At 33.8% G+C, this 59,083-nt stretch overlaps 1 non-coding gene and 3 pseudogenes across 1 annotated transcript; 2 read left to right on the top strand and 2 right to left on the bottom strand.

The window, feature by feature from the left end:
• The first annotated feature begins 3,160 nt into the window (after positions 1-3,160).
• LOC120178883 lies at positions 3,161-5,208 on the top strand (annotated as a pseudogene).
• A 615-nt stretch (positions 5,209-5,823) lies between these two features.
• Positions 5,824-27,496, top strand: LOC120178902 (annotated as a pseudogene).
• Positions 27,497-28,014: 518 nt separating this feature from the next.
• LOC120178991 lies at positions 28,015-28,098 on the bottom strand. The gene has a single exon (XR_005521572.1). It is a non-coding gene; the product is annotated as a small nucleolar RNA R160 (small nucleolar RNA).
• An 86-nt stretch (positions 28,099-28,184) lies between these two features.
• LOC120178990 lies at positions 28,185-28,261 on the bottom strand (annotated as a pseudogene).
• Positions 28,262-59,083: the final 30,822 nt, after the last annotated feature.

Genomic DNA, 59,083 nt, shown 5'->3' with positions numbered 1-59,083 from the left:
ACTGTTCATTTGTGTCCTAACATTTTTTTAATGTTTAGGTCAGTCCAAAGCCAACGCATCTATACGCTGACATTAATGCTATGCTATTATGATTTTGTCTTGTAACAGTTATATTGTTGGCAATTATTGATAGATGATGTTTCTTTATTCAAGAAAGGGTAAATTACAAATTTGGTAATTTAACTTTACTCTATCTTCTATTTTACTTACTGTACTTTAAATCTTTTCAATTTTCTAACTAAATTTAATACGTTGGGTTTTTTGGTCACTTGGCCGTTAAATAGTTAACGACATTAAAATGAATTGTTATATAGATGCAAAATGACATCGTTTTGGTGATTTTTTTTTGAAACGGCGTCATTTTGAATGTCGTTAACTATTTAACGAAGGAGTGACTAAAATAAAAGAGAGAATAAAGTTCAGTGACCAAAAAAATCAAATGTCTTAAATTTTGTGAGGAAATTAAAAGCTTTTAAGATTTAATGAGTAAAATATGAGAGAAAGAGTAAAGTTAAGTGATGAAATTTATAATTTTCCCTTAAAAAATATATTATCAAATATTTTTGAGGTCTCCGTACCACCAATGTTGATTTCAGTGGTCTACCTTCAACCATCATCATGACATTCAAGTCCATTGAATTTTCATTGTCTGCTAAGAATTCGTTTTTCAATTTTCAATCCTTCATAGAATTTTATGGTTTCTTTTAATATTACTATTAAATCACTTAAATTTTTATGTATTTACATACAGCAGTAGAATTAGGAAGAAATTATGAAAGAGTTAAATTATTTTTTTAATAATTTCCTATAATTATAAGGTAGTACATGTTTATTTTTTTTAATTTATTATATTTTAAAATTTTCTTAAATTATTGATAATGCACATAAGTCTTATAGACGCTGCTCCTTAAATGCATGATCTTTAAGAAGATTCATTTTATCATTGATGCCACTTAATAAACCCTTAAAAAATCACGAACCAACTTATCTTAATGGTTAAATGAATCGTCGTAGTTCCTAGAGAACACATGTTCGAGCACTAGCAGCTGCAGCAAGGTATTAGAGTGTTCATTACCAAATGATTGAGATTATTTAGAACAAATATTTCTTTGTAATCACCTTATCTTAACAAAATAATAATAAATTCTTTAAAAAGTTAAATTATTTAAATTTTAAAAATAATAATATTTTGAAACGTAATTAAATCATAGAAAACAAATGATTGAAATCAAATTTTATTGATTTTAAAATTGATATGTTTTAAAAAATAATTAAATTAAAAAAGGTAGAGACAATATCTAAATTCATTGGCCTTAAAACTAATAAGATTCTTTTTTGAAACATATAAAACTAATAAGATCTTAAAATAATTAAACATGCAATTAAACTATAAAAGTTGAGTGGGTCATGTCACACTATTTTATGTATTTCAATCCATATTTCTTTTATAAAATTAATTAATATTTTGAAATATATAATACTTTTCTCATCAAGGAAAGAGGATGCATTATTTCTTTTATAAAATTAATTAATATTTCTTTTCTAAAATCTTTATTAGGAGACTCAACCACCAAAATTAGATGTACGACTCGAATTGATTCAAATCAAATATAAATATTCAAATTGTTATTTTCTTCATAAATAAACTAAACGAAAGCCATTTGGAAACCTGTAAAAAATTAACAGAAATACTGTATTAAAAATTAACAAAATTACCAGGAAAAAAATACTAATTAGTGACATATGCAATTAATTAATAAGCAGCAAATATAAATCTTCAAATTGGTATTTTTTCTACATTTATCGTTGTGTTATAATTTTATTTTAGTCATCCACTAAAAAATATTAACAGAATTATTGATGTGTTTTTTTTTAATTTTTTTTAATGAAAATGTGATGTTATCTTATAATGACATATCAATATCACATTTAATTTTTTAACCATGATTAATCAAAATAAAATAAAATTTAAAAGTTAGATATAATTTTTAAAAAATAGAGTAGTACAACGAAACAACAGTAGTATTTTTAATGCATTAAACGTGTAGTTAAAAAAAACCGCATCATTTATAAAATATCTATGTTTTGAAAATCGGATCGGATCGGCCGGTTTAATCGGTTCAATCGGGAACCGTTGCTTAATCCGTTTCAATCTAAACAGGTTGAACCGTTATTAGTGAACCCGCCAAAACCGCTGAACCATTCGAACCAGACCGGCTGAAAATCGGAAAAAAACGGGAAAAACCGAGATTTTTGTTTTAAAAAAAAATTAAACCAAACAACGTCGTTTGTTAAACGAGCCAAGTCGAACTCGAGTATTGCTGAGCTCTACTCGAACTTGAAAACTTTAAAAGTAAGCTCAACTCAACTCAAACTCACAAGCTAAAAATTATCAAGTTCAACTCAAACTCGAAATATAATATTGAAACTTGAACTCAAAAAGGCTTGAACTAAAAAAAAATTAGAAGCTCGATTAAAACCTAAAATTCGAGCTTGATTGAAGTAAAAGAATAGTTCACTCAATGTTCACCAAAAGGCTCTATGATTTTGAATGTCAAATTACCTCTATTATTTATAGAAGTTAGTTGTGATGCGCTTCTATGTTTCTTAGCAATGTGAGATTGTTTTGTTCTCATATTTTTACTCTTTAGACTTTTGGGATGCTCTTCTATGTTTCTTAGTCATGTGAGATTGTTTTTAAAAAAAATTAAACCAAACAATATCATTTTGTTATGATTTTTTTAACCCCAAATTTATTTTCTAATTATAGTTATATAATTATATTTATTATTTAATATGTTTTACCTTAAATATTATGTTGTAGTTAATTTGAATCATTTTGTTTCACTTGATTTTATGGTTTTTATCTTATATATATTATGACTTGCTTTAAATATAACTTGTGATATAAAAAATTATTTTTTATTGAATATTTTTGATATTTTTATTTAATTTTTTAAATAATTATGACGTCGTCCGATTCTTCCGACCGATCGAATCGATTCAACTGGTTGAACCAGTGAACCGATAGTATGACCGGTTCATTAACCGGTTTACTAACCGGTCCAGTTCTGAAAACCATGTAAAATATCAACAAACCAGAAGTAGTGACCAAGTCGGTCTCTTTTTTTAAGTCTACAACCATAGACGCCGTAACAGATGGCATCCCTCCAAGAAAACACCTTCCGGCAACCTCTTCTTCAACCACAAACTTCGGGCATGAAATCGGAGACGACAAGTTCGGAGCTGGAGAATGTTTTGTTGGACGCTAACCTTTCCTTGTTCGAGCGTTTGAGAAAAGCAACATGGATCGAGTCGAAGCTCCTTTTCCACTTGGCAGCACCGGCTGTTATAGTATACATGATCAATAATCTCATGTCTATGTCCACCCAAATATTCTCCGGCCACCTCGGTAATCTTGAACTCGCCGCCGCCTCCCTCGGAAACACTGGCATCCAAGCCTTTGCTTACGGCCTCATGGTACGTACTTACATCAGTTCTTCTTTTCTTCTTTTTCATATTACAGATTCTCCAAGACTGAATCTTGATAGCTAGTCAACTCAAAGACTGAATCTTGATGATCATAACTAGAAACAAAAAACCTATACTTTATCAATACTTTCAAGGGTGTACGTATAATTTTCAGTATATGTATATCTTCGATGACATGATGAACTTCGTTTTATGATATTTATGTAGTTAGGAATGGGGAGTGCAGTGGAAACGCTTTGCGGACAAGCCTTTGGAGCACACAAATACGATATGTTAGGCATATATCTTCAAAGATCGGCAGTTCTCCTTACCTTAACGGGGATTCTTCTTACAATCATCTACGTATTCTCTAAACCAATCTTGATATTACTAGGTGAATCCCCAGAAATTGCTTCCGCAGCTGCGGTTTTCGTATACGGTCTAATACCCCAAATCTTCGCGTACGCCATAAATTTCCCGATACAAAAGTTTATGCAGGCTCAGAGCATAGTGGGCCCTAGTGCTTATATATCCACAACCACATTAATCATACATCTACTGGTAAGTTGGTTGGCTGCGTATAAAATGGGGATTGGTTTGTTCGGTGCGTCGTTGGTGTTGAGCTCGTGGTGGTGGCTCAATTTGTGTACATAGTTAAAAGCGATAAGTGCAAATATACATGGAATGGGTTCAGTGTTCAAGCCTTCACTGGTCTGCCGGGATTCTTCAAGTTGTCGGCGGCGTCGGCCGTGATGTTGTGCTTGGAGACTTGGTATTTTCAGATTCTGGTTCTGCTTGCAGGGTTGCTTGAGAACCCAGAATTGGCTCTGGATTCACTCTCCATTTGGTAAGTAAAAATCATAGATTCATTTGTAATCAAGTGTTTAACAAACTAGTATTATAAAATTTAATTGCTGTTTATCATATTTTTAATGGTTCATTATTTTCAGCATGACGATATCTGGGTGGGTGTTTATGATTTCTGTCGGATTCAATGCGGCAGCAAGGTAAGACATGTATGGTTTGTTATTTTCTGACAAATGAGTGCTAAAAGAGATGAATGAAAATGAGCAGTGTAAGAGTTGGGAACGAGCTGGGAGCGGGGCATCCAAAATCGGCGGCGTTCTCGGTGGTGATAGTGACGGTGTTTTCATTCATAATATCGGTGGTGGCGGCGATAATAATAATGATTCTACGACACGTGCTTAGCTACGCCTTCACGGAAGGTGAAGTGGTGGCGGAGGCTGTTTCAGATCTGTGTCCGCTTCTAGCATTAACTCTCATCCTCAATGGAATTCAGCCAGTCTTGTCTGGTAATGGAATCGTAACATTTAATTTCATTAATCTAACATTATCTTAAAAGGGGAATGAAATTGAACATGGATTGGATGAAGGTGTGGCCGTGGGGTGTGGATGGCAAGCATTTGTGGCGTACGTGAACGTGGGTTGCTATTACGTTGTTGGGATTCCATTGGGTTGTCTTCTTGGTTTTTACTTCAATTTGGGTGCCAAGGTATACGCATGCACTTTTTCATTTTTAATATCAAGTACCATATAGTAATGATGAAGGGGTTTGGTATTCAGGGGATATGGACAGGGATGATCGGAGGCACAGCCATGCAAACCCTCATCCTGATTTGGGTCACATTTAGAACAGACTGGAAAAAGGAGGTCGAAGAAGCTCGACAGAGATTGGATAGATGGGAAGATAAGCAGCAGCAGCCACTTTTGAAGTAGACATCTTCATGCCCTCATTAATCCCAACAATTTCCCATCGATCGACTTTTCTCCTTCAAAACGATGAAGCATAATTTGATACCCTTAATTACCTGCATTCCGCATGCATGATCATTACGTACTGTACCTGTCATTTCTCTATCGATATAAAGAAGAAGCCATGCAACAAAAGAAACATTTATATGCACAAATGGTACAAAGGCATATATATATATATGTAAAAGCACAGATCTCATTTATTCCTCCCAAAAAAAATGCAGACCTCAATTGCTAAATGCGTGAAAAAAATACTATCTTATGATCAATTAAGACTATTCAAAAATAAAAAATAAAAAATTCACTAAACTTAATTATCTGAACTCCTATTGTATTTGGCTATATATGGATAACATGATGCTAATTTTTGTTTTGACAAGTACAGTTCACAACTCCATTTTATTCAGAGTAAACAACCAATAAGCCTCCTAGACAAGACAGAACACGGCCCAGCTCCGCCGTGCAGCCAAGCCAAGGCCACCTTTGCTTATCTATCCGTTTCGTTTTCATGTTCAAATTTGACTCTATTTGAAAACATTTCTTCCTTCCCTGCTTCCATATAATCTCCGAAAATCTCTAATGTTATTACTAAGAGACAATCTTCCCATCCCATTTCCTTAATTCCAAAACCCCACCTTAAAAACCATGTTCCTCGCTCCCAAAATTTGATTATCTTCTCCTGCAATCTTAAGGTGTTTCCTTTACGTCATCATCTTCTTCTGTAACACCCACAAACCGATGCGGGTGACTTGATCCGATTCGAGGTGTCACATTAGGACCATCGGAGTGACCAACAATAAAAATCCCGAAAAATTTAAAATTTCTTTAAAACGTGTAAAATCATAAAAAAATTATAATTTAAAATACAAGTTCGGAAAACCATTCATATAATACAGACAGAACTCAAATCATACACGTTTCAAACTTGGATATAAAAACAGAATACCACTTACATGCCCCCTAAACACATGCATCGTACTCCAAAGTAACGCTGATGGAACTCCTTTACTAATGTCGATAGTTGCACTGGTTCAATCATTTTAACCTGAAATAGTGAGTAACAAAGTGAGCTTTGGAAAGCTCAGTAATACAGAACTGATTTAGACATCTACCAATTTTTACGCTGAGCTGAGGTCTCACTGATATCTCAGGTAGTAAAAGACAAGAAGCTTTCAGTTCAGAGTAAACGTTCGGAAGACTAGGTTCAAGAGATCAAAATAGGGTGTCTAGTGTGTTCCCGCAAAGCCAGTGAAATGTACAAATATTTTTAAAATAGTAGCAGTTTAAAACGTATTTTTAAAAACCATAATAAAACCCTCCAACAGAACGCCAATATGCAGTTCCCCAGAACTGCATTCATAAGGACTTACTCTAGGCCCAAAGGCATAGGTGCCAACCAAAGGGAGCACCTTGGGTCCATAAGGCCTTACCCTAGTCGAAGCGTAGGTGTCCACCTGAGGGGAGTGCTCTCATGTCCATAAGGACTTACCCAATGCACACATCAGAGGAACCACCCTAAGTGAGTGTCTTAGGGGTCCATAAGGTCTTACCACTAGGCCCATTAGGCCCAGGAGCCCACCAAAGAGTCGCCTTAGATCTATAAGGAATTACCAGTCGGTGTTGAACCTATACAAGGAATTAACAACAACGACTGAACCTGCCAAAGTCTTCAGTCATACCAGAGTCCCAGAGTACCCCGTATAAAAATAATTTCAGTCAGTAAAATAGAGATATCATAAATCAGAGCAGAGATCAGAACAGAAACCAGATATCAGAACAAATATCAAAGTTCATAGTGAAAATTAGAGGTCAGACTGTGTTTCAGATAACAGAGACATACTTTCAAAATCAGAGAAAACACCCGTGTGATCAGGAAACACACTAGAGGTTCCAGATATTATTCGGAGGTGAATAATATTTATCAGATAGGGGGAGTCATAAAACTTATGTAAACTAAAGAAATCTAGAGTCGAGATCCCCATAAAAGGGTTTGATAACTGATATATTCATTAATTATTCAGAACGTGATTTATCAAGATCATATAGTATTCATATATTTTTCGGAGGCACTATGTAATCAGAAAGATATTCAAAATCCTTTGCAGCAGAGTTACTCGTGTTTTCATATATGACTGAAGTAATTCCATTATCCATTAAATCAGAGGCATTTTGGGCCTTAGGTTCTTGAATAATTCTTAATGATTTGAGCTAATAAGGGAGAAACGATGATTCATGGCATTTGCAATTTATGTCGATCTATCGGAATATTGAGTTAACTCGAACTATACAAATCCCAACAATGATGCCTATCAATCGGTCAAATCATTACACTTCAAGGGTATTCACTCTTTATAATACAGACAACTATTTTCAATTGATCATCTTCAGAATCATCGCTGAATGGATCTTAGAGAGGCGAACATATATTCCAATGATCTTTATTTTATTTCTACATTGTAACGATATCAGGAGATGTCGACGTGCTTGATTCGTGGTTTAAAACCCTTATAGATGGTACAATATATAAGATCATCAGTGTTTCCAGACTTATTGAAGTTATTCGCTTAATTCAAGGTCACTGGGGTACTTAAATCAATTCGTATTCAAGTTTATCACAGTCACTTTGGAATTTCCAGAGTAATTCTATCGTTTTAACAATTCAAATACATATAATACTTCTATTCAGTTCAACTTTGTCATTTCTATCAATTCAGACATGTAAGATACTTTCAGTAATTTAGCCTCTGGGTGTTCACCCAGGAATTAGAAATTTTAAGTCTTTTATCATCTCAAAGATCATAATCAATTCACATGATTATTTTCACTTTTTGAGAAAATCCTTATCTTTTATATCATATCGGTATTTTCGTTGTTTCTTATCCAATCATTTCTAACATTTAACCTTTAACGAGATTAATCAGAATTTACGAGTCTCGAGATTGATTGGTCTATTAATTGAATAAAAAAACTTAGATTTATTTTCGATCGGTCTACCAATTTCTTTTATGAGTCATCTAAGTCTTATACAATGTTCTGTCTTTATTCCAAATTCAGTTTGAGTCCAATGATTATTAAATTCACCCCATGGACCAATTATTTCCATTCATGCATTTACCAATTATCAATGTGTTCCGAAAGCATACAAAAGGTAGTAGAGTATTACATCAATTTCTATGCTCCACCAATCGAACATTTAAAATCCATTTGATCACTCTTGAACTTGAATTCGATGTCCAATAATTCCTCATATACATAGCAACCAAATTTACATCAGAAACTGAACTTAATTGAGAAACTAAATTGAATATGAAGGTAAAACATTGAAAAACGGCTTACCGAGTGTGAATTTCACAAAACGTACATCAGATTCAGACTCAGGACGTCGAAAAACAAAAAATAGGACTTTTCAAAAAATTTAACTTTTTTTTGTCAAAGTCAAAGTCACCGGTCAATGGGTTGGGTCAAAGTTAACGGGTCGGGTCAAAGTCAACAGTTCGGGTTGGGTTGACTCGAGTCAGGTTGACTCGGTTCGGGTCAAACAGACTCAATTCAGATTGGGTTGGGTTGGTTCAGACCGGTTCTAGAATGTTTCCAGAGCAAGGAAGGAAGCACATGCGCACGCGGAGGCGAGTGGCAGGGCGTGGCGGCGACGATGGGCTGGGGGTTGTCGGTCGATTACTCCACGAGCATCTACACACCATTTCAGACCAAAATCAAACCAAAAAACATCAACCAAACAGAGTCAAATTAACCGAAAACATTTGGGACTTACCCACACCGATAATGGAGGGAAATCGACAGCGATAACCTCACTCACTGGTTGGGGTTTGATCGCACGGAGTTGGGGAGTCTTCTTATGGTAGCGGTAAGGCGAGACGGTGACCAATCGAAGAAAAAACATGCGGAGGTGGCGGGGTTTCGAGGAAGCTTTATCTGCTTTTCCATGGAAAATGATGGCTCTAATCGACCAATTGACCGAGGGGTTTTGGTCGTAGTAGACTGGAGCTACACTTGGTACTGGTGGTGTAAGCTACTATTGCCTGAAGTAAGGCGAATTGGGGGAGGTATGGTGAAGGGCTAGGGATTTTGTGGTTGGGGAAAATTATAGATTTTGGGAAAAATTTGGGGGTTACTTCAGGTTATCTGATTGGGGTCTTAGGTTTTTGTTTTTGGATTTTAACCGAAAACCAAACTATAAAACATATATTTATTAAAATATACTTAAACAATAGCCTAGCCTAGTGGCTAAGGTATGGCACCCATGACCTTAGGGTCACGGGTTCAAACCCACTCAACCACCAAACTTTTATTTTTTTCAACAGATAAGAAAAATAGAATAATTTAGGGTTAAGTTCTTGAACTTCCCACAAGTTTCAAAATTGAGCTGCAACTTTTAGGAATTTATAATTTTGTCCTCAATTATTTAGAACGTGGTTTATCAGGATCATATAGTATTCAGATATATTTCAGAGGCATTATATAATCAGAAAGGTATTCAGAATACTTTGCATCAGAGTTACTCGTGTTTTCAAATATGACTGAAGTAATTCTATTATCCAGGAAATCAGAGGCATTTTGGGCCTTAGGTTCTTGGAGAATTCTTAGTGATTTGAGCTAATAAGGGAGAAACGATGATTCAGGGCATTTACGATTTGTGTCGATTTATTAGAATATCGAGTTAACTCAAACTATACAAATCCCAGCAATGATACCTGTTAATCAGTCAAATCGTTGCACTTCAAGTGTATTCACTCTTTAATACATACAACTATTTTCAATTGATCATCTTCATAATCATCGATGAATGAATCTTAGGGAGACGAACAAATATTCTAATGGTCTTTATTTCATTTCTACATTGCAATGATATCAGGAGATGTCGACATGCTTGATTTGTGGTTCAAAACCCTTACGGATGGTCCAATATATAACATCACCAGTGTTTCCACTCTTATCCAAGTTATTCGCTTAATTCAAGGTCATTGGGGCACTTAAATCAATTCGTATTCAAGTTTATCACGGTCACTTTAGAGTTTTTAGAGTAATTCTATCGTTTTAACAATTCGAATACGTATAATACTTCCATTCAGTTCAACTTTGTCATTTCGATCAATTCAGACATGTAAGATACTTTCGGTAATTTAGCCTCCAGGTGTTCGCTCAGGAATTATAAATTTGAAGTCTTTTACCATCTCAAAGATCATGATCGATTAACATGATTATTTTCACTTTCTGAGAAAACCCTTATCTTTTATATCATATTCTATTTCGTTGTTTCTTATCCAAGCATTTCCGACATTTAACCTTTAACGAGATTAATCAAAATTTATGAGTCCCGAGTTTGATTGATCTACTGATTAAATCACTGAACTTAGATTTGTTTTCAATCTGTCTACCAATTTCTTTTATGAGCCGTCTGAGTCTTATACAATGTTCTGTCTTTATTCCAAATTCAATTTGAGTTCAATGATTATTAAATACTCCTCATGAACCAATTATTTCCATTCATGCATTTACCAATTATCAATGAGTTCCAAAACACATACAAAAGGTAGATGAGTATTACCTCGATTTTCTTGCTCCACCGATTGAACATTTAAACTCCATTCGATCACTCTCGAACTTGAATTCGATGTCCAATAATTCCTCGGATACATAGAAAGCAAATTTACGTCAGAAACTGAACTTAATTGAGAAACAAAATTGAATCTGAAGGTAAAACACTTAAAAACGGCTTACCGAGTGTGAATTTTGCAAAAACGAACTTCGGATTCGGACTCAGGACATCGAAAAATATAAAATAAGACTTTTCAGAAAATTTGACTTTTTTTTGTCAAAGTCAAAGGTCAGACTGGTCAATGTCAACGAGTTGGGTCAAAGTTAACGGGTCGAGTCAAAGTCAACGGTTCGAGTCGGGTTGACTCGATTCGGGTCAAACAAACCCAGTTCGCACCGGGTTGGGCCAGTTCAGACCGACTGGACCGGTTCTAAAACGTTTCCAGGGTAGAGGAGGAAGCCCATGCGTACGTGGAGGAGCGTGACGGTGGCGACGGGCTCGGGGTGGTCGGCTAATTACTCAACTAGCATCTACACACCATTTCAGACCAAAATCAAACTAAAAACATTAACCAAACAGAGCTAAATTAACTGGAAACATTCGGGACTTACCCCCGCCGGTGATAGAGGGAAATCGACGATGACAACCTCACCCACTGGTCGGGTTTTGATTGCAACGAGCTGGGGAGTCTTCCTAGGGTGGCGATGAGGCGAGACGGTGACTAAGGCGACCAAAATCGATGGAAAACCATACGGCGGCGGTGGGGTTTCGACGAAGCTTCATCAGTTTCTCCACGACAAACGACAACTCCGATTGACCAATTGACCGAGGGGTTTTGGTCACAGGAGACCGGCGCTTCGCCTGGTGCTGGTGGTGTAAGCCACTGTCGGCCGGAGCAAGGCGGATCGGGGAAGGTATGGTGACGGGTTAGGGATTTTAAGGTTGGGGAAAATTGAGGATTTTGGGAAAATTTTGGGGGTTTCTTCGGGTTATTTGATTGGGGGTCTCGGGTTTTTGTTTTTAGGTTCTAATCGAAAACCAAACTATAAAACATATATTTATTAAAATATACTAAAATAGTAGCCTAGCCTAGCCTAGTGGCTAAGGCATGTCACCCATAACCCTAAGGTAATGGGTTCAATCCCCCTTAGCTAGTAATTTTTTCATTTTTTTTATTTCAACAGATCATAAAAATAGGATAATTCAGGGTTAAGTATATGAACTTCCTACAAGTTCCAAAATCGAGCTACAACTTTTAAGAATTTACAATTTGGTCCTCAATTTTTCTCTTGTTACAACTTTAATTCTATACTTTAAATTAATAATGCCCCTTAGGGTGTGACATTTCTTTTTAATATTCTTTTTACTTGTTCAAAATGTGCTGTGATGGTTTCGTGTTGTTGGGATTTTATTAGATGGTCAATGTGGTGAGGTTTGATGGACCCGTAATGGATCCCACCGGAGTGGAAGATGATGAATTGGTGGTGGAGACCTGCATTACGCGCACTTTGCCACCGGATTTGACACTTGAGCATGGTCTTCAGAGTATTAAAGCCGCTGTGGATGAGTTGAAGTTTAATCCTCCTTGTGCTTCTAGTGGAGTTTTGAGATTTCAAGTATATATCACGCACACAAGATTTTTACTGACATGATTCTGTTCATTTAAAGTTCCATTTTTTGAATCAAATTTGTATCTCAATGTGGTTTCCAATGAGGAAAAAAAAAACTCCATTTATGAATTATGCTATGTCTTCTCGATAAAATTTTGGTATGTTGATTTGTTTGATATTAGTATATACGTGCCAGTGAATTAGTGCTTACATAATTGAAGTTTTTATTGTCAGGTTGTGAAGAAACTAGATTTTGAAAAACACATTGTTTATTAATTTTTTTTTCTTTTGATTCATTTGTTAGAATCAATGCATTGTGTCTGTTGTCTTTGCAGGTTGCTGTGCCCCCAAGTGCAAAAGCTTTAATTGGTTTTGCTCTCAACCAGTCCTCTGGTGTTTTTCCTTTGTTTTTTTCTTTCTAAGGAGACGGCCAGTCCGACATGTAAATCATTATACTTGAATGGAGTTCGTGGAGTTTTTGGTATTGGAACTGCTATTTCCTTTACAAACTCTTCTTGTGTCCCTGGAGAACTAGGTTCAACCAAGAGGTTAATGCTATTCTTTTTTTTTTAACATATGTTTCCTCTTATTTTCATTTTTAACGTTTTTGTTAGTAAACAGCTTTCCTAGAATTCTTAATATTCTGATATCAATGTGAATGTGAATGAAATGATTCTGTCAAGGTGCCTTTTGATCCTTTGTTAGTTTTGCTAGTAATTATTATTGCAAAGCTCATTTTTTATGAAAAAAAAATTGTATTCATACATTTGATTTATGATGCAAAATTCTTAAAAGGAGAACTCTTGTGTGATGAAGTAACCAGAAACTGACCATGCTTTAATCTATCGAGCTTTAGTCTTCTAGGAAGTCGGTGTCTCTGCCCTGTTTGACCTGGGAAATTTGTGTTTGTTTCCGGTCTAAGTTGGTATTGAACCCTGAAGTTTAATGTCTTGAATTCTTATTTTCCTGTAACTTGAATTTGAAGATTAGTTTTTTCCTTGATGCATTTTTTTATTAAATGTTCTTCACGTTGTGTTAGATTAGCTGAAGGAATTTATTATTTACTTCAACATTCTTTTTGAAATAATTCATACCTAAAGAATGTACTATAGCTTTTTTGCAGATTTCTTTCGAATGATGTGGTCCTTTTATCAACTTATGGTTTTGTGGATATTAATTTCAACACAGAATTGTCTTCTGTGAAGAACAAGGATGGTTCTTTTTACTTTTTCATTCCTCTGGTAAGCTTGTTCGTATTTATCAGTTAGCATGTATTTTAATGCAGTCAATATGCCTTTCTGTTTTCGTCATTGATAATCTAAATCAACTGTTATTTGATCACTGCCAAACTTTTGTTGAAAGTGCTGCATGTATTTACAACTTTCATTTGTCTCAGCAGATTGAGTTAGATGAGCATGTTGACATCTCTATTTTAGCAGCCACATCGGAATGGTGTGATTTTTACTCGTGTACATTTGAGCAGGCCATTCATTCTTTTGAATTAGCCTTCGATCAGGTTCTCATAACTTCCTATGCCTTATCATGTTGCGTCTTACTTTCAGTTCGTATAACTTTGGTAATCTGTTAGGATGATGAATTCTGGATTCCAATTGGCGTGATATTTTGATGCCAAGTACATAGAACTAATTAAACCATGAAGCCTAAATGTTTTTATTGACTTTTAATAGTATGGAACTTGTACAATGCCCCTCAAACTTTTGTAACAGGAACATTTTTGGTTTTCCTTTGCTAGGAAGCTATAAGATTGTATTCACAGTTCTCAAAATTAACCTAGTGCCCATAATTATCTTTCATTCTATGTTTCGTTGTAAAAAAAGGGCTAAATGAATACGATAAGAAATTTTAAGTTTGAATGTTCGGTTTTACATTTAAGATATGTTTGCTTGATTTGAAAGTTGCAAATGCACTTGCATGATTGCATCCCAGGTCTATGGTTATTGTTGAATCCTTGCTTTATTTGCTCTTCATCTGGTTGAAATATTTTTCCTGAGGTGCTTATGTTTTTCACTTTCAGTCCGATTTTAAAGTTTTGTCTAAAAATATCTTTTGCTGAATTTCTTCAGGCAAGTTCTCATTTTTGGCCCACTACGGAGAGATGCCACTCTGGACGATTATGATCTGCCATTAGAAAACTTGATGTGGTTGAGGACAACACTATGCAAATGGTATGCATTCTGCACTTTGCTTTCCTGTTCCTTTCTCTAGTTATGTCTTCCTTTTAGATTCTTGTTTCGTCTCAATGACTTTATTCTGTGGTACCTGGACTTTGGATCTTTGCTTATTTGAGGATGATGACCAGTTTTGCTTACAGCAAAGTAGACTTTCACATGGTAATCTATGTTAATATTCTAAGAAGAAAGGAAGAGATATTCCAAAAGAACATAGGAAGGGAAATTTTGAATGAAGAGAACCTAAGTTCTGTTTGTATTTCTTACTTGAAAAATAAAAAACCAGCCTGCTTTTATAGGTTGAGAATTACAAAAGTAGAATTTAACTATGTGTCTCTTTCTTAACCTTTATCTCCTAGGAAAACTTATCTTCTAAAAAGATAAACAAAAAAATCCTTTTCTAATAGTTTTTTAATTCACGACAGCTTTTAACACTCTCCCTCAAGCTGGGTGCGGAAATAGTTTTACAAGATGATCAAAGTTTGGATGACCAAGGCGAAAATGCCATAACATAACTGGATCTAAAAAAATAGAATTAGGAGAAGTTGTAAGAACAAAGTTGGTTATACAACTTCAATGAACTTTATTGTAATTATTTGTCTTTATAGTTACCCGCTTTTCTGGTGTTTATGTTGAAGAGCGGAGACAAATGATTTTTATTTATGTCTTCAAGCAAAATTACTTGTATGTTTTTTTGTAGAAATCAGAGTCATTCTCTGTATTTTCATATTATTTTCAATAGGATAGATTACATCTTTATATACAAATTATCTCTCTAAAGTAAGAAACACTTAAGAAAGGAAATATATTAATCCTAGGATGCGATCCCTTAAAATAAGGGATTGTATAAATATATGTACAAAATCACTTAACTAAAGGAATGATATCAAATCATATCTCTATCATTCCTACACTCTCCCTCAAGTTGGAGTATACATTGTATAATCCCAACTTGAATAGGAATTTATTGAAAATAGGCTTTGGCAAAGCCTTAGTAAGAATGTCTGCAACTTGTTCTTCTGAAGGAATGTATAAAAGTGTGACTGTCTTTTTGTTAACTTGATCAACTATAAAATGCCTATCAATCTCAACATGCTTTGTCCGGTCATGTTGAACTGGGTTCTTGGCAATTTGAATAGCAGATTGATTATCACACAAGACTTAAAAGTGATCCTCTTGATTAGTGCCAAGTTCTTTCAGTAGTTTAAGTAGCCAAATTCCTTCGCATATTCCCAATGCTAGTGCTCTGAATTCAGCTTCAACACTACTTCTTGAAACGACAGATTGTTTCTTACTTCTCCAAGTGTTAAGGTTACCCCAAACAAATGTGCAGTAGCCACTAGTGGATCTCCTTTCAGTAAGGTCTCTAGCCCAACTAGAGTCTGTAAAAATCTTAACAATTCTGTCTTGTGTTTCTTAATCATTAAGTCATGTCCTGGAGTTTTCTTCAAGTACTTGAGAATTTTATTGGCTGCTGCCATATGCTCTTCAGTAGGATTAGTCATGTGTTGACTTATCACATTTACGGGAAAGGCTATATCTGACCTTTTCAAGGATAAATAAATTAGTTTCCCAACTAATCATTGAAATTTCTTTTTGTCTACTAAGGACCCATCTTCTTTGCTAAATTTCAAGCTTGCCTCCATTGGTGTATCAATCGGCTTACAACCAAGAAAACCAGTTTCTTTGAGTAAATCAAGTACATATTTTCTTTGGTTGATTACAAGTCCTTTTTTTGAACTTGCCACCTCAATTCCTAGGAAATACCTCAGCTTTCCCAAGTCATTGGTTTTGAATTCCTCATTTAACAACTTCTTCAAATTACAAATATCTCTTCATCATCTCTGATAAGAATTATGTCATCCACGTACACAATAAGGATAGCTTTCTTATTTGTAGAAGTTACCTTGACAAAAAGAGTATGATCGACGAGGGACTGCTTGTAGCCGTTTTTCATAATGACTTTAGTGAACCTCTCGAACCAAGCTCTGGTTGATTGTTTTAATCCGTATAGAGACTTGTTGAGCTTGCAAACCTTGTTACTTCCTTCAATAGACTTTAAGCTAGGTGACAACTTCATATAGACTTCTTTTTCTAGCTTGCCATTAAGAAAAACATTTTTTACATCAAGTTGGTGTAATTTCCAATCGCAATTTACGACCAAGCTTAGGAGTACTCAAACAGTATTCAGCTTCGCCATAGGTGCAAAAGTTTCTGTGAAATCTATCCCATATGTTTGCGTAAAGTCTCTGGCCACTAGTCTAGCTTTGTATCGCTGAATACTACCATTGGAGTTATACTTTACAACAAAGATCCATTTACAACCAACAGCCTTTTTTCCTTGAGGAAGGTCTGTAACAGTCCAAGTAGCATTTTTATCTAGTGCACAAATTTCCTCTTCAACAGTTCCTTTCCATTTTGAATCCTTTAAAGCTTCAACTATGCTTGTGGGAACTTGTTCTTTATCCAAGTTTGCTGTAAATGCTTGAAAAGACGACATCAATGAATTATAACCAGCAAATTTTTCAATAGGATGCTTGGTGCACTGTCTAACCCATTTTCTAAAAGCAATAGGGAAGTCATCTAGAGTAGGGGAAGTAGACTTACTGATTTCTTCTTCTATTTCGGCAGCTGGACCCAAATCCAATTCTCGGCAAGCATCAGATTGCAAAACAGCCTCAGGAATATGTTTTCTTTTCCTTGTATAGACACGAAGTTGTTTGATTGGTGATGTTTGTGGAAGATTTTGAATGGGAGTAGGTATGTTTTCAGGAAGGGTGTTTAAAGTAGGTGTGGGTGAAGTAGTGATAGGTACTACAGATGAATCAATGGGAGTAGTTATAGGTGAAAAATCTGTAGATAAGGACAAAATTGGTGGCAATTCTGAAGGTTGAGAATAAAGAGTAGGAGAAGATACCTGATGTGGCTGAAAATCCTTCCATGTCTCCCCCTGAATTTCAGCCTGAGTGAAATAGGGATCTTGCTCATAAAATGTTATATCCATAGTGGTAAAAAATCGTTTAGAATGAGGATGATAACATTTATAACCCTTCTTACGTGAAGAATACCCAACCAGTACACACTTTAATGATTTAGGATCTAACTTGGACTTATTAGGAGCAATATTTTAGATAAAACAGTACAACCAAATATTTTAAGTGGAAGTATGGAGGAGATAGGATTAAAATGGGGAAAATATTGTAAAAATATAGATTGAGGTGTTTGAAATTGTAAAACCTTAGTAGGCATTCGATTGATTAAATATGTGGCAGTTAATAAGGCTTTCCCCCACAAATATTTTGGAACATTAGCGGTAAATAGAAGAGAACAAGTAACTTCAAGGAGGTGTCTATTTTTTCGGCAATGTCGTTTTGTTGTGGGGTGTCAATACAAGAACTAATCTAAACTATGCCCTTTTCCCTGAAAAACACACCCAAAGATTTAGCAAAAAATTCACTGCCATTATCAAATTTAAAGAGCTGAATTTTAGACCCAAATTGAGTGAGAACCATGTTATAAAATTAGGTAAAAACACCAGTAGTTTTATATTTATCTTTTAGTAAATAAGTCCAAGTTATCCTACTGTGATCATCAATGAAAGTGATAAACCACTTACAATTATCAACATTCTTCACCCGAGAAGGGCCCCAAATATCACTATGGATCAAAGCAAAAGGGTGAGAAGGCTTATATGTGGAAGGAGAATAAGTTGATTTAGTATGTTTGGCAAGAGAGCAAACTTTGCAAGAAAAAGAATTTGGCCTTTTATGAATGAATAGAGCAGGAAGAACTTTTGCAAGATAGTGGAAACTAGGATGGCCTAAACGATAGTGCCATAATATAACATTATCAACTTTTTCTAAGGCGGTGAAAGATTTCGAGATTTCGGTTTTAGTAAAGGCAGGAAGAATATAGAGACCATTCTGCAAGCTGGCCTTACCAATCATCTTATTCGAGTTCAGTGCCTGCAAAGTATAATCAATATTATTAAAAATTACATAGCAGTGCAAGTTGGTGGAAAGTTTACTAACGGAAACGAGATTGCAAGCCAGATTTGGTATGAAGAGGATATTTTTAAGTACAATCTGGTCATTGAGAATAACAGTGCCATGTCCTTCTATTTTGCACAAGGAACCATCAGCCGTTTTGACAGTTTTACCAAAGTTTGGAAAACAATTGTAAAACAAATCCTTATTACCAGTCATATGATCCGTTGCACCAGAATCGAGGATCCAATTAGAGGTCAACTGGGAGGAGAAAAAAACTGTAGCATGAGGTTTACCTTCTGGTTCTTTCATGACCAGATTACCTTCTGATTGAGCAGCAAAACTAGAAAAATTTTATGGATTCGTAGTGACCTCTGGAGTAGGAGAAGAAGTTGTGGACATCGTCTAGGTTGGAAAGAAACCGTAACCTAATCTGATACCATGTAGAAATCAGAGTAATTCTCTGTATTTTCATATTATTTTCAATAGGACATATTACATCTTTATATACAAATTATCTCTCTAAAGTAGGAAACACTTAAGAAAGGAAAGATACTAATCCTAGGATGTGATCCCTTAAAATAAGGGATTGTATAAATATATGTACATAATCCCTTAACTAAAGGAATAATATCAAATCATATCTCTATAATTCCTACAGTTTTTCCGAGTTTGTCCCTAGGAAGGGGCACAATTGAGGATCATATCAATGTTGTTTAGGTGTTATTATTGATCACAATGTTTTACTAGGCATATATGAATATTCCGTCTGGCGGAAGGGATTTTGAAGCTTACACCTTGGAACTGTAACTCCTTTTTCCTGTAATCATTTATACTTTAATTTTTCATAACCCAATTTGCTTCGAGTGTGTTTATGTCCTTACTTAAAATTAAATGTTTTCTGAATGGCCTTATGTACTAAATTTTCTTGTAGAAAGGGGCACATTCTTTCATGCAGTTCTGTTTCAGGTTTTCACCTACCATTGGTGTCTCCCGCAACATGGTATAATACTTGTCCTGGTTGCTCTGGAATTTGATCTTTTAAATATTCTGTTCGTACAGCATCTGTTATTTGAATATGAAGAAAAATATCACTGCTATTCTACATGCTAAGTGAAAGGAGGACAGGCAATTTGTATCAGTATCAATTGGTTTTTTCTGCGAACACATGGTTGCGTCAACAGTATTTCATGGAATACAAGTGCTAGATTTACCAGTTGCTTCATTTCAGTAAGGAATTGATTACAATTTAGCTAGTGTTTTATGCTCTGTAGATGGAATCGAAAACATAAACAATTGCATAAGTAATATTTGGTTATCCAAAGAAGCAGGAATAAAATAAAGTAAATGCACTTAATAGCTTTGAGGATTCATGCAATAGAACTAAACGGCTATTTTTAGGTTAGTCGACCCAAATTGTGGTATCAATATCATCTTTAATTTTACATTGTATCAAAGATAAATTAGATAATAAAACAAAATGTGCTTGTTCGAAAATGTTAATGCAGAAAATGATGCGGATATTAGGACCTTTATAGAATGTTGCAATAAACAAACTGGATGATGGTAGTTGAAGTTTTGTGTTTCCTTCTGATTGTCAGTTGGGTCATGCCACCGAAACAACCTATTCCATTCAAGATTGTGCAAATATCAATGCTGTTTGGGCATCACTTATAGTTGAAGAATGTTCTCTCCTTGGTTTGACGGTGAGTTTTTTTCATCGTGAGATATGTCTATACTCCGCTGGGTTTGCCTGATAATTCTTCATTGCTGTATTTTTGTGTAGCTCCAGGATCAAGGTCAACCCCCTTGCTCTTGCTGCTTCTTCTCGTCCCTTAATAACCTATATTTCATGCTTTGATGAGTGATCACTTGCATTCCATGCTATTGGGTATGCAAGAGGGTGTAAGAAAGTGGCAATCATTATAACAACATCAGGAACTGCAGTTTCAAATCTTTTCCCTGCTGCAAGTTTCAATGCACATCTATGAAATGTGCCGTTCCAGTCAAGGAACATCATATGATCAATAATTTCCCATGGTTTAGTTAATCAATATGGTTCTAGGGTTTTCACTTCATATCTTGTTGTAACATTCTATCTTGCAAATTGTAGCGCAAAAATTACGTACTTGTAATGTTCATTTGTCATACCTAAGGTGGTTGAAGCCAGCCAGGACTTTGTACCCCTTCTGATACTATCAGCAGATCGTCCTCCAGAGCTTCTGGATTGTGGAGCAAACCAATCAATCAGGTGAAATGAAATTGAAATAATGTACTTCAAAATTTATTTTTTATTTTCTTGTATTACAGTTGTTTATAGTCTCGGTATATTGTATTTTTATACACGCCTACAACAATTTTTTATATATTAGAATTTATTTTGTATTTGCATGTATCGCAATTGATCATACACAATATTTTACACTATAAATACCTGCATACATACATACATACATTATATATATATATATATATATATCCATTTGCTTATTTGTTAACATCAATGTGTTAATTTGTATACTAGGTGAATCATTTTGGTTCTTTCGTAAGGTTCTTAGGTCTTCCTCCTCCCACTGATCAAATACCTGCTCGAATGGTTCTTACCTCGCTGGACTCTGTTCTTCACTGGGCAACATCTCCACCAATTGGTCCTGTTCATGTTAACCGTCCTTTTAGGGAGCCATTGGATAATAGTCCAGAAAAATGGAAATCAAGTTGTTTGGAAGGATTAGATACTTGGATGTCTAATGCTGAACCAAGGATTAGATACTTGGATGTCTAATGCTGAACCATTTACCAAATATATAATGGTGCAGCATTCTTATTTATGTAATAATGGTACACACGGCCAAATGGAAGAGGTTCTAGAAAATATTCAAAGCGTTAACAAAGGGCTCCTACTTGTTGGTGCCATCTCTACAGAGGATGAGAGATGGGCAGTTCTTCATGTGGCAAAATACCTTCAATGGCCTGTTGTGGCTGACATATTGTCTGGGATAAGGTTGAGAAAGTTGTTGTCCTCCTCTCCTGAAGTTGAAGAGAACATTGTTTTCGTTGACTATCTTGACCATGCATTGCTTTCAGATTTTGTTAGGAATTTGGTCCGGTTTGATGTAATTGTTCAGGTGGGACTTCACTTCTTTCCTCTTTCTCAGGGTTTAGTACCCTTTTGCATGGCAAGGGATAATGTTTCCAATTACTGAAGATAACAGTACATGAAATAAATGAATGATTGTTATTATCTTGTGCCTGAGTGAGTAGATCATTGATACCAAGTCCTTCATGATTTTATATGTCTTTCTTGTTGATTTCTTCTGATTCTTAATTCTTAGCAGATTGGGAGTCGGATTACAAGCAAGCGAATCTCTCAGATGCTGGAGAAATGTTTCCCGTGCTCATATATCTTGGTTGACGATCACCCAAACCGTCATGATCCTTCACATTTTGTAACACAGAGAATCCAAATCTCTGCCATTGAATTTGCTAATATTTTACTGAAAGCCCAAATTCCACATAGAAGCAGAAAATGGCATGATTATCTACAAGCGTTGAATATGATGGTACTGATATAAGGCCGTGATTCTCTCCATGTTCCATTTATCTGTGTGTTGAGCATTGTAATGCATCGTCTGTTGTCTATTCTTTTTTTTTTGGTTTATATTTTTCTTATCAATATCTAGGATAATTGAATCAATAGGTTGAATATGGTTGCACCTTGTGTTTGGTTTATCTAGTTTCCAACAATTCGGTACCAAACGAAATTTGAAAATGCAAGTAGAATAGTCTTTGCATTTGATGTTCTTGTATTGTCATGGCTACTTGTTGCCAAAGTTTTATGCCATTCTGTAATTGTTGGCCTGGTTTAATTAAATATTTTTTCCATGTTCAGAGCATTTAATCACATATTCATCTTTATTCTAGGCTTTAGCTTGAATTTCTTTTCTTTTTTAGTCCAAAAAGGAAACTCTACACGATCTTGTGATTTTACATTTTTGTTTTACTTTTCCTTATTTAGAATGGACGTTATATGACTGCATCCAATGTTGGGATAAATGAGTATGCGAAATGAGAATACATATTTTCTTTATTGCTTCCTACCAAAATTACTGATAATTTGCCTCTCTGAAAATTGATGATATTATGGTCTGTCGTCCTTGTGTTCCTCTGTACATCTGAAGTACACTTGCCATCTATTGTAGGTTGGACAGGAGATATCATTCCAAGTTTCTGCTGAACACTTTTTGTTAGAACCTTATATTGCACATGTAATCTCAGAGGCTCTTTCATCTGAGTCTGCTCTTCTTATTGGAAACAGCATGGTAATACGTGATGCAGACATGTATGGATACAATTGGAGAAGTGATACTCACAGTGTTGCAGATATGATTTTACATACAGAATTACCATGTACGGGGATATTGGTTGCTGGAAATAGAGGTGCTAGTGGAATTGACGGTTTGCTCAGCACGGCTGTTATACTTACATATATTTTGAGTTACATGTGGTTTATATTAAAAGTAGAGAATTTACTTATAAGTTGGAATGTATCAGGTCTGCGTCAACTTAATGCCTACTACATCTTATCTGTTTAAACACCTTGAGGGCAAATATATTTAAGAGTTATGTATTTTTTGGTTTCTAATTTTGTACATTCATTTTGAGGTTCAAAATATGTTTCAATTCTTCTGCAACCATATCTATCCTTCTTTCTGAACCATTTTGTACTAGTGTTTTTTTCCAGTTAAATGGTTTGTTAGAAGATTACTGCTTACTGAATATCTCAACAACAGAAGTGTTAAATGCCGTTTACAAACTGATTTAACTTTTTCTGTAGCATATTATTTCCTTAAATTGCAATCTACATGAGCCTCCTCACTAAGGTTTTCCGTTGGAAACTTCTCCTTTGACGCTATATACACAGGGTGAAGCATTTGGAAGTAAAAACGAAAAAGGAACTACATGAGGCTTTAATCTCATCACAGGAAGGAGAGACAGATTGTGTCATTGAAGTTTAGAGCTCCATTGATGCTAATGCCACTTTCCACAGGTAATTATGTTCTAAGGATTCTTTAGCAATTATGATTTCCTAGTTAACAGGTAAATACCTGGTCAATCTGCTGACATATCTTTCTCTGTTTCTTAGTTATATAAGAAAATTTGCTTGCCGAGCAGCTGAACATGCTTTGGGTGTTGTTTCGAAACTCTCTCTTCCAGAAGCTATGTCACAAGATTGCCACTACAAAATCAAATCAATTAGTTATTCTCTCTATAGGTATTGTTTTTGTAAGAACAGTTTTGAAACTTCCTTAACTTGCCAGTTACGGGGTTAATTTAGTATAGATTTTTCAAATTTATATGGTTCCAGAATTCGGCTTTGTGCTCCACCTACTTCAAAAGTGTTTGATCATGACCGCACCAGATTTTATAGAGAAGGTTTTTATTGTCTTTGATTCTTGAAGATGGAAGCATTGGGTATGGAGATGTTAGTTTATGTTAAATTCATTATTTGTTTGTTTATAAGTTCGTTTGCTATTATCACCTTCTCTTTTTCCCTTTTCTTGAATATTTTTTTCTATTTTTTTGACCTTTTGTTTTCCATTATCTTCTGTCATCCTTGTTCTTGTGCAAGCTACCATTCAGTCCTATTTATTTTTGCCTTACTCTGCTTAAACAGGTTGCGCCTCTTGAAATTTGCCAAGAAAATCTGTTGGATGTTGAAGAGCAACTTCGTTTTCTTTTCCATGCAGCTGAAGGAGCTTCCATTAATTATTTTCTACCAATGCTCAAGAGTTCATTTTCTTCTTGGATATGGAAAACTTTAGGAATTCCGGTCGGCAGATCTATCTACTTTTTGTTAGTAAAATGTGTATCTAGTAAGCAGGATGTAAAAAGGAAAATGTGGGTAAAAAACATTAATGTTTCCTCCTAGATGCGTTTATCTTTAAAAAAATTTAATGGATCCTGATCTTCTATAGTTATTGTCATACAGGCATGTTCACTCTTTCCATGTGTTAGATGTGGTTTGGAGATGGCAACCCTCAATGCTATAGCAGTGAGCCAAGGTTCTTGTTTATTGAACATACTTCATCCTCTGAGGGAAAGAAAATCAGAAAAATCGCCAAGTGTTCGTATATGTGCTCTTCTTGACAGTAGTGGTACTCCAGAAGAAGTTGGTCGTATTGCTACTGATCTTGTCAAAGAAGGGTTTACAGCAATCAAGATAAAGGTGTGTTAAAAACCTAAGTGGTTATGCTTTTGATGTTGCAATTCAATTATATTAACTGGTTTCTTTTCCTGTCTTTTTGCCAAGACTATTGTAGCTTATGATTAGTAAGTTTTATTGAGTCTTGTCTTTTTCTTTTAATTTAAGATTTTAAGTTGCCCATTGATGATTCTTCTACAAAAGGTTGCACGTAGGGCAGATCCAGTTGAAGATGCTGCTGTCAAATGGGAAGTAAGAAAGAAGGTTGGTTTCCACATTGAACTCGTGTCGATGCCAACTGTAATTGGACATATGAGCAAGCTATTAAATTTGGCTTCTTGGTGAAGGATTCTAACCTGCAATATATTGAGGTAAAACTTATAGAAAGCTTGATAAACATAGTTGCTTTACTCCTTCATTGGTCCGAAAGTGGATTATTGTCTTACTGGTTTGTGCAACAGGTTTTGGGTTTCCCCCCCCCCCCCCCCGATTTTGACATCGATATATTTCAGGAGCCTGTTCAAGGCGAGGCCGATATTATTAGGTTCTGTGAAGAAAGTGGCTTACCCATGGCATTGGATGAAACTATTGATAAGTGCCCAGAAAATCCTCTGAATATGCTTGTCAAGTATAATCACCCGGGAATAGTTGCTTTGGTGAGTGACATAAAATCATCGTTTACTAAATCAACATGGCATATCTTGGTGGTGTACTTCAATGTATTGTTGATTGATCAAGTTGAATTACTCTTTCTAAACCTCAACTTTTATACTTAAATTTACCCAGCCAAACTGTAAGAATGTTGAGCTAGAATTGCGCAATCACATTGTTAGAACCATGGCGATAAGCACTTTACTTAGAAGCTTTTTGTATCAGAATATATGCTAGAGCACAGGTTAGAAAGCTCGTGTGCCCCCTCCCTGATTGTTCTTATAGCTAAAGCAATAATCAGTATTAAGCAAATCCTTGAGAAGTTGGAGAGCTAATATCTATAATGATCTTGTTTCTAGCTTTACAGGAGCATTATTTTGTCAGGTATCCATCATTCTTTTTGTTGCAATCATCAGAAATCATAATTGCCATCGTCATTTACCAGAGCAGCATGATTCTGATATAAGCTATGCGTATAAGGTTAAATGGGTCCAATTTACCAGCATAACTTTCAAATGGGAGGATGCACACCATGGCTTTGATAATAGGAAACTATTCATTGTGCATCTTTTAGAGCATAACAATTTATGAAGATCTTTCAATTCGAAGTGACTTTTTGGTTATGATCTTGATATGCTTTGGTTTTATATGTCCTTCCAGGTCATTAAACCAACTGTAATTGGTGGATTTGAGAGGGCTGCTATAATTGCACGGTGGGCACAAAGACAAGGAAAGCTGGCCGTTGTTAGTGCTGCATTTGAAAGTGGCCTAGCTTTGTCAGCATATATAGTGTTTTCCTGTTATCTGGATTGGCAGAATGCTGACACATGCAAATTGATGAATAATAACCTAGTTCCTTCTGTTGCTCATGGTCTTGGGACATTTCGTTGGCTTGAAGAAGATGTAACGACTGATCTGCTCGGCATTGAACGTAATCCAAGTACTTGATTTATAGAAGCATCTGTTGCCGATGCTACCCATCTCCTGCATAAATTTCGAATGAACCACAATTTTATCCACAGAACCTTTACTAGCCAAAAGGTCCTAAGATATCACCTAGCTCTGGATTCGGATGATTTCTCTTCGGTCAACGTACAGGAGATTGGTCAAAGAAAAAAATGATAGAAACTTGACAACATTTATGTGCTTCTTTTGGTCCTTCCCTTTTTCTTGACTGCATATCTCTGTGGTTGATGCACAAAAAAAATGCCGAGATATTCTGTAGCTATTGCTTGTAGAGTGATGCATAACTTTATTTTTTGTGCCCACTTATCTAGTGCTAACCACACCTTACCTGCACCGATGCAGGGTAGCACGATTCTATTTCTTCATGGTTTTCTTTGGACAAATGAAGATTGGGTTCCTATCATGCATGCTATCTCGGGATCTGCAAGATACATTTCAGTTGACCTGCCTGGCCATGGGGAAAAAAAGATAAAGAACCGTGCTAATGGCAAAGCTGCACTGCAACCAACGTTGTCAATCGAGTAGTTGCCAATTTTCTGTTTAAATTAATTGAAGACATAACTCCTGGTAAAGTTACTCTTGTTGGATATTCTATGGGAGCAAGGATTGCTTTGTACATGGCACTTAAATTTGGTGGTAAGGTACATCAATGGAGTGCAAGATACTGTTCGTCTTTTAACTAAATTATCATATCTGCATTATTGAAGATACCAAACCTGTTCAGATTGAAGGGGCTGTTATATTATCGGGTAGTCCTGGACTAGAAAATGCAGTCGCAAGAAAAGTTCGCAGGGCTAAAGACGACTCGAAAGCTTGTTCTCTTGTTACACATGGTTTAAAGCTCTTTCTGGACACTTGGTATTCTGGAGGTTTGCGGAAGAGGTGATTTTCTTATCTCTCTATTGTTGCATTTCCTAAAAGTTATATTATAGCAGCCCCATAACTTTTCTTCACCTCCCTGCTGATATCCATTGAACAGCTTGAGAAAACATCCCAATTTTAATCAAATTGTCTCTAGACGATCACTGCACAATGACTCGCAAGTTCTTGCAAGAGTTTTGTCTGACTTGAGCCCTGGAAGACAGCCGTAAGCCCTTTTATTTATTCGCTTATTTTTCGGTTTATCTTTTCGTTAAAGAGTTCTATGTTTGTTGATAGACCCATGTTTTCATTAGTGAGAGAGCAAATGTTTTTATTATAGTTCTAATGCAAAGTGCATGGTGATGGTAAGAATTAGTCATGCATCCGTTTGGTTTATAAATGATGTACTTGTAAATGCACATCATTAATTTCTTCATAAATGAAGGATTAAGTTACTTTCCGGGATGCAAGTTAAGACTCGAGAGGTAAAATGTTCTTCCTAGTTCTGCTGTACCAGTCATTAGAAATTTGCAAGTCCAGCTAAAAGTGAACATGAAGAAACATTTCTATAGCACCATGCTCGTATAGCCTGAAATATTGCAAATACAAATCAGACCATGAATATTTGGTGCTCATACATGACACTCCAATGGACCAAATGTAAAAAAAAAAAAAAAAAAAGGACAAAAGGTTAAGAGAAGCAACTATTTAGCTATAAAGATAGCACAATGGCATTCTAACGTATGAAAGCAATCAGAGAACTCTGAAGACCATTAAAATGATACGGAAACTCCTCGTCACTTTCAGCCATTAAAAAAATCCTCATTTTGCTTCCAATACCCAAACAAATAAATGGAATAAAAAACAACCAGCATTTGTATACGACAAATTGAACCCAAAAAAGCCATGATCTCGCAAAGCAATCAGAGAACTTTGAAGACCCAGAATGGGATTTCCCACACGGGAAATTCTTAAACCATTTTCATCATTTTGCTTTGCAATTACCCAGACGAACAATAGATACCCACTTTCCTGGCACCAAGCATCATTTCAGTCGGATCAATTTCAAACCAAAAGCTGCATTGGATGCTTTAACACTGTTAGTATCTGTAAAATCGAATAGTAGTTGCCAGAGAACTGAAGAATCTAAGTTGGTAGAAGGCTATTTTCTTTTCAAGCGAAAAGATTATGCGATAGACCAAGGATTAGGGTTTATTGTATTTGTAGACGTGGTCAACGAGAAACGATGGCGTGCCTTCTTTTCAGAATTCAATTCAGGGTCTCCAAACTTTCAATATTTGTGCTTCGGCCCCATTCATTTCTTTGGGCCTAATTGTATCCTGGTCCAAAGAAAACAGATAACACAGTAATCAACCACAGTTATGAAAGTTTTCATTTTATATCATGTTTATATAACACGATAGATGTATTTTATTAGGTTTAATATAAAAATAAGTATTCAAACTATATCATTTTTTTATTTAGATATTTAAATTATTTTTCCGTCAATCTAAGTGCTTAATATAATATAAAGAATGACACCATGAACTGAAAACATTTGAAACAATCCACTAGATTATAATAGTACCATAGATTTTGAAATGATGATTAGGAATATAACTAACTAGTCCTTTTCGTGGCAACAATTTTTCACCAAATATATATTGAAGTTGGCGATAATTAGAAACAATGGAAGTGAAGATTCTTGAAGAGATTGAGGATGCATTTTCGTTTACAGAGACCATCAAAACCTATAAAAAAACTGGCAAAGGAGAAGTCTTACACCCATTAAAAACCAACTGTACGATGCGGATTGATTTGGATTAATCCGGGCAAAATCCTAAAACTAGGAGAGCAATCATAAACAAGGAGAGATTCATAATTGTTGGTCAGTAGAAGTAGGGAATGTGTGAATACTCTTATTGGCTTTGATATTTAAAATCGCAGGAGAATTTTGTGAGAAATTATAGAGGTGTAAAGTAGGGTGAGTAAAACTCGACTCGAAAAAATTCGATTCGAATTGATTTCGAGTTGTAATTTTATAAACACGGCTCGATTCAAGTTCAAATCGAGTTGTAAAATACAACTCGAATAACTCGAAATTTTTAGTAATTAGTGGATTGATTTTTATTGGGTTGATTCATTCGCCTCTGTATGATATATGTATATCGTATATGAAACAAATATGAAGAAATATATATGTATGGTATGTGATTATAAAAAACCATTTAAATGAGAATCAAATAATATAATAATATTATAAATATTTATAATTAAATTTAAACAGAAACTCAAAAATTTAACTCGACTCGATTTAACGCTCATGTCTAATGTAAAAGTTGGTAAGCTCATCAAATTATCGACACATTAATATTGGAAATAGGGATAAAATCATTGTATATGAAAAGACTATTTTGTGTGCTTATGCATTTCTTCAAGCTAATATTTTGGCTTTGTATTATGAAATTATGTATTCTCTCGTTAAATAAACACTAAGACATGTAAATAGTAAGATTAAGTTAAATGTTTCGTGAATGCAGTTCTACTTCTATTCATCTTCACTTGAGAAAAGTCGATGCAATCGTTAGAGTTCGACCTGAATTTAGATTGATCGAGGAAACTAAAAATCTTAATTGAATTGAAAGTATGAAATCTATTTTCTTTTATGTTGGTTAATAGTAAAAAACCTACTGAGAGTAGAAGTGTACTAAATAAAATTCTTTTGTAATAAAATAACAATCTATATAAATAAATACTAGGAATTATGGTTAGAAGTTAAGTAGAATTTTGAAAATCCTCTTGTTTTTTTTTTATTTTCAATATTAGTGAAAAAGTTTCTCTTTGTTACCATTGTTTTTTCTCGAAAGAATTTATCATATAAAATTTTAGTATCTATTTTATTGTGAATCATTATATTTGTCATTATCTTCTAACAAATTGGTACTAGAGCATCTAGGTTATTTGTCTCGATCAAGATAATGACATACTAGAAGTTTGAAATTATGTTATTGGATCGTAACACCAATTTGAGTTGGGGCAGATTTGATAATAAATCTGATTTCTGTTAGGTACACTAAATTCAAAACGATACAAATTCCCCAACGAAGATGGAGCTATGAAAATTAAAGAGGACTCTCTTATTATGGTTGAAGGGCATACAAAGATTGCCAAATTTTATGTTCTGTGGGGTTCAACGGTTTTAGACGATGCATTTATTGCTTTCTCCTATGTGTCAAATGATGGAGTTATTGGTGAAAATGTCTTGATTAAATTAAGTATGAAAATTTTGAAATTCGAAAATAAATTCAATTTCGTGAGTATTACAAATTTAAAAAGAAAAAGAAAGTCCAATTTATCACATGAATTGTAATGAAAAAAATAAAATATCATGCATATGCATATCATATAGTAAGATATGTCATCAGGGTCAACCCTGGGCCAGGGCAGGAAGGGCGCCCGCCCAGGGCCTATAAATTTTTTAAAAATTATTAATATAATATTTTATCTTATTATTTATAATAAATTTAAAAAAAACTATAAACTAATGGGGCCTGTGAGTTTATTGATGTATCAATTGTCATTATTAAATTTTTTATATTAACACTAATAAACTGTTCCACTTTCCATAAAACTCTAATTCTATATTTGTTTTCGAAATTAAAAAAAAAATCAATTGAATCTCTTTAATTTTGGTCTTTCCAAATTCCCACAATCAATGCACCGAATCTCTTTCCCGATTTTCCACATCAATGAAAATTTTTATTAACTTTATTTTTTTTCTCTTCAAAATTCAATGGGAGGAAAAAAATTAAGTATAATTAGTCTACTTCTTTTCTCTTCTATGTTTCACAATTCATTTGGAAATTATTACTCACTTTTTAACTTCTCATATTTCTCATAAACACAAAGTCACAATTGTTTATCATTAATTGTGGTGCTTGAATCATATTGAAGATTGTTCTTAAAATTCTAGGTAAGATCATGTTTCCAAATTTTTTTTTGAAGGATCAAGAGTAACCTTTGTACAATTGTTTATCATTAATTGCGGTGCTTGAATTGGCTATTTGAAACTTAGGATTTTCTAACAAATCTACTAATTTGTTCTTTCTTTTTGAAGGATCAAGAGTAACCTTTACAACTCCTTAGTTTTTCACTTGGCTAAACTAGAACCAAAACCCCTTTACAAAAGATAAGAAATGTGTAAACAAGAAGACCTCTCTAGGTTGGTGTTTACAGAGATTTAGCTCACAAAAACAAAACCTAAGGATATGCAATTAAGCTCAAAACACAAATATTTACAAGAGAAAGAAACTTAGGATTGAAAAACTTTTCTCTTGTGTTTTAATTCTTGGATAGGTGTTGGTCACCTTCTTCAAGTGTTTTGTGTTTTTATATGTTAGAATGAGTTACTAGCCGTTGGGGATGTTTCGGAGCCGTTGGGGATCAAAATAACCGTTACCTATAACTTTTAAGACACAAAGGATCAATCCTTTTACCAAAGGGATCAATTATTTTTCAAATATTTCGACCGTTATACCAAAGGGATCAATACTTTTTGGGAAGGGGTCGATCATTTTCCTCGAGGGATCGATCCTTCTGTCAAGAGATCAATCCCAAACTCACTGTTGTCCAAGGGATCGATCCTTTGGACAAAGTGATCAATCATTTGAGCCAAAGAAGCTTGGAAACATGACTTTAAAGCGCGAAAATGATCGAGTATGTTTTCAAAAGGTTCGACTAAGTTCAAAAGACATTTAAAAACATATTTTTAACTTTTATTTGAACTTTGAATTATTTTTGAATACTTTGAATAAATTCAATTTAGTCTAACAAACATTTTGCCCTTATTTATTATATCAGAATATAAGTTCTACACTTTTCTTAGTTTGCAACTAAACAATTAGCCATGAATTATTATCTTCAATAGCTAATAAGGTAATAATATCGATATCATCTCTCGCTCTCTATTGGACAAATACGCTCATGTAAAGGATAATACTTCATTTAGCAATAAAGACATAATTGAGTCTTACCCTATTGAGGGTATTTCCAACATTCATGGGAGTTAATACTTTCTATTAATCTCCAGATAACTACACTCATGTCCCAATTCAATAAGGTTCAACATTCCTAAAATTATTAGTTGGTATTTGTTAGGCTCGATCGATCAACCAAAAACCGGTAAGAGGGAAGTTAAAATTTGATAGAGTTTAGTTGAAACTTGAAAGTGTAGTAATCTTCTTCGAGTGTCCTTGGAGCGTTTTTATTATGTGGAATGAGTTTCTAACCGTTTATGAACGTTAGAGATGAATTATAGTCGTTCAAAGCCTTTAATTTCGTCAATTTCAAAAAAAGTGTGCACAATGGTTTCGAAACCATTAGAGGGGGTTTCGAAACCCTCTTGAAAATATGATAGTTGGAACAAGGGTTTAGAAACCAGACAATGGGGGTTTCAAAACCAGCCAAAGGGGTTTCCAAGCATTCTGCCTCAGAGGTTTCGAAACCATGCTCCAAATTTTGTAAAATTTGTCATGTTTTGTGTTTCAAAAATATTTTTAAGTATAAAAATGATCGAGTAAGTATTTGAAATTTTTTGGCTAATTTAGAAAACATTTAAAACATATTTTTAAATTAATTTGGATTTTGAATTATTTTTTAATCATTTGAACAAATTCAATTAAGTCCAATAACATTTAGCTTTTATTTGTTATATCAAAATATAGGTTCAACAATCTCCCCTTTTTGATATAACAAAACCTATGAAAAATAATTTTTTGGCAAAAGTTCTCCCTTAGCAAAACATTATTTGAAAAAATAGAAAATATTTGGAAAAATTTTAATCTCCCTATTTTTCTTTAAAAAATCACATTTTTCACTTACTTCTCCCTTTTTGTTATATAAAAAAATAATTTTTATTGATTGAAAATAACAATGAAGAGTAAGTTAAAAAACAAAAACAAAATTTTAGCACAAAAATCATTTGAAAACAAAGATCTCCTTTAATAAAAGCATTCCATGAAAAGTTTTGGCACAAAAACTCTTATGCACTTAAGAAGATTATTGAATTTCAATAAGATGAGAAACAAATGTTGTAACACGTGAAATTCAATAAATCTAAGACTATCATACTTTAAGCAATATAAAGAAAATTCACAATGAATTGCACATGCATAAAGCACTACATGATGTCATGCTTTGAATATGAATATCAATTGTTAGAGAGATATCATTTGCCAGTAAGAACATATGCATGAACATTTAATCTCATTTGCATTTGCACATCAAAAATGGAAAAGATTAAACACACATATGCAAATAGACAAAAGAAGACATATGCAAATAAGAAGAAATTTTTTAAGATTTCTTACATATGCACCTTTTAAAAATGACACCAATTGAAAAAGATTTTAAAACATTATGAAACCTGACATCATATGTTTAAAGTGATTCCAAATGTTAAAAATATTCAATAAATCAAGGATATCACTTGTTTTAAAAATAATTTTCAATAAAAGAACTTAAGGTCAAAATATTTTGAAAAAAAAAATCATTAAAACATTAAAGTTTAACTTTACCAAAGGAAAATTATGATGAACTAAATTTTGATAAAAACATTTAATTTTAAAACATGTCCATAATACATTTCATTATGCATGAGACAACAAATTACATATAAACCATCATGCTCAAAATCTCGTATTTATAAAAAATATCAAAATAGTCAATCAATATACAAAATCAATAAAAATTAAGCTTAGAGGTTACCCATCCTTATTTTGTGTGACTAGAACATTCAAATGTCTTGACATTTCTCTTCATTGCTCCAACATACCTACAAGAGACATTCATTTGGATTTTGGTACTCCAATTGCTTTGGGTCCTTGAGAGTTAGAACTAATGCCCCTAGTTCCCTTAGGAACTCATACTTGTCTAATTTTAATTTTTTTTTCTTTATAGGACAAGTATGTACATCGTGACCATGATAATGACAATATGAGCATTTTCCCATTATTAAGCTAGATGAATTATTGAAAATGATTTCTTTTTCTTCTATTAAGCATTCAAGCTTAACTTTTAAATTAAAATTTTATTTTTCAAACTTTTCTATTTTCATTTTTGAAAGCTTTAAATCATTTTTCAAAATTTTATTTTGACTTTTAAAATCCAAATTTTCTTTAAAAAAAACCATTTTCAACTTTACATTTTGAAATCAGTTTCTTGTATTTGGAGTTCATGGTCTCAAACTCTAAAAATAGTTCATCATATGCATCTTGTAACTCATTAAAAAAATATGAATTAAATTCATTTGAGTTATAAGATAACTCTTTCTCTTCAAGAGCCACAAAGCACACCACTTTTGGATTGGGAAAGATATTTGAACTTGATAATTCTTCTTTCTTGTCATCATGAAGTTCTTCATGTTCATTCCAAAGCTTTTTGGCACTTAAATATGAAGAAACACTTTCATATACATTAGGACTAAAGGCACAAAATAAAATGTGCATGACCATAGTGCTTTGTTGGAAGTTCTTCCGTTGTTGGTCACTCCATATTTCTTCATCTTTTTCGTTAGAGAAGAATAGTCATTCATGATCAACTCCCATGATCCAAGATCAATAGATTGAATAAATAACTTTATTAAGTTCTTTCAATAATCATAGTTAGCCTATTGAAGAATGGAGGCTTGTTGATTGGTTGGGAGTCTTCCACGTAGAACGAGCCAAAAGTGGAAGCCATCTTTCTCGGTTGATTAAAGAAGTTGATAAAGCTATCCTAGAATCTTCTCAAGTTTGTTAAACTATTGATAAAAGACCCACTATGATATTGATTGTTAGCTTTATTGATCAACCGAAATACACCAAGAAGTGGGTGAATTGGCTTTTTAAAAAAATATTGTGGAAGTAATCGAAATATAAATCTTTTTCACAATAATTTAAAGTTGTTCAACTTAATCAACCAAAGTCTACATCCATTTTCTTAGTATTCACACAATGCATTTATCAAATCCACTAGATTTGCTTACCTTTAAGGAGAAGGTTTAACCTTACAAACACTTCAAGGTTTATACCCAAAACCTTGAATACACACTCCCCCAAAGAGTAAATACTAATAAAAAAAATAATTGAGAAAATCTCACAAGGCAAATGTGTTTGCATAATTTAAGCACTCACCCAATTCACACTGGAGCAAAATGAACAATGTAGCTCCCAAGTGTGTGTACAATAAATAATTTGACAAATTAAGCACAAATGAATACTTTGATGTTAGTATATTGGTTCAATATGTTTCTTGTTGACCTTGGGATGCTTTAACCTTCGATTTATACCTTATCCATCGATTCTAGTCATTGAGGGATCATTACAGCTGTTATTTACAACCAAAAGCAATATTTAATACACAAGGGATCGATTTTTATGAAAGAGATCGATCATTTTTCTAATAATTCGACCATATTAAGAAAGGGATTGAATCTTTTAGAGGAAGGGATAAATTCTTTTCATTGAGGGGTCGATCCTTTTGGTGAAGGGATGATCATTTTCCTCAAGGGATCGATCCTTTTGTGAAGGGATCGATCCAAAACTTACTAGAATCTAATGGATCAATCCTTTTTCAAGGGAATTGATCCTTTAGTCAAAGGGCTCGATCCTTTTGCTAGGGATCGATCCTTTGAATTAAAAATCCTTGGAAACTCAACTTTAAAGCGTAAGAACGGTCGAGTAAGTTTTTGAAAAGGTTCAACTAAGTTTGAAAACATTTAAAAACATATGTTTTAAGTTAATTTGGACTTTGAATTATTTTTAATAATTTTTTTTAAATTTTGATTAAATCCAAAATCAATTTTACAATTTATTGTTATATCAAAACATTAATTAAACAATATTGATACTCCTACTTGGCTATCAATACATATCTTTTGAGTATCGATATTATCCTTTGGTACTAATACTAGATCAAGACTCAAAAAGATTTTCTTCAAAATGGATATGGATACCTTTATACTAGTATCGATACCAATGTAATGGGTATTGATACTCATCTTGAGTATCGATTCCAAACTTAGGTTTTAAGTTTCATAAAAATAAATGGGTATCAATACCACCACCATGTGTAACACCCTAAACCTGAATGGCCTAAAGTGTCACATTGGGTTGTCGAAACAACCCATTATTTTTTTCAAAACCTGTTCAATTTCTTTTCAACATTATGAATGATATCATAATGGATATAAATAACTGTTATATAAATAATTTTATAAATCATAGCTCCATGACATATAGTTAAAACCAAAATAATACAAAATTGAGTTATAAATCTGATTACATGAGTAAGGTTCTATGAATACATATGCCTACTAAAGAACGGTACAATACTCTTAAGGAAATGTTGGAAGTCCTATTGCAACGACACTCCTTGAACTACTCAAGTTGATAACTTGGCAACATAAAACATCTGAAAGTTGAGTTTATAAAGCCTATCAGTATAATCGCTAATCTAAAGCAACATTAAGAATTTCATAATCACAAGCATGTTGAATACATGGTACTAAGCAGTAGGTACATGTATGATCTAGATTAAGTGTTACCTACTTAAGGTTTTATTATTCTATCATTGAAGTAGGAGTCTCATGCTTCTATATATCTTCTGATAAGGGCTTAACCATGAGTATACCTCTAAAGTGTCTCTAACCCTAATGATTGTATCTATTGCATATTATATAAATGTGATATTGACACTCATGTGCATTATCTGGATGCAACACTAATTCTATTGTGCATTATCTAGATGCAACATTGACTCTTTTGTGCATTATCTGAAAGTAACATTGATTCTTCTGCGCATTATCTGAATGTAAAACTAACTCTTCTATGTAGTATCTAAATGCAACACTAACTCTGTTATGCATTACCTGAATGCAACACTGACACTGTTGTGCATTATCTGAATGCAACACTAATACTATTATATGACACATAATCATTAAAAGCACAAACTGAGGTAGGTATCATGGTGCGACTGAGGGTTCTGCATCTCAAAGCTCACACACCCCTCTAGCCTACCTAAGATACCTTTAGGCATTTGGTGTGAGATCCAGAGCTACATCGAAAACGTACACCCTTCCAACTTAGTCCGTCGAGTCTTGGGGCATCTGTGCCCAGCTGGCATTTGAAGTGCCTTGGCACTGACTAGTATATACTTGTACATACTAAAAAACAAGATAATCTTCATAATACTAAAGTAACTCGGGCATCTTGACTGTTTTTTGAGTGTCACACAAAGGCTAGTTTTATGATACTTATCACTTTAGATATTTTAAGCTATTTATGTTCTCGTTTACTATTATCCCTAGCTGCTATCTCGCTCATTATCTCATCTAGAATGTGGTGCGAGGGTTTATTAGTCTATTACTACTAATAATCTACATTGATATGGTTGTTCGCTACTTAAATGCATTTTAGTTATTCTCAAACTCTAGAGAAGTCTCTATGTGTTTCGTGACTTCACAACAACTACTGTGTTTGCTATTTACTGGCTGTGATACTGACTAACCCGACACCTGACCTAGGTTTATTTCTGGGTAGCGACACTCTATTCGTTATTACTATGATTTCGCTCAATTTTCCCTTGAACTAAAGGGATAACTATACGTTTAACACTTTGATCATTCTTGTGGTAAACGACTCTAATATTTCATAATATAATTATTCAGTCATCCGCTTGCCAGTGCACCCTATACAATTATCCTTATCCCTAGGTACCCATCATGTGCTTAACTGAAGATACTTGGGCATATTACGGCTGTTATGGGAACTATGGTTGTAATCCACCCCCTACGAGTGTCATTGGGCCCCTTTGGCCATTTACCTCCCTCACAGACTAAGTTCTATCCTTACAAACCATCATTAGCTCTTACAAACCTTAACCTGGTCAAATCTGATCATATAAGGTGGGTAGTATCTATACTTTACATGTAATATCAATACACTAGGGTCAAGTATCGATACACTTACGAGTATCAGTACCAAAAATGTATTATGTTACTAAAAAAGGGGCTTAATATTGATACTATTACTTTAAGAATCGATACTGTAGGGGCAACATCGATATTGTAGGGGTAACATCGATACTCTACCAGCAATATCGATACTCTCTGTTTAAAATCCCTCCCCAATTCATCTAGTATCAATAATGTTCATCCCAATATTGATACTCGAAACCAAAAATATTTAGGCTCAAGAAAACACTTAAAATATTCTAAAGGTCATAGTTTGGTTCTTATTCATGTACTAATGTTGTGAGTAGTTATTTAAGGTCTTAAAGTATCATAAAATCACATTCTTTACATCTAAAACATCATCTGTGGCATGAATCAAGTTTGAACTCTAAAATGCTCAACTACATGAATCTTAGCAATTCATCATATTTATGAAAGCCTTAATACTCTAAAGGATTATAAATACACTACCTTGGTGTTTGAATCCCAAAATAAAGCTCCTTGCTTAGCTACACCTCTTTTTCTTTGTGACTTGGATAAAAACCCATCACTTTTTCTTGCAACCAAAGAACCCAAAGCCTTAATTCATTAAAATGATGTTGCCGGAGGAATTATGGATGAATTTGAAGCATGAAAATAGGCTCAAGATCTTACATTGGTGCTATGGAACTTGGAGATAGAGAATGAGAGGAAAATGAGAAAATGAAAAGAAGAATGAGATGAAGAGTATAAAAAGTCTTCATATTTTTAAAATAGGGTAATTACTCTTTTGGTCACTCCTCATTTTCCCACTATACAAAAATCCCTTTTTATGGATAATTGAGCCCAATTCCAACCCAATTAAGCTTAACGACTTAATTTATGAAATCCACGAGGCCCACATGTTTCTCGGGCAAACCTGAAACTACTAGCCCAAATTTTGGAGGTGTTACACCATGAGTATTGGTATTCCCAAAGATTTTTGATATCATAATAAGTCTTGATGTTTGAATAAATTCTCTCGGTATTGATACTAAGCCTTCAATATTGATGCTCGATAAAAAAATATTTATACAATAAAGATTAGTATTGATACTCTGAGTGTCATACCCCAATTTCGGGGCTAAAAATTCTAGAATTTATTTTGGGGATTAAATTGAAATTTTGGTTAAATTTGAGGATTAAATTAAATTTTAATTAAATTTGAATTTAAATCAAAAAGCAATAAAAGTTGGAGGACCTATGGCATGATTTTCTATTTTCTAAAAATATGGCTTAAAACCAAAAAACATGAAACCTTCCCCATTTAAAAACCCAAATTCTTGACCCAAAGGTCTCGAAATAAGCATGTTAATCCGAAAATCCTTAGTATTTTTATCATTTCGCATACTTATATGAGATTTGATATGAGATTATATTTTTATGAAGGTACTCGTGATTCCCCTGATCGAGGGTATACTAGGTCTGATGCTCCCCGTCTAGTAGATATGTACAGTTCAAGTTCTTCGAGAGCTACTCGTAGGTTTCCCTAAATTATTTAATTAAAGTTTGTTATTTATTTTACAATAATTTTGATACAATTCTTCCGACTCGTAGGATCTAGCAATGCCACTGACTGTGATAAGCAAAACCTGATAGTAGTCTACGTACCAGACTTCTCAGATCGGTACAAGTGTGTTCATGTGGAGTTACATTATTGTTTTAAACTATCATTTTGAAATGTTTTGGAATTCAGATGATTTTAAATATTTTGACTACATGATATATATTTTATCGTATATAATGAGTTCTTATATATAATATACAGTATATTTATGGCATGATCTATGGTGTAATTACCAATTTTTCATATATATATTATTTATAAAGAAAAAAAATAAATGAGGAAAATCACGTGATATCCGGTGCCCATTCCCGGGTGTTCCTGTCATATATACTCCCTGTCATCAATTGTAGCCACCATTCCCTTCCATCACTATGACTGCCATCTCCACTCCCTGCAAATTGCCCCAACAATGCCCAAATCAGAGATGGGATGTATTTTTTATTTTTAATTTGTAATATGGGTTGTTATAAAAACCCAAGCAAGCTAATTTAAAAGGGGTTCCTTAATTTTTTTAAATAAAAGTGTGCAATATAAAAGGGGATCCCCATTTTTTTGAAGAATCAAATACAAACAACATTTTCTTACATTTTTGTTCTTTATTCAAATTTAGAAAAGAAACCAAAACGAAACCAAATGAAAAAAAGGAAAGTAGAGGAAAAGGCGTATTCCTTCTCGGTTGAAATCATTCACAGGTGATCGGGGCTTTCATTGGCTAATCCGAATGGTGAGAAAATGGCGTGCCCCCCAGGAGCAATAAAATTTAAAGGTAGCTCGATCCAACGACTGACGGAAGAGATTAGCGGGGTAGAAGTTGGAACATTCTCAGTCATTTTTGTGAACTTAGACGTTGATTCTCACAAAAACGAGGCCATATCTAAGAGGTCGGCATCAATCTATCCGTGACTTTTGGTACTGAACTGCTATCAGAGATAGTGGCCGGTGCAGTGACCAGCGACGGGGCTCTTCACCGATTTCTGGAATGTAGAAATAAATGAGAGGGTTAAGAGAAAGAATGACAAAAGAAAAGGGGGAAATGAAGGTAAAATAAAAAAAAATGGGTTTTATGTTTGATGAGATTAATAGAAATGGTAAAATTATTCTCATTCCTTTAAACTCTTAGCACCTTTTTACAAAATGGTCCTCAATCTTATGTTTATTTTGTTATGTCTCAAAATTGAGGTCCTTATTGAGTTATTTTCCATTTTTTTGTTTTGGCTTTAACTTTTGGTTCATACTCTTTTAGGACCCCTTGTTTTTACCAAGTTTTCACATTTTAGTCACTAGATTGTGTGGTTTTCAGACTAATTCAAAAGTACAACCACAATTGTGCTATTTACCCTTTTTAATTCCTGAATGTGTTATGTTGAAAATAAAAGAGATAAAGTTTCTTTTGGTACATTAGGTCTAGCCATGTTTTGCATTTTGGGTCATTTAGTTATTTAGAATTATATATGTTAGTTTTCTTTTAATTCATTTAGGTCACAGTCACTTGTTGTGTTTATTTTTATTTGTTTTCATTTGTTTTAATTTTAAGTCTAATTTGGTGCACTAATTGTGTAATTTTTCCTTTTAAATTACTGTTTTAATTTAACTTATTAGCTAAGCTTTTCAATATTATAGTTTCCTTAATTTAATTTGATTTTTCCGTTTGTCTGACTTTTTTTGTTTTTTAGTATTCTTATTTTGTTTGTTTTCCATTTTTATAAAGATTTAAGTATAATTTCAACATATTTCCTTTTTTATATTGATTTTTTTTATTTTATTCCCTTAAATTTGGCCATGGAATTCATTTGACTTAATTATTTTCTAATTTAGTTTTCATTCGAAAGCTTGATTCATGATTCTTTTCATTGAATTGTTTTTTATGTTTTAGTTCTTTACATTTCTTTCTTGACATGTATACTTTTTTCCTTATATTATATTACATATGTTGCAAAATATTGAAAAAAATAGTGTTGTAGTATTATAATCTAAAAATTTCGTTTCAATAATAAATTAAAAAAATGAAATTAAAATAGAACTTGTAATCGGATGGAACTGAATAAATAAAAGAAGAGTTTTGTTGAGGCCTGAATGAACAGTTTCCTTAAGACAGATTCGTCCTCTCCTCGGTGATTTGAGTAACGTTGGACGTCGGTCTCTCAGGATACAACAAAAAATGTTCACAACAGTAATCACAACCGTAGTGAATAATCGAACACAATCTTTGTATTTAACTATCACCGGAAAATGACTTTGGAAGAATCGAAGAATTGAAAGAAAATAGTAAAAAGTTGTGTGTTGAGATGTGTTACAACTTAGCCTTTATATAGAGAGAGGAATTTGTATTGAAAGGTCTTAAGACCTTTAAATGAAATGACTTAACCATTTGATTAAAAATTATAACCTTTTGATCAAAAGGTTAACATGAAAATACATGACTTTTGGTGTGAAATGAAATAACTATTTTTCATGAAAAGACTTAATTATTTTTCATGAATTGTCATGATTGATTAAATAAAATCATTCATATTTTTCCAACAATCCTCCACATGAATATTTTGATTGTTTAAAACATTGACTCGATGTGATGATAGATTATACATTCGATATTTGCATATGATAGGTAGGCATCCCCTTTGAACCTTCTCTTGTGAAAATATGTTTACCTTACGGATGTCCAATAGACATGATGTGCTTGAACTGTCATGTTTTTTTGTGTAAGCGATGACATACCTCACACAAATATCTTACTGACAAGAGTTTGGTTCTCATGGTTATGTCCATATAGTCGTGGACATCTCCTGGTTCTACAAGAGCTTAGAGAACTATGCCCCAATAGTCTCTTTGAAGCGGCTTCACTTCACTCTCACATAGGTGACTTATGTTGTTTGGTTCAACAAAACACATATTGGTCATTAAAAGCATTGCTTAATCTTATCCACATTGTAGTCACTGTTTTCATCATAAGAATGGGCTTGGGAATAAAACCCCCCACAGTGACCTAACCAGGTCTATGCAAGTAGGTTGTCCCATTGAACCTAGATCTTGGGATCTCCAGGCAACTAGGTTGGGTTTTCCTTCACATAGAGCCTTAACAATTCATGGGCTTTAGTCTCATTCCTCTTGATGTTTTATCAACTTGATCTTGATTCAACCCTTTGGTTAGAGGATCCGTGTTGTTATCTTTTGATCTTACAAAATCAATAGAAATAACTCCAGTTGAGATCAGTTGTCTAATGGTATTGTGTCGACATCACATGTGTCTCAACTTACCATTATACATTACATTTTGTGCTCTACCAATTGTTGCTTGGTTATCACAATATATACATATTTTGGGTACATGTTTTGGCCATTCAGGAATATCCTTCAAAAAAATTCGTAAACATTCTACTTCTTCTCTAGTTTTGTCCAAGGCTACAAACTCAGATTCCATCGTGGATCTGATTATAATTATTTGTCTTGAGGATTTCCATGACACAACTCCTCCTTCTAATGTGAAAATATAACCACTTGTGCATTTGATATCTTGAATATTAGATATCCAACTGGCATAAGAGAATCCTTCTAACACAACAGGATCTCTAGAATAATGCAATCCATAGTTTTGAGTATATATGAGATATCTCAATACCCTTACAATTACTTTCAAGTGTTTCTCCCCTGGATTGCTTGTAAATCTGCTTAAACTGCTTACAGTGAAAGCAATATCAGGTCTAGTGCAACTCATAAGGTACATTAGACTGCATATGATCCTTGCATATTCCACTTGATTAACACTTTCACCTTTATTTTTAGGTAGATATTGACTTGTATCTATCGGAGTTTTGGCTACACCAGAATCATCCTTGCCAAAATTTTCAAGAATCTTGTCTACATAGTGTGACTGAGTTAATATGAGACCCTTTATATGACCTTTTGATTTGGATGCCCAAATTCATGTTAGCAAGTCCTATGTCTTTCATGTCAAATTTTGAATTTAACATATTTTTGGACGTTTTATCATTTCATTGTTACTTCCAACAATGAGTATGTCGTCAACATATAGGCATAGGATTACATATCCATCAACAGTGATTTTAACATACACACATTTGTCACACTCATTTATTTTAAATCCATTTGATATCATAACACTATCGAACTTTTCATGACATTGCTTCGGTGCTTGCTTAAGTCCATATAATGACTTTACCAACTTACATACTTTATTTTCTTGTCCTAGAGCTACATAACCCTTAGGTTGTTCCATGTAAATTTCCTCATCAATGTCTCTATTAAGAAAAGCGGTCTTAATATCAATTTGATGTACTTATAAATTCCGTAAAGCGACAATTACAAGTATCATTCTTATAGAAGTTATTCTTGATACAGATGAATATGTATCAAAGTAATCAAGACCTTCCTTTTGTCGGTACCCTTTAATAACCAATTTGGCCTTGTACTTATCAATTGTTCCATCTAATTTCATTTTTTATTTGAAAATCCGTTTAGAATTTAATGGTTCAATTCCATGAGGAAGATCCACTAATTCCCACGTATGATTTTGCATTATGGAAACAATTTCACTATTGATGGCATCTTTCTAAAAATTACTTTCAGATGAACGTATAGCTTTGCTATAAGTTACAGGTTCAATCTCTAGCATATAGGTTAGAAAATCCGATCCAATGGATTTCTCTACCCGTGCTCTTTTAATTCTTCTTGGCTCTATCTCGACTTCAACCTCTTATTGGAAGTCTTGACTATTTTCATTAATAGTTTCTAAAGTTCGCTTCCTTGAACTTGAGCCCACTTCTCTAATTTTACAAGGAAATATATTTTCAAAGAATTAGGCATTTTTAGATTCTAATATCGTATTCTTGTGAATTTATGGATTCTTTGATTCATACACAAGAAATCGATATGCATTCTTGTGGTGAGCATAGCCAATGAAAATACAATCTACTGTTTTAGGGCCTATTTTCATTTACTTTGATAAATGAGCCATTACCTTTGCAAGACACCTCCACACTTTCAAGTAATTGTAGGAGGGTTTCTTGCCTATACACAACTCATATGGTGTCTTGTATTTTTTCTTGTGAAATACCTTATTTAAAAGGTAATTTGCTGATAAGACAGCTTCCCCCCACATGTTCTGTGACAACCCAGAACTTCCTAGTGTAGCGTTCATCATTTCCTTTAATGTTCGATTTTTCCGCTCTACTACTCTATTCGATTGAGGAGAGTATGGTGGTGTTACTTCATGAATAATACCATGTTGTGTACAATATTGACCAAATGGTTCAACATATTCACCACCAAGATCACTTCTCACCCTCTTAATCCTTTTGTTAAGTTGGGTTTCAACTTCCTGCTTATAGAGAATAAATTTTTCTATAGCTTCATCTTTGTTTTTAAGCAAATATATGTAGCAATATTTTGTCCTATCATCAATGAATGTAATAAAATATTTATTCCCTCCTCTAGTTTGAACAAATTTTAAGTCACAAACATCACTGTGTATTAGATCAAGAGGTTTCATATTTCTTTCAACGGGTTTAAATAAAGACATTGTTAGTTTAGCTTCAACACATGTTTCACATTTATGATTATAATTAATGTGAAATGGGGGAATATGTTCTGAGTTAATTAATCTACGTAAAATATCATAATTAACATGTCTGAGTCTATCATGCCATAAATTTAATGACTTAATCATATAAACAGAAGAAGAATCATTCTTATTTATATTTTTAGCTTTTACAGAGATAGCATTGAGTTTCCACATATTGTTCAATACATAACCCCTTCCCACAAATATTCATCCTTTTGATAAAACTAACTTCTGGGATTCAAATACCATCCTAAAGCCATGTATACTTAGGAGGGTCCCAGAGACAAGGTTATTTCATATGTCAGGCACATACAACACGTTTTGAAGTTTCAACTCTTTTCTAGAAGTCATCTTTAAAATTACAGTGCCTTTCCCCTTGATCTTGGAAGTTACATCATTGCCCATATAGAGCTTTTCTCCTTTCTCACAAGAAACCAACTCAACAAATGAGTCATTGTCACAAAAATATGACGTGTGGCACCAGTATAAAGCCACCATTCTCTTGGATTTGAATTAACCAAGTTTACTTCAGAGACCACAACACATAGTTCAAGTTTAGATACTTCCTAGGAAATTACTGTCACAACATTAGCCTCTTTTATTTTGGACCTTTTTTGAAGCCTACATTCGGATGACATGTGTCCCGTCTTATTGAAATTAAAGCATTTCCCTTGTAATTTTTTCTTCTTAGAAACACCGCCTTTTGGTCCTAGTTTAGACTCAATTTGAGTTTGCTTTCTTTTCTTGATGTCTTTTTTGACTTCCACCACATTTTCCTTGGAAATGTTATGATTGGTTGTTTTGTTTAGCCTTTTAGCTGCACATTGATTATTCTTCTTCAATCCGAAGTCTCACAATCAGATCTTCCACTGTCATTTCTTTTCTCTTATGCTTAAGATAATTCTTAAAGTCATTCCAAGCAGGCAGAAGTTTTTCAATAATGGCCGCCACCTGAAATGATTCACTTATAATCATCCCTTCTGCGAGAATACCCTGAATGATCAGTTGGAATTCTTGCACTTGATTCACAACAGTTTTAGAATCAATCATTACAAAGTTTAAGAATTTGGCAACAAAGAATTTCTTAGCACTAGCATCTTCAGTTTTGTATTTATGGTCCAATGATTCCCATAGTTTCTTAGTCGTTTTCTTTACGTTGTATACTTCATAAAGTGCATCAGATAAACCATTCAAGATGTAGTTATGACATAGGGTATCAGAGTGCTTCCATACTTCGGTAATGTAGAATGCAGTTGCAGCATCCACTTCATCCTCTCTAATAGTAGGAGAATCATCCTTCAAAAATTTGGCCAGATTCAATGTCGTCAAATAAAACAACGTTTCCGTTGCCATGTTTTGAAATTATCTCCATTGAATTTCGCAGGCTTTTCATTATGACTCATGGTCATAGGTAACATTTTCCTCGTAGCCTGAGTATGTGTAACGATAATCACATTAGACTATGAATTGGATAAAGTATTAGACATTTTTCTGTAATAGGAACAAAACCGAAATAATAAATATAATATGAAAGAAATATATATGAACCTAAATATATTGCCACGATAATCTCTTTGAGTTTAGATTGAACTACAACATAAGGAATCTGTCTTAAGATTGTTGCAAAATATTGAAAAATAGTGTTGTAGTATTATAATCTAAAAATTTTGTTTCAATAATAAATTTGAAAAAAATGAAATTAAAATATAACCTGTAATCGGATGGAACTGAATAAATAGAAGAATAGTTTTGTTGAGGCATGAAAGAACAATTTCCTTAAGACAGATTCGTCATCTCCTAGGTGCTTTGAGTAACGTTGGATGTCGGTCTCCCAGGATACAACAACAAACGTTTTCAACAGTAAGCACAACCGTAGTGAACAATCGAACACAATCTTTGTCTTTATCTATCACCGGAAAATGACTTTGGAAGAATCGGAGAATTGAAAGGAAATTATTTGAAAGAAAATAGTAAAAAGTTGTGTGTTGAGATGTGTCACAACTTAGCCTTTATAGGGAGAGGAATTTGTATTGAAAGGTTAAGACCTTTAAATGAAATGATTTAACCATTTGATTAAAAATTATAACCTTTTGATCAAAAGGTTAACATGAAAATACATGACTTTTGGTGTGAAATGAAATAACTATTTTTCATGAAAAGATTATTTTTCATGAATAGTCATGATTGAATAAATCAATTCATTCATATTTTTCCAACAACATATATTTTCATATCATATAATTTCTGTATATACATATATATTATTTTTCATATTAAATATCAATTTGTAAGCAATGTGTATGCGTGTATGTATGTATGTATGTATGTATATATATATATATTACATAGCATCATGCATCTTAATTTATGTATGTTATATATATATATATAGCCCTTGTTTATATGTTATGTTGCATATGGAGTGCTTACATGTCTTACGCACTAGTATAGGAAGAACAAATATATTTTACAAGTTAGTTTTACTCTACATTATTACGTTTATTTTATAAATATGTATGTATAAATATATATAGTATGCATTTCATTATTTCATGTCGACTCTATATAGAGTATAACAATTTCATCTTGTATACTTGTATATTGATTCTCTTGGCTTTAGATTCTAATCTTTAAATTTAACTTTTAAGTTTAGTCCCTAAATTTAGACTTTGATAAGATCTAGTCCCCTAACTTTTAGGGAATATTCGATTTGGCCTTCGCTTTTATGTCAGAGGATTTTCATCGATTATTCTATTCAATAAAAAGGAGAATTGATTAGGGTTAATAATTAGAGTCTTAATCTTAGACTTTTCACACTTTAGTCTTTGAACTTTTAAATTTGATATTTATTTGACATAATTAATTAGGTTAATTAGAGCCTTCACTTTAGGTTTAATTTCACCTTAGCCTTTAATTTAGGGAATAATTCGATTTGGATTTAGCATTTAGATGTCCGATGGTGCAAATTGATTATTTGATTCAATAATTGGTTAAAATAAATTATGACTATTATTAGAGACTCCACTTTCCGGTTTTGTCCTCTAAGTTCTTTAATTTTCATAATTTGACATTTTAGGTTAGGGGAAGCCTTAATTAATTACCTAGTATAATTAGGTTTAAATAATTGATTGTTTGATTGCATCATGTCTTTAACATCAATGCAATGTTCATTTACCAAGGAGTTAATAGTGTAACCTACGCAGTATGCTCAGGGGGTGACCACTGGTAATTCCCAAAGTAAATCAACATCATTTTCGAAAACCTTGCATGCATAATGAATTTAAATTAAATTAAATCTCAAAATCAAATTTTCCAATTTTTCAATATAGGGTAATTGACTTGGTACCAATTTATGGGTGTTGATCTTTCCCCACGCATAACTGACTCCCGAACATGATTTTTGGTTTTCGTAAATAAAATTTGGTTTTTATTATAAAATAAAATGTTTTATTAAAATTATCCATTTTTTGTGTTCCAATCGCACCTTAAAAATGATTGGTGGAAACTCCCAACATTTTACAAAATCTTTTCAAAGAAAACCCCAAATCATACTAGTTTTTTCCCTATCCGGGCAAAAAACGGTCTCAACATCTGGTTACTGTATTTCTATATATGATTATGAAAAATTGAATGTTAAAAAACTAAACTATCGTTTTCACTCAATTAAATGCATATTTACTATCATTATGGGGTATTATTCGAATAAGTATCTCAGGCCTAGTTTATGACTTGTAAGACCTTACCGCAATCTCCTTGCTTTGTGCACAGGGTAAGTTCTTACCGCATGTCCTTATGCTTTCAATATAAGGTCCTCATCGTGCGTACAGGTGGGTGTATGGTTCATGGGGAATCCACATATTCTGGTGTTCAGATAGGGGTAGTGTTCATGTTTTAAAAACATGTTTTATAAAGTAATTTTTACCAATGTATTTATTTGAATGTTTTCATACACCGCAAGGAGCACACTTGGCTTTCTAGCTCACTCTTTAATTTTTAACTTTTCAGATATTACCCGACAGTAGGATAGCAAACTTGGCATTAGAAGGATCGATTGTTCTCTATTTTTTGTATCAATGTACATTTTTTATGCCTATCTCTGTTATATTTTGGTGACACATGTTTTTATTATTGTCTGTATGTATATGTATTACCAATATTTTGTTCTGAACATGTTTTCATACAGACTTCTGATTTTGAAATATATATATATATATTTATATTTATCGTACAGACCCTACCGTTATATATATATTTCATATTTTACCATTATGTGTATCTTATTCACTGAAATGAATTTTAATTATATTTTGAACATGGAAAAGAATTTTGAATACATCACATGACCTTCTAGATTCGATCGTAATGTCTACACCGATTTACGGAGTTACACTTGGTGGTATCAGAGCTTTTAATTTTAAAACACTTAGATTGTTGATGAGTCCTAAATAACGTATATTTTCAAAAGATAGTTTTTGATATTTACAAACATTTTGTCACCTTATTTTATGAGTTTGAAAAATATTTGATATTTTTTATGTCAGTCTAACTCAAGTTTAAATTCTTCTGTAGATCTATCAAATGAGTGCTCGTAGTCGTAAGCTAGGTCGTGGTCGTGGTCGAGGTCGAGTGACTCAGTCTTATGTTTCTATAGAGGACTTGATGTTAGTTAAGGATCCTCTTGATCCCCATGTTTATCCATTTACTTCTTGAGACAATCCAATTACCCATGCGATAGACCCTTCCGTCACTGAGGATGAGTATACTGAGATGGATAAGGATGTCATTGATAGAGTTGTCTATCACATGTTTCAGAGGACAGTTAGAGCTCATGCTAATATGTCTGTTATAGATATATTGACGCCTCTGATGGCTTCTGATGTAGTTTCATTTAAGGGTATTATTGGGGGACCTCTAACTAATACTGAGTACTGGTTGAAGGATACAGAGAGGACTATGTATGAGATGGAGTTGAGACCTGAACAGAAGATAAAGAGAACACTAGCCTTACTTAGAAAGAAAGGGTTTAGATGGTGGTAATCGAGTTCATAAGTATCTCGACGAATTAGTTAGCTTGGGATCTTTTTAATAAGCGTCTTCAGAGTTGCTACATCATAGAGATATACCTACAAGAGAGACTTCAAGAGTTTTAGAATTTGGAGCAAGGTGACATGTCTATCATTGATTATGAGATTGAGTTCATCAAATTGAGTCGCTATGCCACTGGGCTTGTGTACATCGAGTTGGATCAATGTTTGAGATTCGAGAATAGAATCGGATATGTGATCAGTAGTTGAGTTACTACATACCAGGAGAGGAACTTTGATGCTCTGGTTGAGATAGCCAAGACCGTTGAGGAAATAGAGCAAGCGGGTATGGAGCATAGGAGAGATAGAGACCGAGACCAAGATCGATTTAGCAAGCCTTCTGGTTCTGGTGATTCTTTTGTGCGTATGAATAAGAAAGGTAGGGGCGAGTCTTCTTAGAGATGCGGTATGAGTTCTAGGCCTACAACATTGGTTGCTCCGACGATTCCAGCTTCTATTCAGGGTGGTTCTTCTAGAGTACCGCCATTGCCCACTTGTGACCACTGTGGGAAATATCACTTTGATGAGTGTATGAAGAATATGGTTACTTGTTTCTATTATAGATATGGAAACTGTTTCTTGAGGAATTGTCTGAAGCCAACTCCTACTACTCAGACATCAGTGCAAACACTTATTCAGACTCAGAATATAGTTCAGGCTCCAGTTGGGTTTGTAGTCAACTGATAGCATCTAGGTATGCTAATAGAGGTTGGTATTCTCAAAGTAGATGTACAACTCGGACTGAGGTCAGACAACCTGGATTGGATTATGTTCCTAGACGTCTATAGAACCATGATCAGCCTGATATGATTGTATGTACTGTTACTATTTTTTCAGTTTCATACTATTTTTATAAATCATATTCTATATCTGGGGTCTTAATATCCCGATTGAAAATACCAAGAGTCTTGTGACAATTCAGAGTCCCGTAGGTCAGTCCATTTAGTTGAACCAAATTTATAGAGGGTGTCCTATAAAGATCCATAGGGAGATCTTTTTGGCCAATCTAATAGAGTTACCTTTAGAGGAGTATGACTTGATTCTTGAAATGGATTGGTTGGACAAGCATCGAGTTAATCTCGATTGTGAGGCCAAGAGAAGTTATTCTAAAGGACCTTGATGAACAAAAGATAGTGATGATTGGGAAACGACGTGGTTTCTTGACGAATCTCGTATCTACATTAGTACCTAAAAGGATGATCAAGAAGAGTTCAAAGATGTTTCTTGCTTATATTTTGGATACTAAAGGTTCTCGATCTGACATAGAGGAAATTTGAATTGTTAAGAAATTTTCCAATATCTTCCCCGATGAGTTACTTGGTTTACCAGCGGATAGAGATATTGAGTTTAAAGTTGAAGTCTATTTTGGTTCAACAATAGTTTCTATGGCTATTACGAACTCAAGTTTGGTTATTACCAACTCAAGGTGAAAGATTCTAGTGTCCCAAATACTATATTTCATACTCGATATGGGCATTACGAGTTTCTAGTGATGCCATTTGGGTTAACCAATGCCCCTGTTGCCTTTATAGATCTGATGAATCTGGTGTTTTGACTATATCTGGACCAATTTATGGTTGTATTCATTGATGATATATATTTGTGTATTCTCGAACTAAAACAGAGTATGATGGCATTTGAGGGTCGTTCTGCAGAATTTGATGGATCATAAGTTGAATGCCAAGTTAAGCAAGTGCGAGTTATGGCTCAACGAGGTGGTTTTTTTGGACATATTGTATCTACTAAGGGTATTCAAGTGGACCCGAGTAAAGTGGAGGTTATTTTGAATTGGAAGTAACCCTAGAACATCTTAGAGATACATAGCTTCTTGGGCTTAACTAGTATTATTGTCATTTTGTGGAAGGTTTCTTTATCATTGCAGCTCTTCTAACGAAGTTGTTGAGGAAATATGTTTCATTTGTTTGGTTTGAAGAGCAACAAGCTAGTCTTTAGAAACTCAAGATTATTCTAAATAAAGCCCCAGTGTTGATTCAGCCTGAGTCTAGGAAAGATTTTTCAGTTTACAGCGATGTTTCATACTCTTGACTAAATTGTGTTTTGATGTAGGATGATAAGGTTATAGCTCATGTGTTACGTCAGTTAAAGCCACATGAGCGTAATTATCTCACCCTCTATCTAGAGTTAGCTTTAGTGGGTTTTTCTATGAAGATCTGGAGACATTATCTATATGGAGAGAAGTGTTACATTTATATTGATCATAAAAGTCTAAAGTATTTGCTTACAGGAAGCTTCACTGTTTGGAGCTTCTAAAGGATTATGATTGTGAGATAGAGTACCATCCGGTAAAACCAATGTGGTGGCTGATGCCTTGAGCTGTAAGGCGATATCTAATCTGAGAGCCTTGTTTGCCAGGTTGAGTTTATATGATGATGACATTTTGTTCGAAGAATTAAAGTTAAGCCGACCTTAGCCGATGAGATTAAGGGTAAGGAGCTCCCGGTTGGTGTAAAGAGGGATATTTTTTATTATGTGGTGAGGTACCTGACTTGTCAAAAGGTCAAGGCAAAGCATCAACATCTGTATGGTCTGTTGTATCCTATCAAGATTCTAGAGTGAAAATTTAATTGGATTATGATGGATTTTGTGACTGGTTTACCTCTGACTCCTTCTAAAAATAAACTCTGTTTGGGTGATTGTTGATCAACTCACCAAGTCAGCTCACTTTATTCCAATGCGAGTTAATTATTCTATGGACAAGCTGGCTAGGTTGTATATCTCTAAGATTGTCAGACTTCATGGTTTTCCATTATTTATCATTTTTGTCCGAGAGATTCACTTTTAGGCTCTGAAAGGCTTTGCATGAGGATCTAGGTATCATCTGAACTTTAGTACAACTTTCCATCTGCAAACTAATGGATAGTAGGAATGAGTGATCCATATTCTGGAGGACATTTTACGAGGTTATGTGATTGAATTTTGTGGTAGTTGGGAAGATTTCCAGCTTTTAGATGAGTTCACTTACAATAACAGTTATCAGGCTAGCATCCATATAGCACCATATGAGGCTCTGTATGAATGTAAATGTCGTACTCATATTTGTTGGACTAAATTGCATGATAGGAGGACATTGGGTCCATAGTTAGTCTAGGAAACTGATGATACTATCAGATTGATCCGTGATTTCATGAAATAGGCCTTTGATTGACATAAATAATATGCTTATCAGATGAGGTATCGAGATTGATCTGTGGAAATGTACTAAGATTTGGATGCAAGGGTAAGTTGAGTCTGAGATTTATTGGGTCGTATTGTATTTTGAAGAAAGTCAGACCTGTTGCTTATCAGCTAGAGTTTCCACCTCAGCTTAGTCAATTCATGATGTTTTCTATGACTCTATACTGAGGCAATATTGTTTGGATCTGGGTTATAGTATTCAGATTAAGAATGCTGATTGAGGCCTGATTTGTTATATGAGGAGGAACATGTTTATATTTTAGAACAGGACGAGTGAGTTCATATTTTAGAACAGGACGAGTGAGTTCTTCGGAATAGACGGATTTTGATGGTCAAGGTTCAGTAGAGCAACCACAGTCCCATAAAAGCTACCTGAGAGACATTGGAGTCGATAGAGGCTCAATTTACTCATCTGTTCAGGCCAAATAAATTTTGAGGACGAAATTTCTTTTAAGGGGATATTTTTCACACCGCAATTTCGGGCCTAAAATTTTATTGAATTAATTCTAGGGATTAAATTAAAATTTTGGTTAAATTTAGGGACTAAATTAAATTTTTAATTAAATTCAGATCTAAATCAAAAAGTAATAAATTTTGGAGGACCTATTGCATGATTTTTCCATTTTCCAAAATTGTGGCGTAATACGCAAAAACATGAAACCTTCCCCATTTGGAAACCCAAAAAGCTCTCTACCTTACATTTATTTTCTAGCAACTTTCTCCAAGAAACTTTAAACGATGTTTCATCGCTAATCGTTGCTCCATTTTCACCACCGTCCACACCATTGGAATCCTTGTGTCGTTCCGAATCAACCGATGTCTATTTTGTAACTGTTAATGTCGACTTGTGGAGGGGTGAATGATAGCAATTTTTTGTATAGCATAATCAAGCTCTCCATCGTGAACTGATCTTGGTAAGTGTCTACAAATTCCTTATAATATTTTAAAAAATCTTAGAATTTTTTCGATGACTCAAGATCTCAAATACACCCCACGTCTCGTCTTTACGCGTGGGACTTGTCCACCGCCTAATAGACCTTCTAGAAATAGGTCAACCCAGGCCGCTGACCCATACAACTCGACTTGTTTATGACTCAACCCAAAACCCGACTGACCTAATTATTTTAAGCCTAACCAGGCCGACCCAACCAAACTAGATCGAATTGGACAAAACTGATCTAACTGAGCCGTTGATAGTTGACCGCCACAGTTGACCGTTGATCGGTGTTGACTTTAATCATTGACCGGTGTTGACATTTTCCGAAAACCTCCCTCATGATATTTTTCGACCTCTTGAGTAAGATTTTGCGATCTGTTTAACTAAATTCTGACCTGAAGGCCCCAAAATAAGCATGTTAATCCGAAAATACTTAGTACTTTTCGTATTTTTGAATATTTATTTGGAATTTGATTATAGAATTGATATGTGATTATATTTTTTATGAAGATACTCGTGATTCACCTGATCGAGGGCCGACTAGGTTTGACGCTCCCCGTCCAACAAATCCGTACGGTCCAAGTTCTTTGAGATCTACTCGTAGGTTTCCGTAAATTGTTTAATTAAAGTTTATTATTTATTTTACTAGGATTTTGATACAATTCTTCCGACTCGTAGGATCTGACACTATCTGACCGTGATAGGTAGACCAGATAGTAGGCTATCGTACCAGACTTCTTAGATCGGTACAGGTGTGTTCCTGATAGTGTTACATTACTGTTTTGTTACATAACTGTTTTGAGCTATCTGTCTGAACTATTTTGGAATTCATATGTTTTTAAATATTTTTACCACATGATATTTGTTTTACCGTATACATTGAGTTCTGATATATAATTTACCGTATATTTCTGTCATGATCTCTAGTTATCGTATTTTTGTATCTGATTCTAGAAAATGGAACGTTTTCATGTTTTAAATAATTAAACTTCCGTTTTCACTCAACTACATGCATATTTACTATCACTGGGGGTATTATTGGAGGAAGTATCTCAGGCCTAGTCTATGACTTGTAAGACCTTACCGCAAGCTTCTCTTCTTTGTATATAGGGTAAGTCCTTACCGTATGTCCTTATGCTATCGGTATAAGGTTCTTACCGGTTGTACAAGTGGGTGTATGGTTCAATGGGAACCTACACATTCTAGTGTTCGAATGGGGGTAGTGTTCATGTTTTATAAATTAATTTTTACCAAAGTATTTATCTGAATATTTGTATACACCGTGTAACACCCCAACCCGGATACGAACCCGAGGTGTCACATTAACTTTTCAAATCATTTTACTTGTATGAAATAGTGGAAAATTTGAAACTTATATTAAATAAACTGGATAATTTACATAAATATAATAAAAAAAGGTTTACAAAATTGATTAGAGCATATACTATTTGGACTTATAATTACATGCCAACAATAATTCATATAACAAAAGAACCTACTATATATATATATACTGTTTCTGATCTGATCCTGGTCAAGATATGACGTCTCAACTTCTTATCCTTGCTCCTCAGGTTTTTCAATCCTATGTGTGAAACACTCACACGCTAAGTCACAGACTTAGTGAGGCATATATACATAAATAAACTAATGAAACATGCATTCACACACATTCATAACATACAATTACATACTTTCATCTCTTACCTGAATCATCATATCTCACGCAAACAAAACACATATGATCATGCATTTAATGAATAATAATATATAACTTCAGCAAATCTTAATTCTTTTTATATCTTTTATTAGCCCATTGTACACTTCTGAGAACTAAAGATATGTGAGTGCATTGAGGTTGCGCACAAATGCTGTCACCACAGCTCGTATAAATTGCACTGAGTACCATATATAACGTCACAAAGGACCGCATAGAAATGTCCCAAATAACCACGTAGAATTGTCCCGAAGGACTGGGTAGAACCCTCGACTCTTGGCATGCCAATTATACCCTAGCTCTCATAACACATACTATGGGCTTTATCATTTACACATATCACATAGTTGGTATCTCATAGACATTTATCCACATGTTCACATAGTCACATAGCTCATCACATATTCATGTACTCACATAGTTCATAATCACATAGCTTATATTCTTTCTCACGTAGTCATATAGGTCAAGGTCATTGAACTTATTTCACTTTTCCATTTAACCCCATTGATCATTTATATCATTTCACTTAGTTACCACACAGACATGTATTCATATAGATCATGTAGCACATACAATAACATATAACATCTATAACCATATTCATGTACTCATGTATACATAAGAATCATATCAAGCGCATTCTTATGTTCATAGATTAATGTACTCTAATATGGGAAATAGACTCATCGCAAGTCTTATTTCCATAAAATATTATATACTTAATAATATGCACTCACCTTGGTCTCACTAGTCCACATAAATCTCTTATCTCTCTCTTGATAAATCTTACTTTGTCGACTAGTCCGGACTTTGCTTTCGCTCGATATCTACACGAATATACAATCCATATAAATTTCGTAATTTATATCACTACTAATCAATCATCAAAGCTTAATCTCAAAAAGACACTTGATTCATTATTTCCATTGACTAGTATCAATACTCAAGGTACAGTATCGATACTTCTCTATCGTGGTATCGATACTATACTTCAGTATCGATACCTATTCTTGATTCTAGAATTCACTCTAAAAAGGTACCGATACCTATATATTGGTATCGATACTCATAGTACCGATACTACCACTTCGGTATCGATACCCTATAAAGAATATATTAACTTTTATCTTATGGTATCGATATTGTTCATTCAGAATCGATACCCCTACTCAAATATTGCCTATTTTCACTAGGAAGTATTGGTACTGTTCATTCAGTACTCATACCCCTTGCCAGAAAATACTCATTTTAGCCCGAAAATTTACCAATGTCTACCTAAATCTTTCATTTTGAACTCTTTAATACACTTTGACATCCAAAAATTCTCATAGAACACTAAAAATCATACCAATTCTTCAACATATTCTAAATCCATTTCTAACACTTTAGTTTTCTCATTCTAGCGAACGACAAGTCAAATTTCATTTCAAAACTCATTTACTAACTCATTTCCACAATTTCACTTAAAAACATGTTATATTAAATCCTTTATAACTTCTTATTCTTTTAGTTTATATAACTCCTTAAGCTTTTTCAAGCTTCCTTAATACCCCACTAACCACAACCAAACTAGAATTTCAAGAAATAATTAGTTGAAAAGTTCTTACCTTAACTATGGCATTCACGGTTGAAGAGGGAAGAAAAGAGAGATGAAAGCAAAAAAGATATTTCTAGATTCATTTTACTCCCCTTTTCCTTTCTCCACGTGTTATATAATCATTCCTAATGAATATTTAATTCATTTACTTATCAATTTACTAATATTCCCTTCATTCCTTCCTTCTTTTCTATTTAATCCAACACCAAGATATTCAAATTAAGTCCTTGAACTTTTCAATTTTTCAAAATTACACTTGAAGTTTTAAAATCTTACAATTTAGTCACTAACTTGGTTTTTGGGATGTTACACACCGCAAGGAGCACATTGAGCTTTTTAGCTCACTCTTTAATTTTTAACTTTTCAAATATTATCCGACAGTAGGATAGCAGACTTGACACCATGAGGATTGATTGTTCTCCGTTTTTGTACCACTATACATTTTCTTATGCCCGTCACTATTATATTTTTGGTGACATGTTTTTACTGTTGTATGTATATATCTGTATTACCGATATTTTGTTCTAAACATGTTTTCATGCATACTTCTGATGTTGAAATGTATATGTTTAACGCATAGGCCCTACCGATATGTATATATATATATATTTGTATTTTACCGTTATATGTATGTTATTCACTAAAATGAATTTTGATTACGTTTTGAACATGAAAAAAGAATTCTGAATACTACATGTGACCGCCTAGAATCGATTGTAACGTCCAGGCAGGGTCTAGAGGGTTATACTAAGCCATTTGTTTCTCAAATTTCTACACTTAAATTATCCCTAAATTCCATCAACAAGCTATCATTTAGGATAAACATTATTTCTAAATATTAAAGCAGTCATATAGGATCATTTAGGACCTATATATCCTATGTTAAACATCAATTCAAGCATTTCAAGATACAATCATGCATAATACGTAAAACGCGCTTTCAAACTATATTCCACCACAAGAAATCGTTTTTATAATAACCATGATACTATAAAGATCAATTAAATACAAAAGGACGAACTTAGAGATAAATATATGGTTTAGAAATCCTCCTAATAAGCTTTGTGCTTAGCTCCTCCTAAAACTTTCTTAGAGTTCATATTCCCAAAATAAGTAATGGTACTATTC

This window comes from Hibiscus syriacus, unplaced genomic scaffold (genome assembly GCF_006381635.1).
Source record: "Hibiscus syriacus cultivar Baekdansim isolate YM2019G1 unplaced genomic scaffold, ASM638163v2 tig00112383_pilon, whole genome shotgun sequence".
In the NCBI taxonomy this organism is placed as follows: domain Eukaryota; kingdom Viridiplantae; phylum Streptophyta; class Magnoliopsida; order Malvales; family Malvaceae; genus Hibiscus; species Hibiscus syriacus.
Note: the sequence above shows the minus strand (reverse complement) of the source record. Positions and strands in the feature narration are given on the sequence as shown.